Here is a 72,089-nt window from a genome sequence, read left to right on the forward strand (position 1 = left end):
AAAGAAGACTAATTAAATATATGGGTTGATTGTGTAAATCATCCATACTTGTATAGTGGGCTAATGCTCCATGGATTATCAAGTTGGGCTAAAACCCATATGATGCTCCATGGTGTATTTGAACCCATGGATCTAAGGGAATGGAAAGCCATGACAATTAGGGTTTACCCTAACTGTAACAACTATATAAAGATCATACTCTTGGAAAAATCGGCCACTAAGTGAGATAGAGAAGGGCTAGCCGATTTTAGAAGTGTTCAGGTTTCTCTCAAGTTATTCCAAGTGCATTTGGTGTTGTGTGAACCATTTGAGATGTCACACTTGGGGCACTATGCACTCAAGCTTCTTGAGAACATTCTACACCAAAGAGGTATGTATTCTATCTTGTTATATTCATTATTTTGTATGCTAGATTAGGATAATACCTTGGATGTTCATATTTGCATTTATAATAGAGAAAACATAGATCCAAGGAATTTAGGGTTGCATGTACACTTAGGAGTGTTAGAATGCTCAAAACCCAACAGGAATTTCGTCCCAAAATTAATTCTACATTAAGTATTTATGAATTAGGGAAGAGATGCGGTTATTTTTGTTTCATTTGATCTTCGCGCTCCCAGGTATATTCAGGTCCTCGCTTGGCATTCCAACGGACCTTCACAATGGGTATGCAACTTTGTTTTGTTCTTTTAATTTCCCGATCCATGATTTCTATAGGCTCTTCTACAAAGCGGAGACTTTCGTTGATTTCAATTTCGTCTAGAGGGATTACGACAGTCTCATCGGACAGGCATTTCTTTAGGTTTGACACGTGAAAGGTAAGAGGAACGTGATTGAGTTCCTGGGGTAATCGTAGCTTGTATGCCACCGGGCCAATCCTGGCGAGGATTTCGAATGGTCCGATATACCTTGGATTTAGCTTTCCATATTTTTCAAAAAGTATTAATCTCTTTCAAGGTGATACTTTCAGAAGTACTCGATCCCCAACTTGGTACTCCAAAGGTTTACGTCTCTTATCCGCGTTGCTCTTTTGTCGGTCTTGTGAAGCCTTCATTCTTTCTCGAATTTGGACGATCTTCTCGGGTGTTTCCCTTATGATCTCCAGGACAATGAGTGCGTTGTTAGGAACTTGTCCTTTTGCTAGTTGTGTATCGCCTACCTCAACCCAGCACATGGGTGATCTGCACTTACGACCATAGAGGGCTTCGAATGGAGCGACTTTGATGCAAGTGTGATAACTGTTATTGTATGAGAATTCGATAAGGGGTAAATGAGCATCCCAAGATTTACCAAAGTCTATCACACAAGATCTTAGCATGCCCTCTAATGTCTGAATGGTCCTTTCACTCTGCCCGTCGGTCTGTGGGTGGTAGGTTGTACTCATGTCTAACCTAATTCCCAAAGCTTTCTGTAGGGACTGCCGGAACCGTGACGTGAACCGACTATCTCTATCGGAGATAATGGATATCAGTACCCCATGAAGTCGCACCACTTCTTTAATGTAGATCCTTGTTAGCTTCTCCATTTTGTATGTCTCTTTTATTGGTAGGAAGTGTGCAGATTTGGTTAATCTGTCGACGATTACCCGAATGGTGTCAAGTCCACCCATTGTCTTGGGTAACTTGGTAATGAAATCCATCGTAATCTGCTCCCACTTCCACTCGGGTATCTCTGGCTGTTGAAATAGTCCCGAGGGCTTCTGGTATTTTACCTTAACCTTGGTGCAAGTCGGACACTTGCCCACAAAGGTAGCTATTTCGGCTTTCATGTTCGGCCACCAATACAACTTCTTGATGTCTAAATACATCTTTTCTGATCCGGGATGCACTGAGTAACGAGTTTTAAGAGATTCATTCATGACAACATCCCTGAATCCACGAAATTTTGGTGTCCAGATCCGTTTCATGAGACAACGAACTCCGTCATCCCTGACTTCAAGATTTTTTCCATTCCTCTCAACGCTTCACCTGCCACGTTCTCTAGTTTTAAGGATTCTTCCTGTGCTCCTTTGATTTGTGCGGATAGGTGTGAATACATGGTCATGGTTAACGTCTTTACTCGGTCGCTCGAATATTCCTTTCTTCTTAGGGCGTCTGCAACCACATTGGCTTTTCCGGGGTGATAATGAATCTCGCATTCGTAATCATTTAGTAATTCCACCCATCGTCTTTGCCTCATGTTGAGTTCTTTTTGATTGAGGATATGTTGAAGGCTTTTGTGGTCAGTGAAGATAGCGCACTTAGTGCCGTAGAGGTAATGCCTCCATATTTTTAGGGCGAAAACTACCGCTCCTAGTTCGAGATCGTGCGTCGTATAGTATACCTCGTGCGTCTTCAGCTATCTTGAGGCGTAGGCAATGAACTTTCCTCCGTGCATTAACACACATCTGAGACCTTGGTTCGATGCATCGCAATAAACCACGAAGTCCTCTGTTCCCTCTGGTAGGGACAAGATCAGAGCACTGCATAGGGCTCGTTTCAGCGTTTGGAATGCAGCCTCTTGCTTATCCCCCCAGGCGAAAGGCAATCCTTTTTGAGTCAAGGTGGTAAGGGGTTTTGCGATTTTGGAGAAGTTTTGGATGAATCTTCGATAATAACCGGTGAGTCCTAAAAATTGACGGATTTCCGTGGGTTTTCTTGGCGCTGCCCAGCTTTCAATTTCCTTGATCTTTGAAGGGTCCACATGTCTCCCTTCCTTGCTGACTACATGTCCGAGGAAATCCACTTCTCGGATCCAGAACTCGCACTTTGAGAACTTTGCGTACAAATTCTCCGCCCTCAGTGTCTCTAGGACTTGACATAAATGCTAGCTATGTTCTTCCTCACTTCGGGAGTAGACTAGTATATCATCGATGAAAAAAATTACGAACTTGTCTAAGTAAGGTCGACACACCCGATTCATCAGGTCCATAAGCACCACGGGTGCATTTTTTAAGCCGAAAGGCATCACTACAAACTCGTAGTGACCATAGCGCGTTCTGAAGGCTGTCTTGGGAATATCCTCCTCTTGAACTCATAGTTGATGGTACCCTGATCTAAGGTCAATTTTTTAGATGAAACTTGCTCCTTATAGCTGGTGAAAGAGATCATCGATTCGAGGCAAAGGGTATCGGTTTTTAATGGTGAGTTTGTTTAACTCACAGTAGTCGATGCACATACGGAACGATCCATCCTTTTTCTTGACGAATAAGACTTGTGCTCCCCAAGGCGAGAATATTGGCCTTATGAAGTCTTTGATTAGCAGTTCATTCAATTGAATGTACAATTCCTGCATCTCGGCTGGGGCTAGACGGTATGACGATCTGGCTACGGGGGTAGCCCCAGGAATTAGGTTGATTTGTAATTCAACTTGTCTAGCAGGAAGCACTCCGGGAAGGTCTTCTGGGAATACGTCGGGGAAATTACAGACCACCGGAATGTCCTTGATGTTTTTCGCTTCTTGTTTTGTGTCTATGACGTGGGCTAGGAAGGTGAGGTACTCCTTACGGAGATACTTTTGAGCCTTGACACAAGAGATGATCTGAAATATTGAGCTAGGTTTATCGCCATAAACGACAAGGGTTTCGCCATTTGGCAGATTAAGGTGAACGGCCTTTTGTGACATCCGATTTCAGTGTGGTGAAGGCACAACCAATCTATGCCAATGATGACATCAAAACTTTTTATGGTGACATGCATAAGGTATATTTGGAAAGAGTGATTGTTTAGGGTGAGGGTACGCCCGATGTAAATGTCATTAGTGTTCTCTGTTTTTCTGTTATCCATTTCTACGGTGAATGTGTCTCTTAGTGTTTGTGGTTTTTGTTTAGCAAGCGTTTAAATTGATGGCTCACAAAGCTTTTCTCCACACCACCATCAAAAAGAATGCATGCGTATGTATTGTTGAGGAGAAACGTACCGGTGACCACAGTTGGGTCTACAACTGCTTCCTCATGAGCTATTGCCAGAACTCTTCCAACTTCACCAGGGTTGGGGTTTCTTGCCTTTGGGCAGTTCCTCTTGAAGTGTCCTGCATCTCCACAACCATAGCAGGCCCGGCTAGCTCCGGTGTTAGCAGCTTATGTGTTCTGTGGGACTGGAGCTCTACAAAACCGGGCGGTGTGCCCCTTTTTGTTATAGTTGGTGCAATGCATTTCTCAGCAAGCGCGATTGTGGTGAAAGTTGCATTTGCTTCACTTTGGTAGGTTCCCGTCGTATAGCCTTATCGGAGTTGGGTTGGTAGTATTTGTGGTGGCGTTCACAACAACCACTTGTTGCTTTTTGGCAGGGTCTTGATCAGATTGACCATTCTTCTTGTTCCAGAACTTCCTTTTGTTGTTTCCCTCTTTAGCTTGCTCGGAGTTGGTTGTCATAATGCCATGGCTGGATTTATGGTTGATGAGTTGTTGTGTCGGTTCTTTGGCACTATCAAAGGTAGTTGCCTTTGAGGGCAATACGTTCCCTTGAAGTTGGGAAGATAGTCCCCTTATGTATCTCTCCACCCTCTTTCTTTCCGAAGGAACCATCCCTAGACACAGTATGGCTAGATCACTAAACCTTGAGGTATAAGACAGGATGTCAGAGCCTGTCATTTTGAGACCCCAAAGTTCCTCTTCCAACTTTTGTATCTCGCCCCTTGGGCAATACTCCTTCATCAACATGGTTTTCAAATCTTCCCATGTTATCGAGTTAGCCACTGGAAGTGTCAATGTCTTGACATGGCCATTCTACCAGGTGAGTGCCCTTTCAGAGAATGTGCATGCTGCAAACTTGACTTTGTTTGCTTCAGGGCATGCACATATTTCAAAGATGGATTCGGGTTTCTCAAACCATTGTAGCAATGCTATAACACCTCCGCTTCCATTGAAGGTTTTGGGTTTGGCATTAGTAAAGTCTTTATAGATACACTCTCTCTAGCATCACTGATTGTCCCCGTTGTTAGAATTTGTGGCACCATTACTCTCACCCCACGCATTATTGGTGCTGATTTGGGACATTGCGGCTGCTACTGCGGCTGTTACGGCAGCCTGGAACATTATCGGGTCGAACTGAGGGGGTGGTGGAGGTAGTGGTGGCGGTGGTGCAGCTCCTATGGCGCCGCCACGTCTAGGATTTCTCAGAGGTGGCATTTTCTGCTATAACAAGAATCAAAATGCAATAAGTCCTTGATAGCGCTCAAACGTTGAGAGTTAAGCTACACATTATTAGTTCTTTATGTGCATCACGATTTCGACTTGTAAAGATATTGTATGAATCCATTCATAGTATACGTCTATAGATAATAAAATATAGGCTTTATGAATGCTGCTATATTTGATTCTCCTAAAATGTCTGTGATAGAATCCATATTGGGCCCATCTATCAATCGTTTGGTGTATAATATTTACATATAATTAATATTAAATAAACTTTCGAATCTAATGGGTCTGCCCTAGGCCCACAACCAAACAAGGAACAGGATCCAAGGTGGAACCACCATTTCTAGGTTGACTTGGTCTTAATTATATATAATTTGATTTATACATCAAACGATCAAAAATCGGATACCCGTAAATTTAGTCTGAAAACAATTTATGTCATGAACTTGATCTAATAAAGCAAATAGCATGTTAATTTCGTTGATATAACTTAGTATACAATAATAGGGAAAAATTTGACCCAACAAGGGGACTATGTTACATCAATGTATGGCAAAATTTTGACCCCCTAACAGACCCCGGACGTGTAAACACTTGAGTCGCAAGATCGTACATAAAATACTATTATTTATCCGCAATTTATATTAGACTGAAGCAATCATTACAACACTACTTGTGGTGGTTGAAGCTATGAGGATCAAGAAGCGAAGACACAAGGTTCCTCATTTCAGCTCTAGATTCAGCCCCCTGGTGTTCTGCATCTGTCAGACGTCCTTCTAGAGTGGCTCGGTGTTCTCGGTGTAGAATTTATGAATCGTGTTTAAATATTAATCAGAGTAAGTAATCAAGATTTGAATGAAAGATTGAACATCGATGTAAATAAGATCTCGTTTCAGCTTAATATTACGCTTTGGTTTTTACAGAGTGCAAAACTAGACAAGACTGTAAAAGACCTTATCTAACTCTAGTAAAGACTCCTATTTATAGGAGAATAAAAGCATACAAAAAATATACTAAGGACTAGACATTAAAGCTTCGTACAAAATGCCTTAGTAAAATAGATATCCAAATATACGAAGAGTACAAATAAGACTTCAACTCTTTACAACCTAACAACCCTTACAGTCTCCTTCTTTGTAAACAAAGCCGAAGCCTTCAGTTTGTAAATAGTTGAATAGAGTATAGCATTACTCTTCGTATTTCAGTATACCATGAGATTATCTTCTTCAGCTCCTTCTTGTCCCCTTCATTATTCTTCTTGCAATGATTCATACGAACAATTAAGTTCGTATATTGCGAAGTAGAATACCTTTCAACTTCACTCGCTTGGAACAAAAATCTCTACGACTTCCCAGACTTATCCTTCCCAGAGAAGACTAAGCCAAAAGGCTTCAAGCATATTTCACCATCTGCATATTTCTTCAATTCTGCTTCAGTCTTCGAAGGTGCCATTGGTGCTGTAATTTCCAACCCTTTTGCTGCAGCCAACTCCACATCTGTCATTGCTAGACATTCATAATCATTCTCGATAAAAATTTTGATGTGAGTGACTCCCAGGTTGTATTCACCAGGCTCAGTGTTTTGAAGATATGAGAATGATCTTTCCTTCAACAATGATGCAACTTGTATAAGATCATACAAGTTCATCAAAGGAAAGTCTGCTATAGTAAACTCACACACATCTCCATTTTCCCTGGTCACAGTCTACTTCATGTTTTGGACTGTGTTTTCAAAGACCACATCCTTCTTTATACTGATGACCTTTTTGATTTTGATTAAGGACCACACTTCTTCTGTCAAAGGAAAGTCTGCTATAGTAAACTCACACACGTCTCCATTTTCCCTGGTCACAGTCTACTTCATGTTTTGGACTGTGTTTTCAAAGACCACATCCTTCTTTATACTGATGACCTTTTTGATTTTGATTAAGGACCACACTTCTTCTGCAGGCTTGGCAAGAACCGCATGAAATCTTATCTTCATATGTGTGCCTTCATCCTTCTCCTTGAATTTACGTTCAACTTTGAACTGAGGCATGATGAACATCATTTCGTTAATTGGAAAGTCCAATTGGCTTGCATCCGTATTCGTGACAATATAACTCTGTTTAGGCTTCTTCTCAAATGAATACATGTGGTTTAATGCAACCTTGGCTTCAATTGTTTCATGGTTGTAATTCTTTGATGGATCACCCTCGTTCATGCCAGGAGGATCACTGGCCCACTGAGTCATAATGCTTTGAATCATCCTCATCTTCTCTACTTCTGCCTCAGCCTCTTCCTTCTTCTCCTCTTTACATTTTTCGATTAAGATTGACTTCCCCCTTACCTTCAAACTTGATTCCTCTATCACGTCTCTTCTACCAGAATCACTAGATTTACCAATAACAACACATTTTGTAATAGGTCTTGTAATTGGCACAATTGTAACAATTGTCGAAGTGATAGGACTAGCAGTTACTATCACTGTTTTTGATGTAGGGATTTTAGAAGGAAATACCTTACCCATAACCTTCGCATCTTCAACACTAGCCTTCGTACCTTCACCTTTCTTTTCTCCCCCTTGCACCCCTATGCTAGCAGGTGGGGCATCCTGATGAAGCAAGGAATCGAGTATGAAATTAATCAGAGTTTCAAATGATCAAAAAGAAGTATGCGAGATTTGTACACCGATGTAAATATGATTTCAGGTTCAGCTCTATTATCCTTCTCAAGTTTTTACTGAGTACATAATACAAGTTCTGTTAAAGTCGTCGTTACTAAGTCTAGTAAACACTCTCATTTATAGGAGAGAAAAGCGTACAAAAAATATTCTAAGGACTAAGCGTTAAGCTTCGAATACAATGCCTTAGAAAAATACATTACATAAGGAACGAAGAATAGAATATACAAAGACACGAAATACTTCGACTAATTACAACAAAATTCACCCTTACAATCTCCTCCTTTGGATTCAAAGTCGAAGTCTTCAATTGGTAAGAATTTGAATAGAGTAAAGCATGACCCTTCGAATCTTCGTATACCAGTTAATATTTTTCTTCAGTTCCTTCTTATCACCTTCATTATTTTTCTTGTAATGGTGCATACGAACAACTAAGTTCGTATATTGCGAAGTTGAATATCTTTCCACCTTAGCAGCTTGAAACAAAAATTTCTTCGACGTTCCCAACTTATCCTTCCCAGAAAAGACTAACCCAAAGGGTTTCAAGCAGATTTCTCCATCAGCATACTTTTAAGTTCTGCTTGAGTCTTCATAGGATTCATGGGAGCTCTTATTTCCAAACCCTTCGCAGTAGCCAACTCCACATCAGTCATTGCAAGACATTTGTAATAAGTTTCAATAAAGATTTTGATGTGAGTCACTCCAATCTTAAACTCATCTGGCTCAGTATTTTGCAAATACGAAAATGACCTTTCCTTCAGAATTAATGCAACTTGTATAAGATCATACATGTTCATCAATGGAAAGTCAGCCACAGTGAATTCACATACTTTTCCATCTGCCCTCACCACAACATACTTAAGATTTTGGAATGTGTCTTCGAAGATCACATCCTTCTTTATGCTAATCACCTTCTTGATCTTTGTTAACGACCACACTTCTTCAGTTGGCTTAGCAAGAACAGCATGAAATCTGATCTTCAAGTGTGTCCCTTCATGTTTTTCTTTAAATTTGCTCTCGGCCTTGAATTGTGGCATAATGAACATCATTTCGTTTATGGGGAAATCCAACTGGCTTGAATCTGTGTTTGTAACAATGTAGATTTGTTTGGGCTTTTTCTTAAATGCGTACATGTGATTAAAAGAAACTTTGGCTTCAATCGTTTCATAGTTATTACGCTTCGTAGGATCACCCTTGTTCAAACCAGGAGGGTTACTTGCTCTTTGAGTCATGATACTTTGTATCATTCTCATTTTCTCAACCTCAGCTTCTGCTTCTGCCCTCTTCTCCTACTTAGACTTCTCAATTAGTATTTCTTTTCCCTTTGACTTCACACCAGATTTGTGACAACCCGATATTTCGAGTCAATGTAATGTAAAACCGATCAAATTTAGGTCAAAATGTAACCTTCCTAAAATCTTATTCGGATTAAATAAAGTAATAGGAATCATATCAAGGTTTGCGTACATAAAAAGAACGTCCAAATCTGACTCCGGATGAGGAAGTTATGAAATTTTGAAGAAATTCCTTAATCACGTCATTTTAATAAATAAATAATAAAAAATAATTTCGGAATTAGCCAACGGAATCTAAACGAAAGTCGTAGATCATGGTCTCACCTTCGCGAGGATATAAAGAACGTCAAAAACGGAGTTCGTATGAGGGAGATATGAATTTTTGAAGTTTATTTATAATAAATATAAATTTAATTATAAATTCCCGGTAATATCCGAAGGGGAGTCATCGGATTGGACCGAAGTACGCCCCGCGTACCTTCGTACGCCCCGCGTACTGAGATCGAGGGTCTCGGATCGTCCACGTCGCACTATCCGAAGAGTTCTAACCCGTCCGACCCGTCCGAAGCTCCGACCCGTCCGACCCGCTGTCCCGTCCGACCCGCCGTCCCATCCGACCCGCGTACCCAGCAACCCGTCCCATCCGAACCGAGGCAGTCGAGGCTTCGGTCATGCATGACGTACGCGTACGCGCTGCGTACGAGCGTACGCCCCGCGTTCGGAGGCGGTTCAGCCTTCCTATAAATAGGATGCGAGGCTTTCCGAAAATGTTGCTCATTTCTCTCCTCTCTCTCACAAATTTGTCTCGTTTTCCGTGCCCGTTATAACCCGAAGCTCTGGTCTTTTTGCTCAAGTCCCGAGGGTCGATTTTACTCCCGAGATTCCCGAGAATCCCGAGAAAAATCCGTTTTCCGAGACGAAACTCTGCCCGGTTTTCCATCTCGCTTTCTTCAATCAATCAAGTGAGTTTCATACCCCTTAATCAACCTGTTAAATATTCTAAATGCTTTTATATGCTTTCAAAAGGGGGGGATACAAGTTAAATACTTATAGTTATTGTTTCAATCACATGTGATTGTACTAATCACATGTGATTAATAACTAGGGAAATCAGTGGTTTTATCACTATTCAAACTATCTATCAAACTGTTTTACTTCTAAATGTTTTCCAAACCCATTTACTTTTCGAATTTACACTACAACTGTGATTTAAGCAAATGTTCCTTATACTTAAACTGTTTTAATCAAATCTACACCTTCAAATGGTTTTATAGATTGACATCAAGTCAATCTTTCTTTAAAAATAATACTTATGTTTCAAATGCCTTATAAATACTTATTTATGCTTTTATATTACAAATTGCATGCCCATATATGTATAGACGTATAAATAATGTTTAAAGGACTTAGGAAGGCTATCCACCTTGTTTCCTTTTCCTCGATTTGGATGTGGTCTGATAGGATTTTGGGTGACCATCCGAAGGTCGTTTCCATATTAATTATATATCAAATATACATATATAGACATGAAAGTACTTCCATAATCATATGTACTAAACGCACTGTTAACAAGTTACCATCGGGGTAACACAGAATCATACTATTACAACTGCTAGATCAATGAGTCAGTTCATTCATGAGTCTATACTAGGAAGAGAATATATACAACTATACTACGAGAACATATACAACTATACTAGAACAAGAAACATTTCATCACACATGCAAGAATACGATAACAAATGTGATCCACTGTATCGGAGCATGCCTTAAATGTCATGGCCCGAGTTGTAGCCAGAATTCTCTTGGAGGGAGAGCGTTGAGTTTGCGTATAGATCTATACTGGATTGACTATCCTACACCTTGCTGCTAGCTACAGCCGGACCTGCAGGTCTGCGGGTGCCAAACGTCATTCCGTTATTACGACCGTTCTTTATGTCGTTGTTATCAGTCGATAGTATGGTGCAATTATCACATTATACCTTAATATAAATCCGGTTTAAGGTAGTAGTAATCAGTACAACAGTAGTTCTTATTATACAAAACTACAGTACGACAATGATTTACCCATTACATATTTTGGTGATAATCTCACTTAAGCATTAATGTACAAACTATATTTTATCAAATGATAGTTATACTTGGGTAATCACACACTTTTACAACAGACGAGTTTACAAAACAGTTAAGCCTTGGTAGAAGGTTACTATTATAGAAAATATAGGATTTTCTGAGAGATTCAAACTTTTGCAAATACTTTTAAACATTTATTTACATTTTTACAAACTTATACATTGGGACAAGTTCAAACGTTTTTGACAATGAACATTGACACTAAAATACTTATGAACTCACCAGCTTAATGCTGATAAACTCTTTCAAAATAACTTGTATTCTCAGGTCATCAGTAGACAGGTACCGATGCCAGCTTTTGAGATGATGGAGCGTACTCAAGACTCATCATTTTGTTATTTTGATTTACGTTATATTTTTGGTGTCTAAAATTTTACAGAACACACATGTATTAAATTTATATATTTAATGCAATGGATGATGTTGTTTGCCTATTTACATTTACTGTGTTGTGATTACCTTACATGACGTCCTCCGCCCCAGAACGTTTCCGCCGTTCTTGGTTTTGGGGTGTGACAGATTGGTATCAGAGCATTGTTTATAGTGAATTGAGTATATCAACCCATAAAAGATATACTAAACTATAAACCCATTGGGGATTAAACTCTGACCAAGAGTCTATACTTAAAATAATAAAATATTTAACTAAGTATACTAGTCTGCATTCATACTAAAATAAGTGTCACAATGACAAGAACAAAAGTGTTACGATTGTTAAATATCACAAGTGAGCTCGGGGATGTATGGTCAGTCCTGGGAATGGCATAGCCTGATCAACTATGCTGATCCTAGGAGTGATTAGCACATGCCTTAGAATGGTTGTGATAGGTTAACAAGTCTAAAAACTTACCAACAATACCACAAGAAGATCAATAGAATTTAAACTTAAAATACTATAGGAGTATTTTGCGCTACTAGTTACACGTATACTATATTCTTATACCTCTATTCTCGCATAGATCTTGATGGCTAGATATCCATCATGGCGACCCGTACTTTCCCAATGAAGGCAATGCCGGGTGGATCGATGAAGAGCCCGAAGTTGATCATCCAATCCCTTTGGATGATCACCTCGCAGAAGGCTTTTCAGATGGGTCCGACTCCGAGCCTGAAGTCAACAACCTACCGATTGTAGGTCAAGCCCCGAACAACAACCCTCGACCAGCGTTTCCAGGCCCTACACCCATGTGGGCAAACAACCTGAACCGCTGGAGCGATGATCAGGGTCAACCCTTACCATACTTTGGGGACCGAACCTTTTACAAACGTCAGCGATGGTGGCTCTACTGACCGAGCTCTGCCTGTCATTATCCGCAGAATAGCTCGTATTGTCGAGCAAGGTGGAGCAGCCGTCGACCGGGTCATAGAGATTGATGCCGACTCAGGTGTCAACACAGTCAGCATCCGCCGTCTTGAAGAAGACATGGAACGGACCCGGAGGACAAATAAAACCCTGCAATAGCAGTTGGCTGCCTCACGAGCTGAAATATTGGAACTTCGAGCTCGTCAGAGGACTCAGGATCGACCCATTCAAGAGGTGTTTCGTCAAGTGTCCGACCGCGGTACTCGCCCGGAATTTTTCCCATCGCCGTTGGTTGATGTCTAGTACATCTCCGCCTTTTAATTAAAGGATAGCCTTTAACATCTGTGCTCCAAGTAGCACTTATGTGTAAAATATTTCTAACTTTCCGTACTCAAATTTGAAATCTAAGGACTGTCAAACTTTTCTATATAGTATGATGTATGACCTACTGTTAGGTCAATTTTCACTGAACTTATTACATCGGTAATACCAGGATTTTTGAGATCTATCTATCTGGGAAAAATCTATACACTTGTGCTTTCCTACTAATAATGCTTGTTGTGGTTTCAAGCACCCTTTCAACTGTTGGACTATGTTTAGTTAGTCCATGGGTCACTCTCGCGTTGCTTACAAATTGATTCTTACCATCTTTCTTATCTTTTTAAACTTTCAGCTAAAGGATGCCTCCTCGCAAGTCTCCTAGGAATAGGAATAATCCTGCACCTCCACCACCTCCCCCGCCTCCGGTCATCGATACTGTAGCCCTGAATGCTGTTGTAGCTGCAGCAGTGGCAACTGCCATGGCTCAGTATCACTCTTCTGATGCCAGCAGAGGTGGAACCCCTGTGGAATCTATTCCGGTCGAAATCCCTGTGCGCTCAAGGGAGTGCTCTTACAAGGATTTTACAAACTGCAAGCCGAAGCCTTTCTATGGCACCGGCGGAGTCATTGCTCTCTCACAATGGTTCGAGAAGACTGAATCAGTCTTCGAAATTTGTTCATGCCCTGCTGCGTGCAAGGTGAAATACGCCGCATGCACCTTTGAGGGTAAAGCCCTAACGTGGTGGAACGGCCACGTCAAAGCACTAACTCTCGTCGTAGCCAACGACATGGGCTGGGAAACAATGAAAGACCTCATGACTGAGGAATACTGCCCGAGGGGCGAGATCCAGAAACTGGAGCAGGAACTCTGGAACCTGTCAATGAAGGGCACCAATGTGGTCGCTTATACTGCCCGATTCAGCGAGCTGGTGGCCCTCTGCCCCAATATGGTTCCCACCGAGGGGAAGAAGATCGAGAGGTACATATGGGGACTAGTGCCTCCGTATCAGGGGAATGTGCTAGCGTCAAACCCCGCTACCTTCGACAGTGCCAAACGATTGGCACAACGACTCATTGACCATGGAGTCAAAACCCTTGCAACCACAACCACCCTAGCCATCCCGGAACCCTCCAAACCCGCCGATACTAAGCGGAAATTCTGGGATGAAAGGAAGAAGCAGCAGGCTGCCAAAAAGCAGCAACTGGTGGCAATTCATGCCGCAGTAACCCCTACTACTACTACTGCCCCGGTTAGTCGGTATGCTGGAAGTTCGCCCAAGTGCAACAAATGCAGCTACCACCACAACGGCCCATGCCGTGAATTGCAGTGCTCTAACTGCAACAAGAAAGGACACACCGTCCGATTCTGTAAGTTCCCGGCACAACCTATCAACCAAGTCCCTGGCTCTGGCGCGAGCCCGACCTGCTATGGATGTGGCGAAGCAGGCCACTTTAAGAGGGACTGCCCCAAAGCGAGGAATGCTGGAGGAGCAGGGAGGGTACTAGCTATTGGCCACGGGGAAGCAGTTGCTGACCCGACAGTAGTAACCGGTACGTTCCTCCTCGATAACTCCTATGCATGCATTCTATTCGATAGTGGAGCGGAGCGAAGCTTCGTAAACCATAAATTCGCTCGCATGCTTAATCAACCACCGCACGCACTCAAAGAACTATTTACAGTAGAAATGGCTAATGGAAAAACTGAAAATACGAGTAGCATATACTTAGGTTGTACCCTAACCCTAGACAACCATTCATTTCCAATCGACCTCATGTCAGTCTCAATAAAAAGTTTCGACGTCATCATTGGCATGGACTGGTTAAGCCTTCATCGTGCCGACATCATGTGCTTCGAGAAAGCAGTCCGTCTAAACCTTCCGTCTAACGAAACTCTTATAGTCTATGGCGACAAACCCGGTGCAAGTCTTCGCATCATATCAAGTATTCAAGCACAGAAATACCTGCGTAAGGAATACCACGCATTCCTTGCTCACGTCGTCGACACGAACCTAGAAACGAAAGAACTAAAGAACCTCCCAGTAGTGAGCGACTTCCCCGACGTTTTCCCAGAAGAACTACCCGGATTACCTCCGCAACGACAAGTCGAGTTCAGAATCGACTTAGTCCCAGGAGCTACCCCAGTAGCCAAGTCGCCCTACCGTTTAGCACCAGCCGAGATGCAAGAACTCTCTGGTCAACTTAACGAACTGCTCAGCAAGGGATTTATAAGGCCAAGTTTCTCACCTTGGGGAGCACCGGTCTTGTTTGTTAAGAAGAAGGACGGATCCTTCCGTATGTGTATTGACTACAGAGAACTCAACAAACTGACGGTCAAGAATCGTTATCCTCTACCACGCATAGATGATCTATTCGACCAACTGCAAGGGGCGAACTATTTTTCTAAGATTGATCTGAGATCCGGGTATCACCAGTTACGAGTGCTAGAGGAGGATGTGTCGAAGAGCGCCTTCCGAACTCGTTACGGACATTACGAGTTCGTGGTGATGCCATTCGGATTGACCAATGCGCCCGCAGTATTCATGGATTTGATGAATAGAGTATGCCGACCCTACTTGGATCAGTTCGTCATCGTTTTCATTGACGACATCCTAATCTACTCCCGAAGTAAGAAAGAACATGGCGATCATCTGCGACAAGTTCTAGGGACATTACGAAAAGAGAAACTTTATGCGAAGTTCTCGAAATGTGAATTTTGGATCCGAAGAGTCGAATTCTTAGGACACGTGGTAAGCGAAGAGGGAATCCACGTGGACCCATCCAAAATTAAGGCCATTGAGAACTGGTCAGCACCGAAGACTCCTACAGAAATTCGTCAATTTCTAGGTCTCGCTGGCTACTACCGCAGGTTCATTCAGAACTTCTCACGAATAGCGAAGCCTCTTACAACCCTAACCCAGAAAGGTGTGGCCTTTGACTGGGAAGAGAAACAAGAAAGAGCGTTCCAAACGCTCAAACGAGCCTTGTGCACCGCACCAATACTATCCCTTCCCGAAGGAATAGAAGACTTCGTAGTTTATTGCGATGCATCAAACCAAGGACTCGGATGTGTTCTGATGCAGCGAGGAAAGGTCATCGCCTACGCCTCAAGACAATTGAAGACACACGAGGTTAACTACACGACCCACGATCTTGAGCTAGGAGCAGTAGTGTTTGCTCTGAAGATCTGGAGACATTACTTGTATGGAACGAAGAGCACTATCTTTACCGACCACAAGAGTTTACAACACATTTTCGATCAGAAGGAGCTCAACATGAGACAACGACGATGGGTCGAGCTACTCAGTGATTACGAATGCGATATTCGTTATCATCCGGGTAAAGCCAACGTAGTAGCAGACGCCCTAAGTCGGAAGGAATATTCTGGTCGCAAAGTCAAGTCATTATCGATAACCATCCATTCACACCTGACTAAGCAAATTCAGGCGGCTCAACTTGAGGCCATGAAATCTGAAAATGTGTCAAGAGAATCCCTTAGAGGAATGGACAAGAATTTAGAAGCCAAGGGTGACGGAGCTTTATTTTTCATGAACCGGATCTGGACACCGAAACATGGTGGCTTCCGAGACTTGGTCATGACCGAGGCGCACAACACTCGGTATTCCGTCCACCCAGGTTCAGATAAGATGTATCTGGATCTTAAGAAGCTATACTGGTGGCCTAATATGAAAGCAGAGATTGCTACCTTCGTAAGTAAATGCCTTACTTGCGCAAAGGTTAAGGTCGAGTACCAGAAGCCCTCTGGTTTATTGCAGCAACCAGAGATCCCGGAATGGAAGTGGGAGCGGATCACTATGGATTTCATAACCAAGTTGCCCAAGACAACGGGTGGACTTGACACCATATGGGTCATCGTTGATAGATTGACCAAGTCTGCACACTTCCTGCCTATCAAAGAAACCGACAAGATGGAGAAGCTTACGAGAACATACATTAGGGAAATCGTACGGCTACATGGTGTACCTATGTCCATTATCTCCGATAGAGATAGTAGGTTCACCTCAAGATTTTGGCAATCACTACAACATTCCCTAGGAACAAGGCTGGACATGAGCACAGCCTACCATCCTCAGACCGACGGACAGAGTGAGAGGACCATCCAAACTCTGGAAGATATGTTGCGAGCCTGCGTGATTGACTTTGGGAAGGCATGGGATACTCATTTACCCCTTGTCGAGTTTTCCTATAATAACAGTTATCACACGAGCATCAAGGCTGCTCCATTTGAAGCTCTCTACGGCCGTAAGTGCAGATCCCCTCTGTGCTGGGCTGAGGTGGGTGATACCCAATTAACCAGGGGGCAAACTTCCGACAGTACTCTCACCGGTCCGGAGATCATTCGGGAAACAACAGAGAAAATCGTTCAGATCCGTGAACGATTGAAAGCCTCTAGAGACCGACAGAAGAGCTACGCTGATAAGCGAAGGAAACCTTTGGAATTTCAGGTGGGAGACCGAGTCCTCCTCAAAGTCTCACCCTGGAAGGGCTTGATACGCTTCGGCAAGCGTGGGAAGCTTAATCCGAGGTACATAGGGCCTTTCGAGATTCTTGCAAGAGTCGGCCCCGTAGCTTACAAACTCGAACTACCAGACGCACTTCGTAACGTACATTCTACATTCCACGTATCTAACTTGAAAAAGTGTCTATCCGACGAGACTCTTGTAATCCCACTCGACGAGATCGAAATCAACGAGAGCCTCAACTTCGTGGAAGAACCTATAGAGATCATGGACCGTGAGGTCAAGCAGACAAAGCAAAGCCGTATCCCTATCGTGAAGGTTCGCTGGAATGCCAAGCGAGGACCGGAATTCACTTGGGAACGTGAGGATCAGATGAAACTGAAATACCCTCACCTTTTTGCTTAGTTATTTGTAAATTCTAGCTTGCTTAAAATTCTAATTTCGGGACGAAATTCCTTCTAACGGGGGGATGATGTGACAACCCGATATTTCGAGTCAATGTAATGTAAAACCGATCAAATTTAGGTCAAAATGTAACCTTCCTAAAATCTTATTCGGATTAAATAAAGTAATAGGAATCATATCAAGGTTTGCGTACATAAAAAGAACGTCCAAATCTGACTCCGGATGAGGAAGTTATGAAATTTTGAAGAAATTCCTTAATCACGTCATTTTAATAAATAAATAATAAAAAATAATTTCGGAATTAGCCAACGGAATCTAAACGAAAGTCGTAGATCATGGTCTCACCTTCGCGAGGATATAAAGAACGTCAAAAACGGAGTTCGTATGAGGGAGATATGAATTTTTGAAGTTTATTTATAATAAATATAAATTTAATTATAAATTCCCGGTAATATCCGAAGGGGAGTCATCGGATTGGACCGAAGTACGCCCCGCGTACCTTCGTACGCCCCGCGTACTGAGATCGAGGGTCTCGGATCGTCCACGTCGCACTATCCGAAGAGTTCTAACCCGTCCGACCCGTCCGAAGCTCCGACCCGTCCGACCCGCTGTCCCGTCCGACCCGCCGTCCCATCCGACCCGCGTACCCAGCAACCCGTCCCATCCGAACCGAGGCAGTCGAGGCTTCGGTCATGCATGACGTACGCGTACGCGCTGCGTACGAGCGTACGCCCCGCGTTCGGAGGCGGTTCAGCCTTCCTATAAATAGGATGCGAGGCTTTCCGAAAATGTTGCTCATTTCTCTCCTCTCTCTCACAAATTTGTCTCGTTTTCCGTGCCCGTTATAACCCGAAGCTCTGGTCTTTTTGCTCAAGTCCCGAGGGTCGATTTTACTCCCGAGATTCCCGAGAATCCCGAGAAAAATCCGTTTTCCGAGACGAAACTCTGCCCGGTTTTCCATCTCGCTTTCTTCAATCAATCAAGTGAGTTTCATACCCCTTAATCAACCTGTTAAATATTCTAAATGCTTTTATATGCTTTCAAAAGGGGGGGATACAAGTTAAATACTTATAGTTATTGTTTCAATCACATGTGATTGTACTAATCACATGTGATTAATAACTAGGGAAATCAGTGGTTTTATCACTATTCAAACTATCTATCAAACTGTTTTACTTCTAAATGTTTTCCAAACCCATTTACTTTTCGAATTTACACTACAACTGTGATTTAAGCAAATGTTCCTTATACTTAAACTGTTTTAATCAAATCTACACCTTCAAATGGTTTTATAGATTGACATCAAGTCAATCTTTCTTTAAAAATAATACTTATGTTTCAAATGCCTTATAAATACTTATTTATGCTTTTATATTACAAATTGCATGCCCATATATGTATAGACGTATAAATAATGTTTAAAGGACTTAGGAAGGCTATCCACCTTGTTTCCTTTTCCTCGATTTGGATGTGGTCTGATAGGATTTTGGGTGACCATCCGAAGGTCGTTTCCATATTAATTATATATCAAATATACATATATAGACATGAAAGTACTTCCATAATCATATGTACTAAACGCACTGTTAACAAGTTACCATCGGGGTAACACAGAATCATACTATTACAACTGCTAGATCAATGAGTCAGTTCATTCATGAGTCTATACTAGGAAGAGAATATATACAACTATACTACGAGAACATATACAACTATACTAGAACAAGAAACATTTCATCACACATGCAAGAATACGATAACAAATGTGATCCACTGTATCGGAGCATGCCTTAAATGTCATGGCCCGAGTTGTAGCCAGAATTCTCTTGGAGGGAGAGCGTTGAGTTTGCGTATAGATCTATACTGGATTGACTATCCTACACCTTGCTGCTAGCTACAGCCGGACCTGCAGGTCTGCGGGTGCCAAACGTCATTCCGTTATTACGACCGTTCTTTATGTCGTTGTTATCAGTCGATAGTATGGTGCAATTATCACATTAGACCTTAATATAAATCCGGTTTAAGGTAGTAGTAATCAGTACAACAGTAGTTCTTATTATACAAAACTACAGTACGACAATGATTTACCCATTACATATTTTGGTGATAATCTCACTTAAGCATTAATGTACAAACTATATTTTATCAAATGATAGTTATACTTGGGTAATCACACACTTTTACAACAGACGAGTTTACAAAACAGTTAAGCCTTGGTAGAAGGTTACTATTATAGAAAATATAGGATTTTCTGAGAGATTCAAACTTTTGCAAATACTTTTAAACATTTATTTACATTTTTACAAACTTATACATTGGGACAAGTTCAAACGTTTTTGACAATGAACATTGACACTAAAATACTTATGAACTCACCAGCTTAATGCTGATAAACTCTTTCAAAATAACTTGTATTCTTAGGTCATCAGTAGACAGGTACCGATGCCAGCTTTTGAGATGATGGAGCGTACTCAAGACTCATCATTTTGTTATTTTGATTTACGTTATATTTTTGGTGTCTAAAATTTTACAGAACACACATGTATTAAATTTATATATTTAATGCAATGGATGATGTTGTTTGCCTATTTACATTTACTGTGTTGTGATTACCTTACATGACGTCCTCCGCCCCAGAACGTTTCCGCCGTTCTTGGTTTTGGGGTGTGACAAGATTCATCAACATTTTCTTTCTGTTTGGAACCACTCCCTCCAACATCAGTAGTTTTACTAATCACAATTCCTTTTGGTTTTGTGATTGGCACAGTTGTCACAAAGGTTGAAGTGATTGGACCAACTGTTGCAATGACTCATCCAAATCATCCGTTGCATCCTTCGGACAACTATATGTGTGAAACATAGCCTTCTCCTCATTAGCTGGAACTAATATACCTTCTTTATCATAGAAATGTTGCAAAATCAAGCTCTAGTACCTAGCACACGACATGCCATGAACAACATTCGTGTTCTCGATATTCTTTTTAAATTCCTTCCACAGTTGAGTCGAATAGTCCACCTGTAGATCATAATACAGCCCTGCTACCATAGCGTATACCTCCATTCTTCCCTTATCAAGTCCTACCATTTTTCCAGTCAAACAACGGAGAAAAATCCCAAATAGAAAATTCCATACACATGGAAGCCCGACTTCTTAAAATCGTTGATTTTAGTTAGCTGGGGTTGATGACCCATTTCGTTGAACATGTGGACAATTTGAGGAAATGTGAAAGAAACATACGGTGGAGAATTTGGGATATCGAGAATTTTGCAGAAAAGCTTTTGTGTCAACCTAACCTTTTTATCATTGTTTAGTTTAAATGTAACAGCATCCAATCCTTTGGATTATGTGGCGGTTGTTCCTGCTTGTGATAACCAGGAGAGAGGAACAGAAAAGGAGTTGAACATTGCTTTTGATAAGATGAAGTTTTGCAGAGCAACAATCAGCATTTTAAGTTCTTCAGTGTCACACCCCAAAACCAAGAACGGCGGAAACGTTCTGGGGAAGAGGACGTCATGTAAAGTATCACAACACAGTAATAGTAAACAAGCAAACAACATCATCCATTGCATTAAATATATAATTCTAATACAAGTGTGTTCTGTACAGTTATAGATACCAAAAATAATGTAAGTCAAAATAAAGCGATGAGTCCTGAATGCGCTCCATCTTCTCAAAAGCTGGTCTCGATACCTGTCTATTGATGACCTGAGAATACAAGTTATTTTGAAAGCGAGTATCAGCATTAAGCTGGTGAGTTCATAAGTATTTTAGTGTCAGTGTTTGCTATCAAAACGTTTGAACATGTCTCCATTATAAGTTTGTAAAATGTATGTAAGTGTTTGTAAGTGCTTGTAAAAGTTTGAATCACTCAGAAAAACTTATATTTTCTATTAAGAGTAGCCTTTTACCAAGGCGTAACTGTTTTGTATGTTTGTTTATCGTAAAAGTGTGTAATTTTTCCATGTGTAACTGTCATTATCAAAACATAGTTTATACATTATTATTTAAGTGAAATAATCACTAAATGTATATAAAGGATAAATTACTGTAGTACTTGTAGTATTGTATTATAATAACTACTGTTGTACTATCTACCTTAAACCGGATTTATATTAAGGTATCATATGATTTATTGTACCATACTATCGACTGAGTAACAACGACAAATGTAGGTCGTAAAAGTGTATGACGTTTGGCACCCGCATACCTGCAGGTCCGGCTGTAGCTAGCAACAAGGTGTAGGATAGTCAATCCAGTATAAATCTATACGCAAACTCACGCTCTCCCTCCAAGAGACTCTGGTTACAACTCGGGCCATGACATTTAAGGCATGCTCCGATACAGTGGATCACATTTATGTAAGTGTAAGTATGTATATGTAATGTATTGTTCCTGTTCTAGTATCGTTGTATATGTTCTCTTCCTTAGTATAGTCGTATAAGTTCCCTTTCTAGTATAGTTGTAGATGTTCTCTTTCTAGTATAGTTGTATATGTTCTCTTTCTAGTATAGTCGTAGATGTACTCATAGTAATGTAATGTATATGTTCTCATAGTGATAAGTATTGACTCATGAATGAACTGACTCATTGATCTAGCAATAGTATAAGTGAAATCCTGTGTTACCCCGATGGTAACTTACTAATGATGTAACTGATACGCATGAGTATGGAAGTACTTTTATGTCTATATATGCACATATGATATATAATTAATATTGAAACGGCCCTCGGATGGCCACCCGACATCCTACCAGACCACATCCAAATCGAGGAAAAGGAAATAGGGCGGATGGCCTTCCTAAGCCTTTTAAACATTTCTTATATATATCTATGCATATATGGACATGCAATTTATAAGAAGTATAATAAAGTTTAAATAAAAGTATTTGATAAGTAAAAGAGTTTGTAAACCATTTTGAAGTAAAACAGTTTGATAAACATTTTGAAACAGTGATGAAATCATTGGTTTTGTAGTTATTAATCACATGTGATTGATGTAATAACTACAAGTATTCAACTTGTATTCCCCCCCCCCCCATAAAAGTATTTAAAACATTTAAAAGTATTTCAAAAGTTAATTAAAGGGGTATAAACTCACCTGTAGTGAGTGGTTCTGATGACAACGTTGGATTAGACGCTAGGTGTCAAGTGGTGACTTGAGTACACATGAGAATCCTATTTAGTATATATAGGCACATATATGGATTTAATTAGTGTTATGAACAACTAATTGATGATTTTGGGACCACCTTAGGGACTAGTAAACACTTATAATGAAGTGTTATAATCATAAATGATTGTATGAGGGTTTATAAGGCTATACAAGAGGGTGTATGGCCAAAATACACACTATAAGTGAGTGTGCGGCCAGGTGTGCGGCCTAGTGTGCTGCCAGCACATGTGTGCGGCCCTGTGTGCTGCCAGATGGTGTGTGCTGCCATGTGTGCGGCCAGATGATGATCTTGGTGTTCTTGGTGTTCTTGGTGTTCTTGGTACCTTTTATGAAGATCTTCAAGGAGAATGGATGATACTTGAGAGGATTTTCGTGTTCTATGCTTGAAGAAGTGAAGGAAGTGTTCAAGAATGATCTAAGGGTGGCATATATAGGTGGAGTGTGCGGTTGGGAAGGTGTGAGGCCGCAAACAAGAGTGTGTGCCCGCACACTCAAGTGTGTGGCCGCACACTCCACGTGTTGGAGTGTTTGGCCCGGTTTTGATTCCTACACTTCGAGTTAACCCTTGTTAACACTCCTACCTTAATTATATTGCATTTAGAACGCTTCATTAGACTCTAAAGGGTACTACTTTATAGCAAAATAAGTCTAATATTGGAAAGAATTGAAGAGTGCATGCGAGAAGTTTTTCGGGTTGTCACATCATCCCCCTGTTAAGGGAATTTCGTCCCAAAATTTGAGTTTAAGATATTAGATTATTACAAATAACTAAGTAAAAAGATGAGGATATTTCAGTTTCATCTGATCCTCGCGTTCCCATGTGAATTCCGGCCCGCGCTTGGCGTTCCAGCGAACCTTCACAATCGGGATACGGCTTTGCTTCGTCTGCTTGACCTCACGGTCCATGACATCTACGGGTTCTTCCACGAAGTTGAGGCTCTCGTTGATCTCGATCTCGTTGAGTGGGATTACAAGAGTCTCTTCAGATAGACACTTATTCAAATTGGAAACATGGAAGGTAGGATGTACGTTGCGAAGTTCGTTCGGTAGATTAAGTTTGTAAGCCACTAGGCCGATTCTTGCGAGAATCTCGAAAGGCCCAATGTACCTTGGATTTAGCTTTCCATGCTTTCCGAAGCATATCAAGCCCTTCCAGGGTGAGACTTTGAGGAGGACTCGGTCTCCCACCTGAAATTCCAAAGGTTTTCTTCGTTTATCAGCGTAGCTCTTCTATCGGTCTCTAGAGGCTTTCAATCGTTCACGGATCTGTATGATTTTCTCGTCGTTTCCCAAATGATTTCTAGACCTATGAGAGTACTGTCAAAAGTTTGCCCCCTAGCTAGTTGGGTATCACCCACCTCAGCCCAGCATAGAGGGGATCTGCACTTTCGGCCGTAGAGGGCTTCAAATGGAGCAGCCTTGATGCTCGTGTGATAACTGTTATTATAGGAAAACTCGAAAAGGGGCAAATGAGTATCCCATGCCTTTCCAAAGTCAATCACACGGGCTCTCAACATATCTTCTAGTGTTTGGATGGTCCTCTCACTTTGTCCGTCGGTCAGTGGATGGTAGGCTATGCTCATGTCTAGCCTTGTTCCTAGGGAATGTTGCAACGATTGACAGAATCTTGAGGTGAACCTACTATCTCTATCGGAGATAATGGATATAAGAACACCATGTAGTCACACGATTTCCCTAATGTATGTTCTCGTAAGTTTCTCCATCTTATCGGTTTCCTTGACAGGTAGAAAGTGTGCAGACTTGGTCAATCTATCGATGATGACCCATATGGTATGAAGTCCACCAGTTGTCTTGGGCAACTTGGTTATGAAATCCATATTGATCCACTCCCACTTCCATTCTGGGATCTTTGGTTGTTGTAGTAATCCAGAGGGTTTCTGGTACTCGACCTTGACCTTTGCGCAAGTAAGGCATTTATTTACGAAGGTAGCAATCTCTGCTTTCATATTAGGTTACCAAGATAGCTTTTTAAGATCCAGATACATCTTATCTGAACCTGGGTGGACGGAATACCGAGTGTTGTGCGCCTCGGTCATGACCAAGTCTCGGAAACCACCGTGCTTCGGGGTCCAGATCCGGTCCATGAAATATAAGGCTCCGCCACCCTTGGCTTCTAAGTTCTTACCCATTCCTCTGAGGGATTCACTCGCCACATGTTCAGGTTTCATAGCTTCAAGTTGAGCCGCATGAATTTGTTTAGACAAGTGCGAATGGATAGTCATCGTCAACGAGTTGACTCTTCGACCAGAATATTCCTTCCGACTTAGGGTGTCTTCTACTACATTGGCTTTACCCGGATGATAACGAATGTCACATTCGTAGTCATTGAGTAGCTCGACCCACCGTCGTTGTCTCATGTTGAGCTCCTTCTGATCGAATATGTGTTGTAAACTCTTGTGGTCGGTAAAAATAGTGCTTTTTGTGCCATACAAGTAATGTCTCCAGATCTTCAGGGCAAACACAACTGCCCCCAGCTCAAGATCATGTGTGGTGTAGTTGACTTCATATGTCTTCAGCTGTCTCGAGGCGTAGGTGATGACCTTACCCCGTTGCATCAGGACACAACCGAGCCCTTGGTTTGACGCATCGCAATAGACCACGAAGTCTTCTATTCCTTCGGGTAGGGATAGTATTGGTGTGGTGCACAAGGCTCGCTTGAGAGTTTGAAATGCTCTTTCTTGTTTCTCTTCCCAGTCAAAGGCCACTCCCTTCTGGGTCAGTGTTGGAAGAGGTTTCGCAATACTAGAGAAGTTCTGTATGAATCTGCGGTAGTAGCCAGCAAGACCTAGAAATTGACGAATTTTTGTAGGCGTCTTTGGTGCTGACCAGTTCTCAATAGCCTTAATTTTGGATGGATCCACGTGGATTCCCTCTTCGCTTACCACGTGTCCTAAGAATTCGACTCTTCGGATCCAAAATTCACATTTCGAGAACTTTGCATAGAGCTTCTCCATTCGTAAAGTTCTTAAAACTTGTCGTAGGTGATTGCCATGCTCTTCCTTACTCCGAGAGTAGATCAGAATGTCGTCGATGAACACAATTACGAACTGATCCAAGTAAGGTCGGCATACTCGATTCATCAGATCCATGAAAACTGCTGGCGCATTGGTCAGTCCGAATGGCATCACCACGAACTCGTAGTGTCCGTAACGAGTTTGGAAAGCTGTCTTTGGAACATCCTCCTCTAGCACTCGTAACTGGTGATATCCGGATCTCAGATCAATTTTGGAAAAATAATTCGCCCCTTGGAGCTGGTCGAATAAATCGTCGATGCGAGGCAGAGGGTAACGATTTTTGACCATCAGTTTGTTAAGTTCCCTGTAGTCGATACACATACGGAATGATCCGTCTTTCTTCTTAACAAACAAGACTGGTGCTCCCCAAGGTGAGAAGCTTGGTCTTATGAAGCCCTTGCTGAGCAGTTCGTTAAGTTGACCAGATAATTCCTGCATCTCTGCTGGTGCTAATCGGTATGGTGACTTAGCTACTAGGGTAGCTCCTGGAATTAAGTCGATTCTGAACTCGACCTGTCGTTGCGGAGGTAAACCTGGTAGTTCTTCTGGGAAAATGTCAGGGAAGTCGCTCACAACTGGGATGTTCTTTAGTTCTTTCGTTTCTAGGCTTGTATCGATGACGTGAGCAAGGAATGCGCAACAATCGTTACGTAGATATTTCTATGCTTGGATACTGGAGATAATACGAAGACTTGTATTGGGTTTGCCGCCGTAGACTATAAGAGTTTCGTTAAACGGGAGGTTTAGACGGATTGCTTTCTCGAAGCACATGATGTCGGCGCGATGAAGACTCAACCAATCCGTGCCGATGATAACGTCGAAGCTTTTAATTGAAACCGGCATGAGGTCGATTGGAAATGAATGTTTATCTAGAGTTAAGGTGCAACCTAAGTATATGCTCTTGGTGCTCTGAGTTTTCCCATTAGCCATTTCTACCATGAATTGTTCTTTAAGTGCATAGGAGTTATCAAGAAGGAACATACCAGTCACCACCATTGGGTCAGCAACCGCTTCCCCATGGCTTATTGCCAGTACTCTCCTCGATCCACCTGCATTCTTTGTTTTCGGGCAGTCCCTCTTGTAGTGGCCTGCTTCAACACATCCATAGCAGGTTCCGCTCGTGCCTGAGCCAGGGACTTGAGTGATCGGTCTTGCCGGAGACCTACAGAAACGGACGGTGTGTCCTTTCTTGTCGCAGTTAGAACACTGCATTTCACGGCAGGGGCTATTGTGGTGTAAGTTGCATTTGCTTCACCGGAGCAGTAGCAGCAGTAGGGGTTATTGTCACACCCCAAAACCAAGAACGGCGGAAACGTTTTGGGGCGGAGGACGTCATGTAAAGTATCACAACATAGTAAATGTAAATAAGCAAACAACATCATCCATTGCATTAAATGTATAATTTTACTACAAGCGTGTTTTGTACAGTATAGACACCAAAAATGTCACACCCCCGAACCAGACGGCGGAAACGTCCGGGGGCTGTCGTGACTCAATTGAATACCATAACATTGAATATATATGAAACAAAACAACATTCGTCACCATTCATCAACATGATACAACCAGTAGTGTTTACATGTCATACATTGTTTGAGATATTACATTTCCAAAAATTAATATTGTTTGGTTCATTCAAAAATAAACTGCAACCGTCACTGAGCATGATTTCCCTTGACTCACTGGTTTCCTGAGAATACAAGTATTTTGAAAAACGTCAACATATGAAATGTTGGTGAGTTCATAAGTAGTGTTTGAAATCGAATGTTTATATTGTTTGAAAAACCACCAGAAAATCCGATATTTTCTGAAAAGAAAAGCTTTCAAAAATGTTTGTGAAGATCCATAGGTATGCTTGTTTATTTCTATACTTGCAAAAATTGTTCATTTAAGATGTATGCGTTTAAAATCGGTATGTGATAAAAACCCTAGGGAAACCCGATGTTCCCCTAGTTCTTTTGAAATCCATTGAGTTGCGTTGAAACCATTACAAAAATAGTAGTATCGGTCCCAAGCGACGTTGGAAGGTTCTCGAGCATTGATTATTTACTACAAACCCGCATTACACAAATGCCCGGTTTATAGATATACCAACGATTCCCGAAGGCGTCGTCAGTACTAATCACGTTATCCAATCGCCCGGACTATGAGTGGTCCCACATCCGAAGAGAAAGAGGTCACGAAGACCCCGGTAACTCTATTAACCGGCTGGGGAAAAATGTGTGCGAGGGGTCCCCGACCCGCCTCGTAAAATGTGTAGACTTTTCTAGCAATACCATGGCCCTTGGGGTCCAATGGTACAAGCCATTGAAAGTCACCCTACGTTGTGCCAAGTCGGTAAAACTCAACACTTCGTAGAAAAAAAATGTCTTCGGGCCTTAAGATCAGGTCATTGGGCTAGCTAGGCCCAACAAACAAGATTTTACACTTTTGGGGCCCGAAGATGGTGCGTAGACGTCTGTGCACACTCGCATGTATGTGTATTACCAATCGTTATTTGTATGTATCAAAGAGTTAGTAGTTGTGGATTTTCATTGGCTCGAGACCGAGCCAATTCGTTTAACAACGACTTTTGGTATTGTAATGAGTTGTATTTCGTTGGTAGTTGAGGTGTCATTATTTGACCACATTGTACATAATGAATCAGCCTTGAAATATTTCTGTTTTCAGCCCCTCATTATTTGTAAAATTTACATTTTCAACCCCTTTTATTTGAATATTTCCCGGTTTGGTCCTTAAACTATTTTTCTTGACATTTTAACACCAAAAATTATTGAAATTAATATTTTCCAGCATATTTTTCAAAGAAAACAGTTTAAGTCCCTGAAAATGCAGTTTTTCTCGGTTTTAGCCCATCTTTTCGCAATTTTGACAATTTTGGCCCAAAATGGAAAATTTTTGCAACTTTGGTCCTTTTTAATTTAAAAAGCATTTTAAACCTTTGAAAAGGGTTTGGGACACTTATAGTCCACTGTTTTACAGAATTTCACAGTTTTGGCCCTTCAAAACAGAAAAATTCGCATAATGGGCCTTATTGGGCCGAAATTTACATTTTTAGCCCAATAGGCTTGAAATTTATGTTTTTAATCCTCAAAATGAATAAAATTCCAGAAATAGCTTTATTGAAACTGTTTTGACACATTTCAACTATCAGAATCTGTAAAATGTCATTTTGGGCCCTTAATTTTGTATTTTTCACATTTTTGGCCCAAGATGTGTGTTTTTAGCTTAAAGAAAATTGTTGCTAACCACTTGGCTATTTATCTAGTATCTCTTATTATGTAGGAACATATTTGAAGCTAATATCATAAAACATGAGTTATATCTCGGTTTTGAGGGGTTTAATGGCTAGATCCAACATTAAAACACATATAAGCATACATATAAGCATGGAAATCATACAAGGCATACAAATACATATAGATCTACACTTTCACTTGTATTCCCCCCCCACAAAAACTCTTAAAAACAGAAAATAGGGGTATGAATCTCACCTTGGGATGTTGTTTCGGTTTTTGGAAGAAAAGATGGAAGAAAAATGAAGTGTTTTTGGCCTTGGCTCCCTTTGATGAAGATCTTGAGTTTTGAGATGATTCTAGGGTGTAAGATCACGATTTTTATATAGATTAGGAAAGGATTTTGATAATAAAAGAATTTAAACCATAGATCTATGCATAATCTTACCTTAGATGATGATTTACTTGCAAAAATCCTCTTGGGAAGTCCCTAAATTTCGAGATTTTGGAGAGGGAAGAAGAGAGTTTCCTTGAGTGAACTAGAGAGAATTTGTGAGAGATGTTTGGTGTGTGGGTGTGTATGGCCGAGAGTGAGAGAGAGGAGAGAAGTGAGGTGATTGTGAGGTGATGCTTGCATGGGAAAAAGGAAGTATCTTGCATGGAGATCCTATGGACAATAATGAGGTGGCATGGGAAAGTCAAATATCTTCTAATCCTCTTGGGCTTGGGTATTGGGCCGAAACATGGAGGGGAAAAAAGAAATTTGGGCCTTTTGCTCCTAAGCCCAATATTAGAGTTAGCCTTAGGTATATTTTTAGTCTAAAAGAATGTAGTAGGATTTTTATATTTTTATTGGACTAGTTTAGGTTATTCATGTATCAAGGCTTTTAATTTATTTAATTCTAGGCCCAACATGACCTAAAATGTTAAAATAAATAAGTGTGGGTCCAATTAGAGCCCAATTAGGGTTCTAAGCCCATAATAGTCTAATTGGAAGCTTATTGGCCCATTTGGATCCAATAAGGAAGTCTTAGTCCAAAATGGACTTAACCAAAACTTCTAGGGTCTCCAATTGTTTGATGACTATTTGTACTCCTAGCATGTTGTATTTGATTGAAGTTTTTGATTCACATTAACTTGAATGTATAGATTACATAGCTTAAAATTCACAGTTGTGACATCATCCCCCCGTTAAAGGGAATTTCGTCCCGAAATTCTGTTTGAAAGCTAGTTTTGAGAAAACTAGAATAGGTGAGGGTACTTCTGCTTCATTTGATCTTCGCGTTCCCATGTGAATTCTGGCCCACGCTTTGCGTTCCACCGTACCTTCACGATCGGGATGCGACTCTGCTTAGTACGCTTCACCTCCCTGTCCATGATTTCGATTGGTTCTTCGACGAACAGGAGATTCTCATTGATTTCGATTTCGTCAAGAGGAATGACGAGAGTTTCATCTGATAGGCACTTTTTCAGATTAGAAACATGAAACACGGGGTGCACACCGTTTAGCTCCGCGGGTAGTTGTAGTCTGTATGCTACTGGACCTATTCGGGCGACGATTTCGAAAGGTCCAATGTATCGCGGGTTTAGCTTTCCTCGTTTTCCGAAACGTATAACCCCTTTCCAGGGTGAGACCTTCAACAATACTCGATCACGGACCTGGAACTCTAAGGGCTTTCGCCGTTTATCAGCGTAGCTCTTTTGCCGGTCACGCGATGCCTGTAATCGAGCTTTGATCTGGACAATCTTTTCTGTGGTCTCGCGAATGATTTCCGGTCCTGTCATTGCCCTATCCGACGTATGTGTTCCTGCTGGCTGGGTGTCACCTACTTCAGCCCAACATAACGGTGATCTACATTTACGCCCGTACAGTGCTTCGAAAGGGGCCACCTTAATGCTCGAATGATAACTATTGTTATATGAAAACTCGATCAACGGTAGGTGGGTATCCCAAGACTTTCCGAAGTCTATCACACATGCACGAAGCATATCTTCAAGCGTCTGAATGGTTCGTTCGCTTTGACCGTCCGTTTGTGGGTGATACGCGGTGCTCATGTCGAGATGAGTTCCCATTGCCTTGTGGAGCGACTGCCAAAAGCGTGACGTGAATCTACTGTCCCTATCTGAGATGATAGATTTTGGCACTCCATGAAGTCTTACAATCTCTCGTAGGTACAAACGCGTCAGCCTCTCCATCTTGTAGGACTCTTTGATTGGCAGGAAATGGGCAGATTTCGTCAGTCGGTCGATTATTACCCATATGGTGTCCAATCCGTCCGACGTCTTGGGCAGCTTGGTCACGAAATCCATAGAAATCCCCTCCCATTTCCACTTAGGGATTGCCGGTTGCTGTAGCAATCCGGAAGGTTTCTGGTATTCTACTTTCACTTTGGCACACGTAAGGCACTTACTAACATAAGTTGCGATTTCCGCCTTCATGTTAGGCCACCAATAGTGCTGCTTAATGTCCAAATACATCTTGTCCGAACCAGGATGAATGGAGTATCGTGTCTTGTGGGCTTCCTTCATGACGGTCTCTCTAAATCCTCCGATTTTTGGAACCCAAGTGCGGTTCATGAAGTAGTATACCCCATCCTCTTTGACTTCCAGGTTCTTCTCCATTCCTCGTAATGCCTCGCTAGGTCTATTTTCCGCTCTCATAGCCTCTGCCTGGGCTGATGCAATTTGAACGGTCAGATGAGACTGAATGGTTATCGAGTGCGTTTTCGTACGTCGATTTGTGTATTCCTTCCGACTTAATGCGTCAGCTACCACGTTGGCCTTGCCTGGATGGTACTTGATCTCGCATTCGTAGTCGTTTAACAATTCCACCCATCTTCGTTGTCTCATGTTCAGCTCCTTCTGATTCAAGATGTGCTGGAGGCTCTTGTGGTCCGTAAAGATGGTGCACTTTGTACCGTACAGGTAGTGCCTCCAAATTTTTAGGGCGAAGACCACAGCTCCCAGTTCTAGGTCATGGGTTGTGTAATTTACTTCGTGCGCCTTTAGTTGACGGGACGCATATGCTATCACTCTCCCACGTTGCATGAGAACGCAACCTAAGCCTTGATTTGACGCGTCACAGTATACCACAAAATCTTCCGTTCCTTCAGGTAGAGATAGTACAGGAGCGCTGCAAAGAGCTTGCTTCAAGGTTCGAAACGCAATCTCTTGTCGGTCTGTCCACTTGAATGGCACACTCTTTTGCGTGAGCAAGGTAAGTGGCTTGGCGATTTTTGAGAAGTTTTGGATGAATCTTCTATAGTAGCCTGCTAGGCCTAAGAACTGACGAATTTCTGTGGGAGTAGTCGGAGTTGCCCATCCTTCCACAGCTTTGACCTTAGAAGGGTCCACATGAATTCCGTCTTGGCTAACTACGTGACCTAAGAAATTCACACTCCGAAGCCAGAACTCGCACTTGGAGAGTTTGGCGTAAAGCTTTTCCGTGCGCAGAGTCTCCAAAATTTGTCGGAGATGTCGGCCATGCTCCTCTTTGCTTCGAGAATAGACGAGGATGTCATCGATAAACACAATGACGAAGTTGTCCAAGAACGGTCGGCAGATTCGGTTCATCAGGTCCATAAATGCGGCGGGTGCATTTGTTAGACCGAAAGGCATTACGACGAATTCGTAATGTCCATAGCGGGTTCGGAAAGCGGTTTTAGGAATATCTTCTTCTCGGACCTTGAGTTGATGGTATCCGGACCGTAGATCTATTTTAGAAAAGTAGCTAGCTCCTTGGAGCTGGTCGAATAAATCATCGATTCGCGGGAGTGGGTAGCGGTTTTTAACAGTGAGTTTATTCAACTCTCTGTAATCGATGCACATTCTGAAGGATCCGTCCTTCTTTTTGACAAAGAGCACCGGAGCTCCCCATGGCGAGTAGCTAGGTCGGATAAATCCCTTGTCCAGAAGCTCACTGAGTTGGCTGGACAATTCCTGCATTTCAGCAGGAGCCAGTCGATATGGTGATTTAGCGAGGGGAGTTGCTCCTGGAACGAGGTCGATTCGGAATTCAACCTGTCTCTCTGGGGGTACTCCTGGAAGATCTTCGGGAAACACGTCCGGATATTCACACGCTACCGGAATGTCTTGGATGTTAGTTTCTTCTTTTGTCTTGTCCACTATGTGGGCCAAGAACGCTAAGTTGTTCTTTCGCAGATGTTTTTGTGCTTTGATGCACGAGATGAGGCGGAGATTCGTACTGGGTTTGTCTCCGTAAATTACTAGGGTTTCGTGATTCGGGAGACGAAGGCGAACGACCTTCTCGTGGCACATAATCTCAGCATGGTGGGGGCTTAACCAATCCATGCCGATAATCACATCGAAACTCCTAATTGACACTGGCATCAGATCTATTTGAAAGACGTGCTGGTTAAGGGTTAGGGTACATCCGATGTAGATCTCCCTAGTGGATTCGGTCTTCCCATTGGCCATTTCCACCGTATAGGTTTCAATTAGCTTCTGGGGTTGTTGTTTTAGTAAATGTTTAAACTTCTCGCTTACGAAACTTCGCTCCGCTCCGGTATCAAATAAGATGCATGCATAAGTGTGGTTTAGGAGAAACGTACCGGTCACAACTGCGGGATCTTGGACTGCATCACTCTGACCCATGGTCAGCATTCTTCCTGTTCCTCTGTTTCCGGAGTTGTTGTTGTTGTTAGGGCAGTCTCGACGGAAATGCCCCGTCCTTCCACACCCGAAACAGGTGTGGCTAGGCCCTGCGTTGTTGCCGCCGGCATTGGTGTTGTTGATGTTGCGGTGATTGTTGTTGTTATTCTGGTTGTTTCCCTGACTCTGGTTCTGAGAAGGATAAGTCCTGCAGAACTTTGCAGTGTGTCCCCTTCGATTGCAACTGGTGCAATGGAACTCCCTACATTCTCCTTGGTGATGGAAACCGCACTTGTTGCATTTGGGATGAGTGCCGGAATAGGGTCTTGAAGTATTTGAAGTAGCTGAGGCTGGAGCATGTGAGGTGACTGGAACCGGCGCAGTGACAGCGTGAACTGCCACCGTTTGCTGCTTTTTAGAGGTCTCGGGACCTTGACGCCCCTTCCTCTTGTTGTTCCATCCCTTCTTACCATCGCTCTCCTTCTTCTTCTCAGTCTCTACCGGTTTCTCGCCCTTTTTGTGGTTATGATCATAGAGCCTCTTTGCCAATCTCTTCGCGCTGTCAAACGTTTCAGGGTTAGCAGCTATCACGTTCCCCTGAATGGGGGATGTCAATCCCCAAATGAATCGTTCAATCTTCTTCCCCTCTGATGTGATCATACCCGGGCACAACAGAGATAGTTCGCTGAATCTCGATATGTAAGCATCGATGTTCCCATTCTGCACCGTGAGATTCCATAGTTCCTGCTCCATCTTCTGTATTTCGCCCCGGGGGCAGTACTCAGCCGTCAACATCTCTTTCATCTCTGCCCAGGGAATAGAGTTGGCGACAGGGAGTGTCATAGCTTCCACATGACCATTCCACCAAGTGAGCGCTTGGTCCACAAAAGTGCAGGCCGCGAACTTCACTTTCATCTGCTCGGGGCACTCGCATATCTCGAATACCGACTCTACTTTCTCAATCCATCGTTTTAGGGCGATCACTCCTCCGGTACCGTTGAAAGTTCGGGGTTTAGCGTTCGCAAAATCCTTGTAGGTGCACGTTTTAGTGAGTCCTTGGTTCGTCCCGTTGTTCGAACTTCCGGATCCTTGCCCGTTACCTCCTCCGTTGTTCCCTCGGTGAAGTTGTGCCATAGCCGCTGTGACCGCAGCAGACACGGCTGCCTGGAAAGCAGTGGAGTCAACTTCCGGCGGGGTTGGTTCGGGATTTCCGCGAGTAGCTGGGCGAGGCATCTTTCTGTCATGAAACGGAAAGACGTTGAGTGTACGTGGTTTCGGTGAGGTTATGATCCTACTAACTAGGTGTAGGGTACGAACCTAAGCATTACTATCATCAAGCATATAATCATAACAACTCAACACGTAACAACTGTGAATATCATAGCAAAACACACAAAAGTTCATTAATATTATCCGTGTTTAGTACAAGAAAATTTGCTCGCAGGAGCATACATAAGTAACACTAATCCGACAGCATAACGGCTCCATGAGTAGTGTAGTCACTTAAACATAGAGCCGGAGTACATAACATAGTTACTAATCTCCTACTACGATAGGTCTATCCCTAACCGCGATGAGCTGTGTCAGGAGGTGGTGCCGAAGTCATATGCCGAAATGTTGCGCTAGTAGCTGCGCCATCTCTGCCATGTCTCCTATAACTTCATCCCTCTCGTGCTCTGCTCTCACTGCCCGAGCTTCCATAGCATACAGCTGTTGTCGCAGTGTGGCGATCTCAGCTTCGAGGGAACGATTCTCCCTCGGGGGGTTCACTGGTGGAGCGGGGGGATCTGGTTGGGCCTCGTCCTCGCATGGTGGAATGGGGTCCTGGCCCCCGACCTGACCCTCCTCGTCGTCATCGTCGACTTCTCCAAATTCGTAGTCAGTGTCTATATATTCGTCGGGTTCAACGTCGTGTGCTTCTCCTGGATGCTCTTCCGGCTCATCCACCAGCATCCCGTGAGCTACTAAGGCCTGATGAAACTGGATGCCCTGCTGCTCCTCCTCGGGCTCCTCCTCCTCCTCTAGCCACCCGTTGTTTCCCTGATTAGGGAAGTAGGGGTCTCCAGGGTGATGAAAACCAGCCATGCTGTCTGCGCGAGTACGTAATTATGCTACATTATTCCTAGGGTACTATGACTATTACACAGGCTAAGCAAATATTCTCTTTTTGGGTGATATAGGGTAAAATTTTTAGGTTCCCTGGCTATTCCGATCTCATCAAGACATGTGTTAGTTTTACCTTGGAGAGAATGTAGTTGATCAGGCTACATTCACCCCTTGGTATTACTAAGAACAGTCCCGAATTAACCGAGATACCAGTATTATGGTGTTTGATTCAGCGTTAGGTCCTTACTCCTAATGCAAGCAAGTGTATTTTATTCATTTGTTTTGTTCAGAGTTATGTTAGTCCCTCTTATTGGTTTATAGTTGCATATCAATGTATGGCTCGACATGCTGGTTCACTATAAACAAGGCTCTGATACCAACCTGTCACACCCCCGAACCAGACGGCGGAAACGTCCGGGGGCTGTCGTGACTCAATTGAATACCATAACATTGAATATATATGAAACAAAACAACATTCGTCACCATTCATCAACATGATACAACCAGTAGTGTTTACATGTCATACATTGTTTGAGATATTACATTTCCAAAAATTAATATTGTTTGGTTCATTCAAAAATAAACTGCAACCGTCACTGAGCATGATTTCCCTTGACTCACTGGTTTCCTGAGAATACAAGTATTTTGAAAAACGTCAACATATGAAATGTTGGTGAGTTCATAAGTAGTGTTTGAAATCGAATGTTTATATTGTTTGAAAAACCACCAGAAAATCCGATATTTTCTGAAAAGAAAAGCTTTCAAAAATGTTTGTGAAGATCCATAGGTATGCTTGTTTATTTCTATACTTGCAAAAATTGTTCATTTAAGATGTATGCGTTTAAAATCGGTATGTGATAAAAACCCTAGGGAAACCCGATGTTCCCCTAGTTCTTTTGAAATCCATTGAGTTGCGTTAAAACCATTACAAAAATAGTAGTATCGGTCCCAAGCGACGTTGGAAGGTTCTCGAGCATTGATTATTTACTACAAACCCGCATTACACAAATGCCCGGTTTATAGATATACCAACGATTCCCGAAGGCGTCGTCAGTACTAATCACGTTATCCAATCGCCCGAACTATGAGTGGTCCCACATCCGAAGAGAAAGAGGTCACGAAGACCCCGGTAACTCTATTAACCGGCTGGGGAAAAATGTGTGCGAGGGGTCCCCGACCCGCCTCGTAAAATGTGTAGACTTTTCTAGCAATACCATGGCCCTTGGGGTCCAATGGTACAAGCCATTGAAAGTCACCCTACGTTGTGCCAAGTCGGTAAAACTCAACACTTCGTAGAAAAAAAATGTCTTCGGGCCTTAAGATCAGGTCATTGGGCTAGCTAGGCCCAACAAACAAGATTTTACACTTTTGGGGCCCGAAGATGGTGCGTAGACGTCTGTGCACACTCGCATGTATGTGTATTACCAATCGTTATTTGTATGTATCAAAGAGTTAGTAGTTGTGGATTTTCATTGGCTCGAGACCGAGCCAATTCGTTTAACAACGACTTTTGGTATTGTAATGAGTTGTATTTCGTTGGTAGTTGAGGTGTCATTATTTGACCACATTGTACATAATGAATCAGCCTTGAAATATTTCTGTTTTCAGCCCCTCATTATTTGTAAAATTTACATTTTCAACCCCTTTTATTTGAATATTTCCCGGTTTGGTCCTTAAACTATTTTTCTTGACATTTTAACACCAAAAATTATTGAAATTAATATTTTCCAGCATATTTTTCAAAGAAAACAGTTTAAGTCCCTGAAAATGCAGTTTTTCTCGGTTTTAGCCCATCTTTTCGCAATTTTGACAATTTTGGCCCAAAATGGAAAATTTTTGCAACTTTGGTCCTTTTTAATTTAAAAAGCATTTTAAACCTTTGAAAAGGGTTTGGGACACTTATAGTCCACTGTTTTACAGAATTTCACAGTTTTGGCCCTTCAAAACAGAAAAATTCGCATAATGGGCCTTATTGGGCCGAAATTTACATTTTTAGCCCAATAGGCTTGAAATTTATGTTTTTAATCCTCAAAATGAATAAAATTCCAGAAATAGCTTTATTGAAACTGTTTTGACACATTTCAACTATCAGAATCTGTAAAATGTCATTTTGGGCCCTTAATTTTGTATTTTTCACATTTTTGGCCCAAGATGTGTGTTTTTAGCTTAAAGAAAATTGTTGCTAACCACTTGGCTATTTATCTAGTATCTCTTATTATGTAGGAACATATTTGAAGCTAATATCATAAAACATGAGTTATATCTCGGTTTTGAGGGGTTTAATGGCTAGATCCAACATTAAAACACATATAAGCATACATATAAGCATGGAAATCATACAAGGCATACAAATACATATAGATCTACACTTTCACTTGTATTCCCCCCCCACAAAAACTCTTAAAAACAGAAAATAGGGGTATGAATCTCACCTTGGGATGTTGTTTCGGTTTTTGGAAGAAAAGATGGAAGAAAAATGAAGTGTTTTTGGCCTTGGCTCCCTTTGATGAAGATCTTGAGTTTTGAGATGATTCTAGGGTGTAAGATCACGATTTTTATATAGATTAGGAAAGGATTTTGATAATAAAAGAATTTAAACCATAGATCTATGCATAATCTTACCTTAGATGATGATTTACTTGCAAAAATCCTCTTGGGAAGTCCCTAAATTTCGAGATTTTGGAGAGGGAAGAAGAGAGTTTCCTTGAGTGAACTAGAGAGAATTTGTGAGAGATGTTTGGTGTGTGGGTGTGTATGGCCGAGAGTGAGAGAGAGGAGAGAAGTGAGGTGATTGTGAGGTGATGCTTGCATGGGAAAAAGGAAGTATCTTGCATGGAGATCCTATGGACAATAATGAGGTGGCATGGGAAAGTCAAATATCTTCTAATCCTCTTGGGCTTGGGTATTGGGCCGAAACATGGAGGGGAAAAAAGAAATTTGGGCCTTTTGCTCCTAAGCCCAATATTAGAGTTAGCCTTAGGTATATTTTTAGTCTAAAAGAATGTAGTAGGATTTTTATATTTTTATTGGACTAGTTTAGGTTATTCATGTATCAAGGCTTTTAATTTATTTAATTCTAGGCCCAACATGACCTAAAATGTTAAAATAAATAAGTGTGGGTCCAATTAGAGCCCAATTAGGGTTCTAAGCCCATAATAGTCTAATTGGAAGCTTATTGGCCCATTTGGATCCAATAAGGAAGTCTTAGTCCAAAATGGACTTAACCAAAACTTCTAGGGTCTCCAATTGTTTGATGACTATTTGTACTCCTAGCATGTTGTATTTGATTGAAGTTTTTGATTCACATTAACTTGAATGTATAGATTACATAGCTTAAAATTCACAGTTGTGACAAAAAATAATGAAAGTAAAAATAAAGAGATAAGTCCTGAATGTGCTCCATCTTCTCAAAAGTTGGTCTCGGTACCTGTCTACTGATGACCTGAGAATACAAGTTATTTTGAAAGAGGTTATCAGCATTAAGCTGGTGAGTTCATAAGTATTTTAGTGTCGGTGTTTGTTATCAAAACGTTTGAACATGTCTCAAGTGTAAGTTTGTAAAATATGTGTGAATGTTTGTAAGTGTTTGTACAAGTTTGAATCTCTTAGAAAAAAACCTATATTTTCCATTAAAGTAGCCTTCTACCCAGGCTTAACTGTTTTGTATGTTCGTTTGTTGTAAAAATGTGTAATTTCGCAAGTGTAACTATCATTTAACAAAAGATAGTTTATACATTTATGCTTAAGTGAAAATATCACTAAATATGTGTAATGGGTAAATTATTGTAGTTCTGTAGTGTTGTATTATAGGAACTACTGCTGTACTAACTACCTTAAACCGGATTTATATTAAGGTATCATGTGATTTAATTGTACCATACTATCGACTGAGTAACAACGACAAATGTAGGTCGAAAAAAGGTATGACGTTTGGCACCCGCAGACCTGCAGGTCCGGCTGTAGCTAGCAGCAAGGTGTAGGATAGTCAATCCAGTATAGATCTATACGCAAACTCACGCTCTCCCTCCAAGAGACTCTGGTTACAACTCGGGCCATGAAATTTAAGGCGTGCTCTGATACAGTGGATCACATTTATGTAAGTATATGTATGTATATGTATATGTAATGTTCATGTGCTAGTATCGTTGTATTTGTTCTCTTTCTAGTATAGTTGTATATGTTCTCATAGTAATATCATGTATATGTTCTCGTAGTAATATCATGTATATGTTCTCGTAGTAATGTGATGTATGTGTTCTCATAGTAATAAGTATTGACTCGTGAATGAACTGACTCATTGATCTAGCAAAATTATAAGTGTAATCCTGTGTTACCCCGATGGTAACATACTAATGATGTAACTGATACGCATGAATATAGAAGTACTTTTATGTCTATATATGCACATATGATATATAATTAATATTGAAACGACCCTCGGACGGCTACCCGACATCCCACCAGACCACATCCAAATCGAGGAAAAGGAAATAGGGCGGATGGCCTTCCTAAGCCCTTTAAACATTACTTATATATCTATACATATATGGGCATACAATTTATAAGAAGTAAAACAGAGTTTAATAAAAGCATTTGATAAGTAAAAGTGTTTGTAAAAACATTTTGAAGTAAAACAGTTTGATAAACAGTTTAAATAGTGATAAAATCATTGGTTTTCTAGTTATTAGTCACATGTGATTGATGTAATAACTATAAGTATTCAACTTGTATTCCCCCCCCATAAAAGCATTTAAAACATTTAAAAGTATTTCAAAGGTTAATTAAAGGGGTATAAACTCACCTGTAGTGAGTGGTTCTGATGACAATGTTGGATTTGGTGCTAGGTGTCAAGAGGTGACTTGAGTACACGCGTGAATCCTATTTAGCATATATAGGCACATATATGGATTTAATTAGTGTTATGAACAACTAATTGATGATTTTGGGACCACCTTAGGCACTACTAAACACTTATAATGAAGTGTTATAATCATATATGATTGTATGAGGGTTTATAAGGCTATATAAGAGGGTGTATGGCCAAAACACACACTATATGTGTGTGTGCGGCCAGGTGTGCGGCCTAGTGTGCTGCCAGCACATGTGTTCGGCCCTGTGTGCGGCCATGTGTGCTGCCAGGTGGTGTGTGCTGCCATGTGTGCTGCCAGATGAAGATCTTGGCGTTCTTGGTGTTCTTGGTACCTTTTATGAAGATCTTCAAGGAGAATGGATGATACTTGAGAGGATTTTCATGTTCTATGCTTGAAGAAGTGAAGGAAGGGTTCAAGAATGATCTAAGAGTGACATATATATGTAGAGTGTGCGGTTGGGAAGGTGTGAGGCCGCAAACAAGAGTGTGTGGCCGCACACTCCATGAGTTGGAGTGTTTGGCCCGATTTTGATTCCTACACTTCGATTTAACCCTTTTTAACACTCCTACCTTAATTATATCATATTTAGAACGCTTCTTTAGACTCTAAAGGGTACTACCATATAGTAAAATAAGTCTAATATTGGAAAGAATTGAAGAGTGCATGTAAGAAGTTTTTCGGGTTGTCACAGTTATTGCAACATGTACAGCCACAATTTGCTGCTTTTTGGCAGCTCGCTGCTTCTTCTTGTCATCCCAGAACTTCCGCTTAGAGTCAGCGGGTTTGGAGGGTTCTGAGACGGCTTGAGTTGTTGTCGTTGTTGGGGATTGGATTCCATGGTCGATGAGTCATTGTGCCAGCCGCTTGGCACTGTCGAAAGTAGTGGGGTTTGATGATAGAACATTTCGTTGGTACAGAGGCACCCACCCCCAGATGTACCTCTCGATCTTCTTCCCTTCAGTGGGAACCATATTGGGGCAGAGAGCCACCAGTTCACTAAATCTGGTGGTATAAGCGACCACGTCGGTGCCCTTCATGGTCAGGCTCCAAAGTTCCTGTTCCAATTTCTGGATTTCGCCCCTCGGGCAGTACTCCTCAATCATGAGGTCTTTCATCGTTTCTCAGCCCATGTCGTTGGCTACAATGAGAGTTAGGGCTTTAACGTGGCTGTTCCACCACGTCAGAGCTTTTCCTTCAAAGGTGCAGGCGGCATATTTAACCTTGCTCGCCGCAGGGCATGAACAGATTTCGAAGACCGATTCAGCCTTCTTGAACCATTGCGAGAGGGCAATGACTCCGCCGGTTCTATAAAAGGACTTTGGCTTACAGTTGGTGAAATCCTTGTAGGAGCATTCTCTCATGCGCACATGGATCTCAGCATGAGTAGATTCAACAGGGGTTCCACCTTGGCTATTGTTAGTTGAGTGATGTTGAGCCATGGCAGTTGCCACTGCCGCAGCTACTGTAGCATTCAGGGTTGCAGTATCGATGACTAGAGGAGGAGGTGGTGGAGGTGCAGGGTTATTCCGGGGAGATTTGCGAGGAGGCATCTTTCAGCTATAAGTTTATAAAGACAGATACAATGGTAAGAATCAATTGTAAGCAAGTTGAGAGTGACACATGGACTAAATATCCATAGTCCAATAGTTGAATGAGTGTACGTATTGAATTCACAATAGGGAAGAATAGTAGGAAAACACAAGTGCAAAGATTTTCTCACAGATTAGTTAGCTGTCAATAATACTGGTATTATTGATGTAGTGGGTCCCGGGGAAAAATTGACCTAACAGTAGGTCTTACATCATACCATACGGAAAAGTTTGATAGTTACTAGATTCCTAGTTAGCGTACTGAGACTTAGGAGTATTTTACAGACAAGCGTTACCAAAAGCCCGGATATTAAAGGCTATTCTTTAATCAAAAGACAAAGATGTACTAGACATCTTCTAACGACGACGGGAATTCCTAGGGCGAATCCTCATATCTGCCAATTGGCGAACCACTTCTCGGAGGTGTCGTTCGTGAGCTCTCTGGCGGACTCGAAGTTCTGCGATTTCGGTGGTTAATTGTTGTCGCAGTGCGTCACTGGTTCTCCTCGTCCCTTCTAGCGCTTCTTCTAGATATCGAATGCGGACGGTATTAACGCCTGAGTTGGCAACAATTTCCATGACTTGGTCGATGGCTACTCGACCTTGTTCGACGTTTCGAGCAATTCTACACGCCATGACAGGCACAACTCTATCTGCAGAACCACCTTCGCTAACGTTGTAAAAGCTTCGGTCCCCAAAGTAAGGTAAAGGTTGACCCTGTTCGTCGCTCCATTGATTCAAGTTTTTCACCCACAAGGGAGTGGGACCTGGAAATGCTGGTCGGAGATCGTTGTTTGGGGCTTGACCTATGGGAGGTAGATTGTTGACTTCAGACTTTGAGTCGGATCCATCAGAAAAGCCTTCTGCAAGGTGATCATCCAAAGGGATTGGATGCTCATCTTCGGGCTCTTCTTCTTCGATCCACCCTGCATCGCCTTCATCTGGAAAGTACGGGTCGCCGTGATGGAATCCAGCCATGATATCTATGTGAGAAGAGAGGTATGAGAATATAGTATATGCGTAGCTAGTAGTACAAAATACACCTATAGTAATTTAAGTTTAGGTTCTACTAATCTTCTTGTGGTATTGTCGGTAAGTTTTTAGACTTGTTAACATATCACAATCATTCTAGGGCATATGCTAACCACTCCTCGGACCAGCATAGTTGATCAGGCTATGCCATTCCCAAGACTGACCATACATCCCCGAGCTTACCTGTGATATTTAACAATCGTAATACTTTTGTTCTTGTCATTGTGACTCTGATTTTAGTATGAATGCAGCCTAGTATACTTAATTAAATATTTTGGTATTCAATGTATAGACTCTTGGTCAGAGTGTTTTAATCCCAAATGGGTTTATAGTTTAGTATATCTTTTATGGGTTGATATACTCAATTCACTATGAACAATGCTCTGATACCAATCTATCACACCCAAAAACCAAGAACGGCGGAAACGTTCTGGGGCGGAGGACGTCATGTAAAGTATCACAACATAGTAATAGTAAACAAGCAAACAACATCATCCATTGCATTAAATATATAATTCTAATACAAGTGTGGTCTGTACAGTTATAGACACCAAAAATAATGTAAGTCAAAATAAAGTGATGAGTTCTGAATGCGCTCCATCTTCTCAAAAGCTGGTCTCGGTACCTGTCTATTGATGACCTGAGAATACAAGTTATTTTGAAAGCGAGTATCAGCATTAAGCTGGTGACTTCATAAGTATTTTAGTGTCGGTGTTTGTTATCAAAACGTTTGAACATGTCTCCATTGTAAGTTTGTAAAATGTATGTAAGTGTTTGTAAAAGTTTGAATCACTCAGAAAAACCTATATTTTCTATTAAGAGTAGCCTTCTACCAAGGCGTAACTGTTTTGTATGTTTGTTTATCGTAAAAGTGTGTAATTTTTCCAAGTGTAACTATCATTATCAAAACATAGTTTATACATTATTATTTAAGTGAAATAGTCACTAAATGTATATAAAGAATAAATTACTGTAGTACTTGTAGTATTGTATTATAATAACTACTGCTGTACTATCTACCTTAAACCGGATTTATATTAAGGTATCATGTGATTTATTGTACCATACTATCGACTGAGTAACAACGACAAATGTAGGTCGTAAAAAGGTATGACGTTTGGCACCCGCAGACCTGCAGGTTCGGCTGTAGCTAGCAACAAGGTGTAGGATAGTCAATCCAGTATAGATCAATACGCAAACTCACGCTCTCCCTCCAAGTGACTCTGGTTACAACTCGGGCCATGACATTTAAGGCATGCTCCGATACAGTGGATCACATTTATGTAAGTGTAAGTATGTATATGTAATGTATTGTTCCTATTCTAGTATCGTTGTATATGTTCTCTTCCATAGTATAGTCGTATAAGTTCCCTTTATAGTATAGTTGTAGATGTTCTCTTTCTAGTATAGTTGTATATGTTCTCTTTCTAGTATAGTCGTAGATGTACTCATAGTAATGTAATGTATATGTTCTCATAGTGATAAGTATTGACTCATGAATGAACTGACTCATTGATCTAGCAATAGTATAAGTGAAATCCTGTGTTACCCCGATGGTAACTTACTAATGATGTAACTGATACGCATGAGTATGGAAGTACTTTTATGTCTATATATGCACATATGATATATAATTAATATTGAAACGGCCCTCGGACGGCTACCCGACATCCCACCAGACCACATCCAAATCGAGGAAAAGGAAATAGGGCGGATGGCCTTCCTAAGCCTTTTAAACATTTCTTATATATCTATGCATATATGGACATGCAATTTATAAGAAGTATAATAAAGTTTAAATAAAAGTATTCAACTTGTATTCCCACCCATAAAAGTATTTAAAACATTTAAAAGTATTTCAAAGGATAATTAAAGGGGTATAAACTCACTTGTAGTGAGTGGTTCTGATGACAACATTGGATTAGACGCTAGGTGTCAAGTGGTGACTTGAGTACACGCGCGAATCCTATTTAGTATATATAGGCACATATATGGATTTAATTAGTGTTATGAACAACTAATTGATGATTTTGGGACAACCTTAGGGACTAGTAAACACTTATAATGAAGTGTTATAATCATAAATGATTATATGAGGGTTTATAAGGCTATACAAGAGGGTGTATGGCCAAAATACACACTATAAGTGAGTGTGCGGCCAGGTGTGCGGCCTAATGTGCTGCCAGCACATGTGTGCGGCCCTGTGTGCATCCATGTGTGCTGCCAGATGGTGTGTGCTGCCATGTGTGCGGCCAGATGATGATCTTGGTCTTCTTGGTGTTCTTGGTGTTCTTGGTACCTTTTATGAAGATCTTCAAGGAGAATGGATGATACTGATGGGTTTTGAGCATTCTAACACTTCCTAAGTGTACATGCAACCCTAATAACCTTGGATCTATGTTTGTCTAATTATCATGCAAAGTTGAATTCCAAGGTTATATTCCTATCTAGCATACATGGGGAACAATTTAACTTGAATCATAGATAGAATAACTTACCTTGTTGTTGCTTGTGTTCCTTGAAACCTTGTGAGCCTAGCACCCCAAGTGTGATGCCTCAAATGCTTCACACAACACCAAATGCTCTTGGAAAGACTCTTGAGATAATACACACTTCTCAAAATCGGCCAAGCCCTCTAGTTTCTCATGTCTAACCGATTTTGGTGGAGAATGGGACTCTTATATAGTGTTGGCACATCTAGGGTTACACCATGTAAACCCTAATGTGTCATGACTCTTCATTTCCATGACCCATGGGTTTGTAACTCCCATGAAGCATCCATGGAGTATCCTATGGGTAGAGCCCAACTTGATAATCTATGGAGCCTCTTAGCCCACTATACAAGATATGGATGATTTACATAATCAACCCATATATTTAATTAGTTATCCTTTGATCACTTAATTAATTCCAAATTAATTCTTTGATCAACTAATTAAATAATATTATTAATATATTAGAACTTATAATATATTAATAATCTCCAAGTGTTATTTCTCTCATTTAGTCTATCCAATTGCATGGTGCCATGCAACCCAAATGGACCATGCCGGGTCGGGTCAAGTACAAGCCCGAAATAGTTATGGACTTAGACACCTTATCCAACAGTCTCCCACTTGGATAAGTCTAATAACTATATCTCTAGTACTTCAGGAACCGATCGGCAATCGTAGCTCTTTCAAGGTCTCTCGAAACTGAGAAGATGATGATACACCATTTAAGATAAGTGATCATATAATCCTCTGTTCTAGATATCAGCCGGACAAATACATGGAACATTGTCTTGCTCATTGTCCAGCATTTGTTTCCCGATTTCCGATTTGTTTGACATAGAACTTAATTGAACACATCAACTTAGTTCTGACCGGGCCCGGTGCATGGGTCAAAACAAAATCATCGAGGGGCCCAGATATCAGCTTCTAATCCAAGAAGGAACAGATAAACTTCGACTCATATGTTTGTTCTACCACTCATTGAATTACACACAAAAGTACGTTTTATAACATCGAGTTACCAATGCGGTTTCGTACAGTCAATGCATAACCAACTCGTAAGTAACAAATCATATCTCTAGGTTTGAAGACTTATATGATATTACCGTCTCACGATCACTCGAGATAGAATTCCATGAAGTGATTCCAGTGAGCGTGGGTTGAGTCCAATGCTCAGAACTTATGAGCACTCATGATTGTTGTAGCCTTGTCCAAGACCTCTACAACCAAACATGACAGTCTTGATTCATATCTACTTCCAACATATGACCGACTGTGGAGGTTTGAATAATATGTTATACCAAACAGAATTATTCTGGAAGTCAAAACATGCAAAAGAAATATAGTAAACGATCGACAAGAGATAGCAACACTTTACTCATAAATAAAACTCCTTTTATTCATCATCAAATGTCAATTACACTTTACAAATTTCTGGGTTATCTAACTACTAAAACTTATATCATCCTTCAGCCCTATGCTCCGAGCATGCTGAAGATGCTTAACCCTACTCAGTCCCTTCGTGAGGGGATCTGCTGGGTTCTCATCCGATGATACCCTCTTTGCCACGAGGAGTCCTTCTTCGATCCGATGTCTGATGAAATGGTATTTTCTGTCGATGTGTCTGGATCTCCCGTGATCCCTTGGTTCCTTAGCTAAGGCAACAACACTTTCACTATCACAGAAAATCTCCATTGGCTCTTTAATAGCTGGTAGAACTCCAAGGTCTCCAATGAAGTTCTTCAGCCATATCGCCTCCTTTGCTGCTTCACTAGCTGCAATATACTCTGATTCACAAGTAGAATCTGCCACTGTCTCTTGCTTGGAACTCTTCCAAGAAATTGCTCCTCTGTTTAGGGTAAAGACCCAGCCCGACTGAGAGCAGAAATTATCCCTATCAGTCTGGAAGCTAGCATCACTATACCCAACAACTCTCAAGTCATCACTCCCACCGAGGGTAAGGACCCAGTCCTTAGTCCTTCGTAGGTACTTGAGGATATTCTTTACCGCAGTCCAGTGTGCCTTGCCAGGGTTCGCCTGATACCTGCTAACCATGCTCAAGGCAAAAGCTACATTGGGTCGAGTACACGTCATAGCATACATGATCGATCCTACAGCCGAAGCGTAAGGTGTTCGACTCATTTCTGCTATCTCAGCCTTAGTGCTAGGGCTTTGTGTCTTACTCAATCTGGTGTTACTCTGGATGGGTAACTCTCCTTTCTTGGAATCCTGCATGCTGAATCGCTTCAGCACTTTATCCAAGTAGGTACTCTGACTAAGTCCAATTAGTCTTTTACTCCGATCTCTCAAGATCCTTATCCCTAGAATATAGGTAGCTTCACCAAGGTCCTTCATAGCGAAACACTTCCCAAGCCAGGACTTTACTTCCTGCAGAGTTGGAATGTCGTTTCCTATGAGTAGTATGTCATCCACATACAATACCAAAAAGCTAACTATACTCCCACTAGCCTTGACATACACACAAGATTCATCTTCACTCCTAGAAAAGCCAAATTCCTTGACCTTTTCATCAAAGCAAAGATTCCATCTGCGAGGTGCTTGCTTCAATCCATAAATGGATTTCTCAAGCTTACACACTCTATTAGGGTACTCGTTGCTGACAAAACCCTCTGGCTGACTCATGTAAACATCTTCAGCCAACTTTCCATTAAGGAAAGCGGTTTTGACATCCATCTGCCATATTTCATAGTCATGAAATGCAGCTATGGCTAACAGAACCTGAATAGACTTAATCTTGGCTACCGGAGAAAAGGTCTCATCATAATCCACTCCAGGAATTTGAGAGAAGCCCTTTGCAACCAGTCTAGCCTTATAAGTGTGTACTTTACCATCCATGTCAGTCTTCTTCTTGAAGACCCATTTGCACCCTACTGTCTTACGACCTGGTACGTTTTCAACCAAGTTCCAAACTTGATTGTCATACATGGATTGTATCTCGCTATCCATAGCCTCTTTCCATTTAGCAGACTCGGGGCCTGCCATGGCTTCCTCGTAGCTGTTAGGGTCATCTTGACTTACTAGTGTTTCATCACTAATAAGTGTCTCACCTTCTGCAGTAATATGGAATCCATAGTAATGCTCAGGTGCACTCCTAACTCTCGTGGAACGTCTCAGAGGTACAGATTTGTCAATTGGCTCAACAGGAGTTTCCTCCTCAAGTTGAGGGCTAGAGTTTGAAGTTCCTTCACCGCTTGATTCTTGAATTTCTTCAAGATTAATTTGCCTCCCACTGTCTCCTTGGCTTATAAACTCTCTTTCTCGAAAGACTCCTCTTCTTGCTACAAAGACCACATTGTCACTAGGTCTGTAGAAGAGGTAACCAAAGGATCGTTGTGGGTAACCGATGAAAATACACCTCTCGCTTCGAGGTTCGAGCTTATCATGAGTCTCGCGTCTCACGAAAGCCTCGCAACCCCAAATCTTGATGTGGTCTAGTTTAGGTACTTTACCAGTCCACATCTCGTGAGGAGTTTTGGCAACTTTCTTTGTAGGGACTAGATTAAGAATATGGGCGGCAGTCTCTAAGGCATACCCCCAGAATGAGATTGGTAGCGAAGCTCGACTCATCATGGAACGAACCATATCCAACAAGGTTCGATTACGCCTCTCAGCCACACCATTCAACTGTGGTGTCCTGGGAGGTGTCAATTGTGAGACTATCCCACATTCCCTTAGATAGTCGAGGAACTCTGAACTAAGATACTCACCACCACGATCGGATCGAAGCATCTTAATATTCCTGCCCAATTGATTCTCGACTTCCTGTTTAAATTCCTTAAACCTCTCGAAAGTCTCTGACTTATGCTTGATCAAGTAGACATATCCATATCTACTATAATCATCAGTAAAAGTCAAATAATAACGATTAGCATCCCTTGTGGCATGTTTGAATGGTCCACACACATCCGTGTGTATAAGGTCCAACAAACCTTCACCCCTCTCACACGAACCTGTGAAGGGTGACTTTGTCATTTTTCCAAGTAAGCATGATTCGCAACTATCATCTGACTTTAGGTCAAACGACTCCAAGACTCCATCTTTTTGGAGTTGGCCTATGCGTTTCTTGCTTATATGTCCAAGACGACAATGCCATAAAGATGCTTTATCCAAGTTATTATTAGTAGAATCAATACACAAAACATTATTTCCCAAGTTATCTACAACAGATACAGCTTCATACACACCATCACAAGGTAATGCTTTAAAATAAAAGACATTATTATAGAAAACATCTATAGAACCAACTTCATTATTAAATGAAAAGGTAAACCCTTGTTTGTACAAAGCATGAAAGGAAATAATATTTCTTGCCATTCCTGGCGAATAACAACACTTATTCAGATCTAAACTAAACCCACTACTTAGCGATAAAGTATAAACTCCAATCTTGGTAACAGGTATAGATTTCCTATTCCCCATGATCAAGTTTATTCTTCCTTGCTCCACATCCTCACTTCTTCTTAGTCCCTGCAAGTCACAACAAATGTGAATACCACACCCGGTATCAAGGACCCAAGAATTAGAATGGGGTGAGTTATTTGAAATGATAGTGTAAATACCTGCATGGTTGGGTTTAACTTTCCCATCCTTCACATCTTGCTGGTATTTTGGGCGGTTCCGCTTCCAATGAGCTTTTTCATGGCAATAGAAGCATTCAGCCTCTTTTGGGTCAGAAGAAGGAGTAATGAAACCTTTCTTGGTTCCACTTGAAGAAGAGCCATCAAGGGTCCGAACCTTGGTACCCTTAGAAGAGCTCTTTCTCTTCCTCCCTCGACTTTTCCCGATTACCAAAACCGGAGTAGAGTTTTGAGTAGGAGTGATAGCAACCGACTTCCCCTTAAGACCTGTTTCTGCGGTCTTGAGAAGTCCCTGAAGTTTGCTGAGGGTGACTTCTTCCTTGTTCATGTGATATGTCATGCGGAATTGATCATAGCACGATGGTAAGGAATGCAAAATAATATCTATTGCAAGATCCTCCGGGAAGTTCACATTAAGCTTCAGCAAACGATCCACATACCTTTGCATTTTCTGCATGTGGCTCGTGACGGATTCCCCGTCCTTCATCATGGTTGTTATCATGGAGCAGATGATTTCATACCTCTCTTGTCTTGCACTTTGATGGTATCTTTCCATCAAATCTTGGTGCATTTCATAAGGGTAGAAATCCTCATAAGACTTTTGGAGTTCCGCTATCATCGTGGCCGTCATGATGCAAGCCACTTTCGTAGCATCCCTTTCATGTGCCCGAAATTCAGCGATCTCCTGAGGAGTTGCAGTGGACTCATCAATCTCCTTAAGCTCCTTGTCAAGGACATATTCTTTGTCCTCGTAGCGGGTAATCATCCTGATGTTTCTGATCCACTCATTGAAGTTGGATCCATCAAAGGTGACTTTCCCACACAAGTTCATAAGGGTAAAGGAGCCATTAGGATTAGAGCCAGAAGCATTGTTGAAAGACATCTGAAGGAAAGAGGACAAGATTAGTTTAGATATAAGAGAGTCCTTAATAAAACACCCAAATGTAATATTAAGGCTAGGATCCAATCACAATATAATATAACTTAGAAGAGGTATGCCGTAATCTAAGCTATATCATATTTGAAAGGTAGGTGAATGACGATTCACCAATTTCCACCACGAAAACCGCAATATTTTAGTATTAGGTTTTTGAATGGTTCTTAGAAATTCCTAGATTCTTTGAGATTCAATGAACTTTTCAAAGGCATGTTTCAATCTCGAGTGTGCCCTCCAAGTTTTGTGACTGGGATACCGAGGATCACAAAACAAGGTGTGAAGTAACCATGCAAATCACTTGGTACCCTTAAAGTTTATCACTCAATCGATGTGCCGGTTAACCACACACGCTCCATCGATACTATAATAAACCCTAAGTCACCCTTTACCTACCTTGTTAAGTCCAAGTTAGTGTGCCGGTTAACCACACACGCTCCACCAACGACTTAATCAAAGTGTAAAGTGTAATTTCATGGAATAGCACCTTATTCACATTTTTCCTAAAGTAACTAAGATTGGGAATTTAATAAAACATTTAGTTACTTTATAATATTCATCATACTTTGAATGAGAATTAATAAGTCCTTGTCTTACCCGTTCGGCTAATGACCCTCCACCGATCAAGCAAGCGGTGGGTGAGAGTGGACACCCATTAAGTCACCATTTTATAGGCAACAACCTTATACCCACCTTATAGACCGGCTTCGTGAATGAGGCGTACTAGCGGTAAGACGACTTTGTTCTTATACATATATATAATTATTAAATCATAATAATATAAGTATAAGGGTTGAATTTTAACTTTTAAAATTCTAGGGGTTGGAACTAAAGTTTTAACTTAACTTTACTTGTTCCAAAACTTGAGGGCAAGTTTTGTAAACCTTCAAAACTTTTCATTTTTTGTAACTTATGAGTTTAATAGAGTAATAAAATGATGACTTTTCATTTTTCCTAACTCTTGTGTTCTTTTAATGGTTTTTAATCCAAGAGACTTTTGGTTTTCCATAACTTGAGGACAAGTTATGGACTCCATTAAAACACATTATGATCATGAATTAATCTACCACATAGGTTACAAATAATTCCTATGATCATCTAAACATCATAAGAACAAGAATATGAATATGAACACTTTCAAGAATCAAAATCACATTTAATCTTTGTAATTTTGATAACTAGTTGTTGTAAATGAATTAGAAAACACATTACACCTTCTAAAATAAGTTTTCAAGTACCAAAACATTTTAGGGTAATGATTCTAATCCATTTCCAGCAACTCAAGTCGAAATTCTGCACTCTGTCGACCCTACTCGCCGAGTGCATAAACCTACTCGTCGAGTAGGTTGAAGATACACATGAACTCGACGAGTCCTCCCCATGGACTCGCTGAGTCCATCAGTCAGACAGCAGAATTATCGACTTTCTTCAACTTTTAAGCACAAATAACAAACAAACAAGCCTAGGCTCTGATACCACTGATGGGTTTTGAGCATTCTAACACTTCCTAAGTGTACATGCAACCCTAATAACCTTGGATCTATGTTTGTCTAATTATCATGCAAAGTTGAATTCCAAGGTTATATTCCTATCTAGCATACATGGGGAACAATTTAACTTGAATCATAGATAGAATAACTTACCTTGTTGTTGCTTGTGTTCCTTGAAACCTTGTGAGCCTAGCACCCCAAGTGTGATGCCTCAAATGCTTCACACAACACCAAATGCTCTTGGAAAGACTCTTGAGATAATACACACTTCTCAAAATCGGCCAAGCCCTCTAGTTTCTCATGTCTAACCGATTTTGGTGGAGAATGGGACTCTTATATAGTGTTGGCACATCTAGGGTTACACCATGTAAACCCTAATGTGTCATGACTCTTCATTTCCATGACCCATGGGTTTGTAACTCCCATGAAGCATCCATGGAGTATCCTATGGGTAGAGCCCAACTTGATAATCCATGGAGCCTCTTAGCCCACTATACAAGATATGGATGATTTACATAATCAACCCATATATTTAATTAGTTATCCTTTGATCACTTAATTAATTCCAAATTAATTCTTTGATCAACTAATTAAATAATATTATTAATATATTAGAACTTATAATATATTAATAATCTCCAAGTGTTATTTCTCTCATTTAGTCTATCCAATTGCATGGTGCCATGCAACCCAAATGGACCATGCCGGGTCGGGTCAAGTACAAGCCCGAAATAGTTATGGACTTAGACACCTTATCCAACAGATACTTGAGAGGATTTTCGTGTTCTATGCTTGAAGAAGTGAAGGAAGTGTTCAAGAATGATCTAAGGGTGGCATATATAGGTGGAGTGTGCGGTTGGGAAGGTTTGAGGCCGCAAACAAGAGTGTGTGGCCGCACACTCAAGTGTGTGGCCGCACACTCCGAGTGTTGGAGTGCTTGGCCCGGTTTTGATTCCTACACTTCGAGTTAACCCTTTTTAACACTCCTACCTTAATTATATCGCATTTAGAACGCTTCATTAGACTCTAAAGGGTACTACTTTATAGTAAAATAAGTCTAATATTGGAAAGAATTGAAGAGTGCATGCGAGAAGTTTTTCGGGTTGTCAGATTCAGGATACAGTGAAACCTTGGATTCCACCTGATAACTGGTACCTTGGATCTTCATGATTGGCAAAGAAGTAACATCATCCGTTGTGTGAGAAGGTTCAGCCCTAGCATTTGCAACATTCGCCATTTTTATGGTTTTGAAGTAAATGATGAACAAAGAGAATTTGATTTACATGGAGTATTTGGAATGAAGAAAGCATAAACGGATCATTAACCCTTGTATCCCCATTTATATGTAACTCTGGAATTTGAAATCAAAGCGGGATGTGCATTGAATGTATGCTAATGTGGCTCCGAGAAAAGCGCATGATGATAATGATAAAGTTACCATGCGTCAAAAAGTAACTATCACATCGCCTTGAAAACCGGAAGGAACACAAAACGTCTCCTCAAACAGCCTGTATTTATTGACCCAATGGAATTGTAACCGTCAGAACCCTTCGAATGGAGGTTAGGCTCTTTTACTTTTGGGTTTTGAAGTAGAGTCATTTTCTAGAGTTTCGAAATCATCAGCCTGAGTTGGTATTACTCAGAACCTCAAGGATTTCGTGTGTGCATTGTGTCAAAGAATTAAGATCAGAAGCAAATTAAAAACAAAAATTGGATATTTGTGATGTCAAAAATGAATTTGACACGAAGGCAGTTAAACCCCAGGCAAAGGTTGCTTCGTTAATTATCAAGAGAGATAATCAACAGCTTGTGTATGTTCCCGTGAAATACAATCGAAAACTTGTAGATAAGTTTCGAAGGGCATCTTTTGTAAGGTTACATGGGTAGCAAAAAACAATTTGGTTACATATCAGCCTTAACATAAGGTGAGTAATTGTAATAGAAACTACTTGTGTGACCAGTGTGGCCAGTGACAAGTGTGCTTTGAAAAATTTTTAAAGTAACTTTAGGATTCGAAGTAAACTCACACAAAAATCATATTCATGAAAAAAAATTATGTTGGATCTTGATGGGTAACAAACTTCGTGGGTTACGAAAATTTGATCAAGATCACTCATACGAAATGAATATGATTTGGAGTTTTGAAGATTGGTACTGAAAAAAAAAATTCATAAAAGATGGAACATAGTTCTTCATCAATTCCTTAATTTGGAAAGAAATTTGGGTTTCACTATCATCACGGTCTCATGACGAGTGATCATTAACACAGTTTTGTGATATATCTAGATTTCGATTGGTTTTGATCAGAAACCTCATGGATATATGTCTTCGTGTGTGCAAGTGTAAGAATTTTAAGATGAAAAAGATTGGTTCCTTAGAAAGAATGTACCTCTGTTATATTGGACCAAATAGAAAACTCTTAACTCATGTGAGAAGAGTAAGGTATGTAGAGTCTAGAAATTGTAAAAGTCGAAGTGTCTGTTCTTATTTTCGCATGTTAATTATTTTACCAAGTCTTCATTTGTACACTCATGTTTCCTATAAATAGGGATTGAGGTTAGAAGTAGAGTAACGATTGATTCAACGAGTGATTCACTAGTCATTCGCATGTTTCTCTGCTTAAGTCTATAATCATCTTCTTCATCAATATAAGATCTGATTAATATTTACTCCTTGTGTTCTTACTTTTCATTCATATAATCATGATCACTTTCTGAATATCGATTACAATTCTCATCAATTGGTATCAGAGCCAGATGCAAACTGCATTGATCCGATTTTCGTTTTAGAATCATTTGCTTTTTGAGTAGTGATTTTACTCAAAAAAATTTCGCGCATTTTGGTTCTGAAAATCTCTCTTGATCTTCAGATTTGAATCGATTCTGCATTTGAATTGTTTAGTCGAGTGATCGATTAGCAATTAGTGATCAATTCACAAATTCATCAAGTTTCTCAAGTTTTTCTGAAAAACTCTCCTGTTCATCAATGGCGAATTTCAACATAAATACCATGACTTCTTTCTCTCACTTGCTTGGTTATTCAACCAAAATTCCAATGTTAATCCCTGAGTACTATGATCAGTGGGCTGATAGGATGGAGGATTACTTAAATGGAATGAATGAAGAGCTCTAGAATTGTATCAATGGAACAATTCTACATCCTGTAAATGTTCAATCAATTGGAGCATCTGCTTCTTCAAACGATGTTACCGAACAACAAAATCGCCTGAAGAAGAATGAGAAAAGATGTATGAGGGAGCTAAGAGGTGCCCTGCCTCCTGTGGTTTACAATTACATTCGTAGTTGTAAAACAGACAAGGAGATTTGGATCACACTGAAAGAGAAGTATCAAGGAAGTGAGAAGACAAATATCAATTCTGTTAAGCAATGTCTTGTTGAGCTTAAGGAATTCAGACAAAAGGATGCTGAAACAATTGAAACTACTATGATCGTCTGAATGAGCTTGTTTATCGTTGCAACAGGTATGGAATCACAAGATCTCTCATGGAATTCAATCTGACATTCATCATGGCTCTTCGCAAAGAGTGGCATAGTGTGAGTATGATGTTAAAGAACCAACAAAGTTTTGATACTTCCACCTTGAATGATCTCTACAACCAGCTGAAAACACATGAAAGCGAGGTTACAGAAATGTTCGAAGAATCGAAACAGAGTCTAGGAGGTCCATTGGCTTTAGTTTCAAAGGTCACTAAAATTGATGCTGGTGAGAAGGAAGAAGCAGACAATGAAGGCTTCTTAATGAATTTAGATGATGAAGCAGTTGCATTTTATTCGAAAAACAGATTTAAGAAATTTTTCAAAAAGCCTTTCAATCCAAAAGGAAAGCAAACTGATTCGAAGAGTGGTTTCATAAAAGCTGGAGGTGAAGAGAAGAAGAAATTTGAGAAGGTTGAAGAAAAGTAGAAAGATGCGAAAGCAGAGAAGAAACTAAAAGGTGACTCTAGAATTGATTGTCATTACTGCAATGGTGTGAATCATTTCGCAGCTGATTTCATGTTGAGGAAGAAAGAGGAGAAGTAGAGCAAAATCAAATACGAAGCCTACTACTCAGAGAAGCTTGAGGAGGTGCGTGCGAAGGAGAAAGCATTGTATTTGTTTGCGAAAGGAGAGTCTGAAGAAGAAGAAAGTGGAACTTATCAGATTTGGTCTTCAGGATCTAATGATGAAGAGATGAGGCACCCAACTCATGGTGCAATGTTCGCAAGTTATGAAGAAAATTGTGAAGAGAATGTTTTTGGACGATGCTTTGTGTCCAAGTCCACCGATAAATCTCCAATGACCACTAAGGTACATGCTATTCTTGAATCCTTTAATATTCCTTTATCTGCTTATGATGCTAAAATAACTTCATTTGATGATACTGTTGCTTATTTTGATGATGTTATTGTGTCTGCTAGTACTGAAGCACAAAATCTAAATTCGCAACTAGTTGAGACAAGAAGACAATTAGAAATAAAATGAAGCAGGGTAGATAAACTTGAATTACAAATGACAAATGTAAATTGTGATAGGGACAATCTTCATAAATAAGTTAGGTTGTTACTAGCACAACGAAATATTTATTGTAACTCTGCTAAACATGTATATGCGAAGTTAACATCTTCACATCATTCATTTGAGATAAGCAAAGAACAACATAGGAAACTACTACCTTTTCTTGAATTTGAACGCAAAACAGTTGATGTTGTTTCTTATGTCTGCGAGAATACTATTGCTCAATTTGACAAAATACCTGATGATAGATTCGCATATGGTATTGTCAAAATTGATGAATTTTTGAATGCGAATGAATTGGTTAATATTGTTAATGAAAGTTTGACAATGAATGAACAAGTGAAAATCTTAAAGAAAATTGAAACTTCAACTCTTGATTCTCAACACAATTATGCTAATGTCGATGACAATTCAGATAATGTGAGTGAAATCAGTGAGATCGAAGAGGAAGAAGAGATTGATCATTCTCAACTGTCTATCATTAATATAACATCTAAGTTCAAAGGTAGAGAAATTATAGTTGTTTCGATAGTGAAGGATGAAAATGATAAAACCTCTACTTCGCAAAATTGTGACTTTGACAATGTGGAAGTTGAAAGTTGTAAGTCAGATGACACTGATGAAGATGAAGAAGAAGTGAAAGATTCTCATGAATCACCTCAATGTGTTGTTGTTAATCAAGTGTTTGGTGAGACAAAAGAATTCGACAAAGTTTTGACAAAGGTGCACATTATTTGGAAACCAACACTGTGGTCTATCCGAATTTTAAATGCACTGATAACACGATTTTTCCAAATCAAGTCTTCGTCATAGCTGGAAATGTTGAGAAAATCAAGCCTGAATTCAACAAAATGATTGAAAATGACAACAAACGGTCAACTACCGAAGGTTTCTTTGCAAATCAAAATACGGTAGAAAACAATTTAACTCAAAACTCTTACGTTTTTCAATGCCAAAAATCATGACAAAAATGAGTGGTTAAAAGTGAAAAAGAAAACAAAGTTTTTGAAAAAGATGAAAAACATAAGATGGAAGTGAAATTGAATTCTCATGAATTTAAGTTGATGGTGGAAAGTATTCAAAAGAAAACAATGTTTCAAAAACAAAAGCAAGAAAAGCAATCTTTTGGCAAGTTGTGTCTAAAGATAAACCTAAAGTTGCGAAAGCACAAATTCCAAGAACAAAACTATCAAAATTTCAGAGAACAAACAAACAAAAGGATACAAGTTTTCAGAAACCAATATATTTTGTTGATAAAATTTCAATGAAAAATAAGGATGAATCTGTTTGAAAATTTGAGACTTCGCAAAATTTTGTGAATGATCGTAAGTTTCAAAATGTTAGAAAATTAACAAATAATTCACTAACTTTGAATGTCAAAACTCAAACAAAACCAAAATTTTCACCCAAACAACCAAATTTTCCAAATCCTTCGATCACAAAACCGACAAAAGTTTCGTATACAAAAGGAAAATTTGATGTATATACCATCAACAATTGGCTTGAAGGGCAAGGAAAACAATACCAAAATGGAAAGTCTTCAAAGCAACAGATAAAGATTGCATTTGACAAGTTTGTGAATGAGTCTTCTATTGGTAGTTCATCATCTCATGATTCGCAAGTTCCAGTACAAAAGTGGAAACCAATTGTGAAAGTTGCGAAGGTTGTGAAGGATGAGGTGAAAGTCAATGGAAATCCAAAACTATCGAACAACTATATTTTAATATCTAGATCTGATGATGTTAATTTAATCGATAGTGTCACAGACAAAGTGAAAACGTGGTTTTTAAATTCAAAGCATTTGTTTAATGCTACTAATGAAGGACCCAACAAGTCTTGGGTTCCTAAATTCTTTCATTAAATGTAGGTGATATGTGATGAGCAATATGATGTGAAATGGTATATTGATAGTGGTTGCTCTCGTCACATGACTGGAAGAAAGGAAAACTTGCGAGATTATAGAAGCTTGGAAAATGTTGGAGTAGTCAAATTTGGAAACAATCACAAGTTTCAAGTGAAAGGTTATGGAAAAGTCACAAATGGACAATTCACAATTAACAGGGTTGCTTATGTCGAAGGTCTTCAACATAACTTGATTAGTGTTTCACAACTTGTTGTGGGTACTGGAAATCAGGTTGTGTTCAATGAAGAAGGAAGTATCATTTCGAAAGTAGAGACAAATGAAGTACTTCTCAAATCCAAAAGATATGGAGACATGTTCACACTCGACATCAAACCGATTGTGGGCAAACCTGCAGTGTGTCTATTGTCGAAGGCCTCTAATGATGTTAGCTGGTTTTGGCATAGAAGATTGTCTCATTTGAACTTTTGCAAGATTAACAAGCTTGTCACTGAAGATTTGGTTCGAGGTTTACCTGTACTGAAATTTGACAATGATACTTTGTGTGCAGCTTGTGAACAAGGAAAACAACATAGAAAAGGTCATCCAATTGTGATAGATTCAAAAATCATGGAACCATTGGAACTTCTTCACATTGACTTATGTGGACCATCGACTGTTGCTACAATCAATAAAAAGCGGTACATTTTAGTTATTGTTGATGATTTTTCTCGATTTACATGGGTATTCATTCTCAGGTTAAAATCTGAAGTTGCTCAGACAATGATTGAATTTATCAAAAAGATCGAGATGAGTCTTATAAAGAATGTTCGCAGAATTAAAAGTGACAATGGTTCTGAGTTTAAAAATCAAACGCCGGATTCATTTCTCATAGCCAAAGGCATTTCACATAATTTCTCATCACCATATACTCCACAACAAAATGGTGTTGTTGAAAGAATAAATAGGTCTCTATGCGAAGCGGCAAGGACCATGATAACATATGGGAACTTACCTCCATATCTTTGGGCTGAAGCTGTGTTGACTGCATGTTTTACTCAGAATCGTTCATTCATTCATCGAAGATTCAATATTACTCCATATGAAATACTGAACAATCGAAAACCTAATGTAAAATTCTTCCATGTTTTTGGTTGCAGGTGTTTTATAATGAATCTAAAAGATAATTTGACCAAGTTCCAAGAGAAAGCTGATGAAGGCATGTTCTTAGGATATTCACAAAATTCAGTTGCATACAGGGTGTTAAACAAGCGAACAAGAAAAGTTGAAGAAACTTTCAACTTAACCTTCAATGATTACTATCTTAAACAAACAGATAGTAAATTTGAAAATAAATCAATTCTTGTTGATTCAGATACTCAAATTGAAAATTCAAATATCAATGATTTTGATTATGAGTTAATTTTCGGAATTCCTGACAGGGAAATTGATGTGGAAGTTCATGCTCCTGATAATTAAACATCGGAATCCTCAAAACATACTGATGATTCAACACTTACTACGAATTCAATATCTTGCGAAAGTGTGCCTGAAGTTCGTATGGAGGGGGAGCATACGACCACAAATATATAGGGAGAGCAAACTTTTGAGGGGGAGAATGAGACTATGAGTCATCAAGTTAAGGGGGAGCATTCGCAATTACCTTTAACTGATCAACATGAACATCATTTTGAGGGGGATCATCAAGATGAACATCATGTTGAGGGGGAGCATGATGAAACAGAGACAATTAATCTTGATGAAAATGATGAATTTCATGAATTAAATGATAATTTTTCTATTGCAGGATCTAAAAATGAAGATATGTATGAAGATGCACCATTGGAATTTAATCCTGATTTTCCACCACTTGAGAAATGGAGAAGGAATCATCCCAAAGAACAGGCGATTGGGAATCCACAAGATGGTGTGTTGACAAGAGGTCAAATTCGTGCGAAAAATGAGGTACTGAACACTCAGATTGGGTTGTTGCTATGCAATCTGAACTAGTTGAGTTTAAACGAAACAAGGTTTGGAGATTAATTCCAAAGCCTTCTGATGTTTCAATTGTCGAATTAAAATGGATTTTCAAAAATAAAACCGACAAAGATGGCAATATTATTCGAAATAAAGCTAGACTAGTTGTTAAAGGTTATTCGCAACAAGAAGGAATAGACTATGAAGAAACATTTGCTCCTGTCGCAAGACTCGAAGCAGTTCGCATATTTTTAGCTTATGCCGCTCACAAAGACTTTGATGTTTTTCAAATGGACGTTAAGTGTGCATTCTTAAATGGAGAACTAGAAGAAACAGTTTATGTTGAACAACCACCAGGATTTATAAATGAGGAACATCCTGATCATGTTTACATACTAGACAAAGCAGTTTATGGGTTAAAACAAGCACCAAGAGCCTGGTACGCAACGCTTACAAATTTCTTGAAACAATCTAAATTTAAACAAGGATCAGTTGACCCCACATTATTTTGCAAGAAAGTTGGGAATCATCTTATGCTTGTTCAAATTTATGTTGATGATATTATTTTTGGCTCAACCGACCAAACATTGTCTACTGAATTTGAAAATCTCATGAAGAGTCAATTTGAAATGAGAATGATGGGAAAAATTAATAGTTTTCTTGGTTTAAATATAAGACAGAACAGGGATGGAATTTTAATCAACCAAGAAAAATATACAAAGAATCTGCTCGAAAAGTTTGGAATGACAAACAACACGAAGCTTAGAGTACCAATGGCAGTGGGAACAAGACTAACTCCTTCGTTAGATACTTCTGCTGTTGATTTAACACTTTATCGAAGCATGATAGGGTCTTTATTGTACTTAACTGCAAGCAGACCTGATATTATGTTTTCAGTATGTAATTGTGCTATGTATCAAGCTAATCCTAGAGAACCTCACTTAACTACAGTGAAAAATATTTTTCGCTATCTTAAGGGGACAATTTTCGTTAGGACTTTGGTATCCTTCGAAATCGGGATTCTTCATTCAAGCTTTTTCAGATTCTGATCTAGGAGGATGTACTTCGGATAGAAAAAGTACAAGTGGTGGATGTCAACTATTGGATGGAAAATTGGTGAGTTGGCAGTCGAAGAAGCAAACTTGTGTTTCTATATCAGCTGCTGAAGCTGAATATATTTCAGCTGCTGCTTGCACTTCACAAATCATTTGCATTCAGAGTCAACTTCGTGATTATGCTATAAATATGAAAAAGATTCCCTTGTATTGTGATTCTCAAAGTGCAATTCGCATTTGTCATAATCTAGTACAACATTCAAAGACAAAACATATTGCTCTTCGATATAACATTCTCAAAGATCATGTGGAAGATGGGAATATCGAAGTACATTTTGTTAAAACCACTGAACAACTTGCTGATATTTTTACTAAACCTCTTGATGAAAAATCATTTGTGAGAATTTTAGCAGGTTTAGGGATGATCGATGCGAATTCAGTGCGAAAATCAATCACTCAAGAATGAAATGTCCATTCAGCAGCTCTGAATCAGAATCATTCAGAAGTTACTGTGCGTTAAGCGGCTTCACATTCGCACATTTGGTAACTGAGGTTCAATTTAATTTTGTTCTTTTCTGCTTTGCGAAAAACACGAAAAACCAAAAATATTTTCATTTGTTTGTCTATTTTTTGAAAATTCAAAAACAACAAAAATATTTTCTTTTATTTTGTCTTTCATTTTCGAAAAATATAAAACTCAAAAATATTTTCTTAAGATTGTTAAAATTAGATTTCGTTTTTGTTCTTTTATATTTGAAAAATACAAAATCACAAAAATATTTTTCTTTTACTTTTGTTCTTTAAGTTTTGTGTGTTTTCAGTATTAGTCAAGAGCAAAATGCGAAGAGGTCATGCTTATGTTTCTATGGGAAGGTATCATTTCTTTCAACTATGTACTAGTTAGGATGTCCCTAGAAGCATGCTGCAGCATGTTGACCCAAGCCTTATCTGACTCTATGTGTGAGAAACGAAAGCCTTAATGAAATTATCTTATGAAAATGTCTTCCCAATCAGGCTTATATTCGCATTAGTCAAAAGAGCTACCTTACTCTTCTCAAATGAGTAAAGAGTTTTCTGTTTGGTCCACAAATAACAGAGGTACATTCGATCTTATAACCAATCTTTTTCATCACAAAAATTCTTAACACATTACACACACAAAGACACATGTCAATGAGGTTACTTGATCAAACCAATCGTGATTTAGACATGTCATCATTTTGTGTTAATGATCTTGATTCATGAGTCCGTGAAATAAGTGAAACCCACAAACTTCGCAAATTAAGGAATTGACGGAGAACTATGTTCCAGATTTTTACGAAACACTTGTTTCTGTACCTAATATTTCATATACTCCAAATTATTTTCATTCTGATGAGTGATCCTGATCAAATTTTCGAAGACCACGAAGTTTGTTTCCCAACAGGGTCCAGCACTTCAATTTTTTTTTTAATATAATTTCCGTGTGAGTATATATCTGAAATCCTTGTCACTTTTCAAAAATAATCCAAAGCAATCTTGTCCCTGAACACAATGTTCAAACAAGTAATTTTGGTTACAATTACTCACCTTATGTTTAGGATGATATGTCACGAAATTCGCAAACCACCATATTAAGCCTATAAAAGAAGCCCTTCGATACTTCTCTACAAGTATTCGATTGTATGTCACGGGAAAATGCGAAAGCAGTTGATTACTTCTCTTGGTAACTAATGAATTAACCTTTGCTCGGGGTTTTACTGCTATGTGTCAATAAATTTTGAGATCACAGAATCCCAAAAAAAAAATTAACTTGCTTCTTATCTCATTTCTTTGAATCACATGCACTCACGAAATCCTTGAGGTTCTAAGTAATACCAACTTAGGCTGAATATTTCGCAAGACTGGTAATTGACTTCGTTTAAAATCCCATAAATGAAAGAGCCCAACCTCGATACCGAAGGGTTGTCTTTCACATAGCTGTACTCATAAATAGTTTCCAGTAACCGTTGGCCCTAGTTTCAAGGCACTCTATGGGGCATGATCATTACAACGGCTATTGATTGCACGTTTCCAGGAACACGTAGCCTACTCTATTTTTGGAAACGGTTCATCTTTGGGATTAACATATAAAAGTGATAATCTTTTCTGAGAATCATTACGCGATTCAAAATTCTCAGACGAACAAAAAGCCCTAATCTTTCTTTCAAGAAATTTCTCAGATTAACAATGGCTGCTACTCAATCAAACACATAAGAAGTTATTTCAAACTCCCTCATGAAGATTCAAAGCACAAATTTCCATGTTGATCCCAATGTATCATCTTACCCAGAAGAATTGAAGATGTTGATCGTTGCACTGAAAAAAATCAGCATTGTCAACAGCTATGTTCAATTCATTCCTAGTTCCTATGACTTGGTTGTCAATGGCGGCATCAACTGCGTCATTCAACTATGCAACATATGTGATAACCTTCAACCTGGTGAATAACAAGAGGGTTCATCTTACCAATAACATGTTCATCGACTTCTTGAACATTCCTCATAACCCACCGTTCTTTAAGCCAACCAACTCACAGATTATCTTCATGTTCAATGATGTCACACCCCCGAACCAGACGGCGGAAACGTCCGGGGGCTGTCGTGACTCAATTGAATACCATAACATTGAATATATATGAAACAAAACAACATTCGTCACCATTCATCAACATGATACAACCAGTAGTGTTTACATGTCATACATTGTTTGAGATATTACATTTCCAAAAATTAATATTGTTTGGTTCATTCAAAAATAAACTGCAACCGTCACTGAGCATGATTTCCCTTGACTCACTGGTTTCCTGAGAATACAAGTATTTTGAAAAACGTCAACATATGAAATGTTGGTGAGTTCATAAGTAGTGTTTGAAATCGAATGTTTATATTGTTTGAAAAACCACCAGAAAATCCGATATTTTCTGAAAAGAAAAGCTTTCAAAAATGTTTGTGAAGATCCATAGGTATGCTTGTTTATTTCTATACTTGCAAAAATTGTTCATTTAAGATGTATGCGTTTAAAATCGGTATGTGATAAAAACCCTAGGGAAACCCGATGTTCCCCTAGTTCTTTTGAAATCCATTGAGTTGCGTTGAAACCATTACAAAAATAGTAGTATCGGTCCCAAGCGACGTTGGAAGGTTCTCGAGCATTGATTATTTACTACAAACCCGCATTACACAAATGCCCGGTTTATAGATATACCAACGATTCCCGAAGGCGTCGTCAGTACTAATCACGTTATCCAATCGCCCGGACTATGAGTGGTCCCACATCCGAAGAGAAAGAGGTCACGAAGACCCCGGTAACTCTATTAACCGGCTGGGGAAAAATGTGTGCGAGGGGTCCCCGACCCGCCTCGTAAAATGTGTAGACTTTTCTAGCAATACCATGGCCCTTGGGGTCCAATGGTACAAGCCATTGAAAGTCACCCTACGTTGTGCCAAGTCGGTAAAACTCAACACTTCGTAGAAAAAAAATGTCTTCGGGCCTTAAGATCAGGTCATTGGGCTAGCTAGGCCCAACAAACAAGATTTTACACTTTTGGGGCCCGGAGATGGTGCGTAGACGTCTGTGCACACTCGCATGTATGTGTATTACCAATCGTTATTTGTATGTATCAAAGAGTTAGTAGTTGTGGATTTTCATTGGCTCGAGACCGAGCCAATTCGTTTAACAACGACTTTTGGTATTGTAATGAGTTGTATTTCGTTGGTAGTTGAGGTGTCATTATTTGACCACATTGTACATAATGAATCAGCCTTGAAATATTTCTGTTTTCAGCCCCTCATTATTTGTAAAATTTACATTTTCAACCCCTTTTATTTGAATATTTCCCGGTTTGGTCCTTAAACTATTTTTCTTGACATTTTAACACCAAAAATTATTGAAATTAATATTTTCCAGCATATTTTTCAAAGAAAACAGTTTAAGTCCCTGAAAATGCAGTTTTTCTCGGTTTTAGCCCATCTTTTCGCAATTTTGACAATTTTGGCCCAAAATGGAAAATTTTTGCAACTTTGGTCCTTTTTAATTTAAAAAGCATTTTAAACCTTTGAAAAGGGTTTGGGACACTTATAGTCCACTGTTTTACAGAATTTCACAGTTTTGGCCCTTCAAAACAGAAAAATTCGCATAATGGGCCTTATTGGGCCGAAATTTACATTTTTAGCCCAATAGGCTTGAAATTTATGTTTTTAATCCTCAAAATGAATAAAATTCCAGAAATAGCTTTATTGAAACTGTTTTGACACATTTCAACTATCAGAATCTGTAAAATGTCATTTTGGGCCCTTAATTTTGTATTTTTCACATTTTTGGCCCAAGATGTGTGTTTTTAGCTTAAAGAAAATTGTTGCTAACCACTTGGCTATTTATCTAGTATCACTTATTATGTAGTAACATATTTGAAGCTAATATCATAAAACATGAGTTATATCTCGGTTTTGAGGGGATTAATGGCTAGATCCAACATTAAAACACATATAAGCATACATATAAGCATGGAAATCATACAAGGCATACAAATACATATAGATCTACACTTTCACTTGTATTCCCCCCCACAAAAACTCTTAAAAACAGAAAATAGGGGTATGAATCTCACCTTGGGATGTTGTTTCGGTTTTTGGAAGAAAAGATGGAAGAAAAATGAAGTGTTTTTGGCCTTGGCTCCCTTTGATGAAGATCTTGAGTTTTGAGATGATTCTAGGGTGTAAGATCACGATTTTTATATAGATTAGGAAAGGATTTTGATAATAAAAGAATTTAAACCATAGATCTATGCATAATCTTACCTTAGATGATGATTTACTTGCAAAAATCCTCTTGGGAAGTCCCTAAATTTCGAGATTTTGGAGAGGGAAGAAGAGAGTTTCCTTGAGTGAACTAGAGAGAATTTGTGAGAGATGTTTGGTGTGTGGGTGTGTATGGCCGAGAGTGAGAGAGAGGAGAGAAGTGAGGTGATTGTGAGGTGATGCTTGCATGGGAAAAAGGAAGTATCTTGCATGGAGATCCTATGGACAATAATGAGGTGGCATGGGAAAGTCAAATATCTTCTAATCCTCTTGGGCTTGGGTATTGGGCCGAAACATGGAGGGGAAAAAAGAAATTTGGGCCTTTTGCTCCTAAGCCCAATATTAGAGTTAGCCTTAGGTATATTTTTAGTCTAAAAGAATGTAGTAGGATTTTTATATTTTTATTGGACTAGTTTAGGTTATTCATGTATCAAGGCTTTTAATTTATTTAATTCTAGGCCCAACATGACCTAAAATGTTAAAATAAATAAGTGTGGGTCCAATTAGAGCCCAATTAGGGTTCTAAGCCCATAATAGTCTAATTGGAAGCTTATTGGCCCATTTGGATCCAATAAGGAAGTCTTAGTCCAAAATGGACTTAACCAAAACTTCTAGGGTCTCCAATTGTTTGATGACTATTTGTACTCCTAGCATGTTGTATTTGATTGAAGTTTTTGATTCACATTAACTTGAATGTATAGATTACATAGCTTAAAATTCACAGTTGTGACATCATCCCCCCGTTAAAGGGAATTTCGTCCCGAAATTCTGTTTGAAAGCTAGTTTTGAGAAAACTAGAATAGGTGAGGGTACTTCTGCTTCATTTGATCTTCGCGTTCCCATGTGAATTCTGGCCCACGCTTTGCGTTCCACCGTACCTTCACGATCGGGATGCGACTCTGCTTAGTACGCTTCACCTCCCTGTCCATGATTTCGATTGGTTCTTCGACGAACAGGAGATTCTCATTGATTTCGATTTCGTCAAGAGGAATGACGAGAGTTTCATCTGATAGGCACTTTTTCAGATTAGAAACATGAAACACGGGGTGCACACCGTTTAGCTCCGCGGGTAGTTGTAATCTGTAGGCTACCGGACCTATTCGGGCGACGATTTCGAAAGGTCCAATGTACCGTGGGTTTAGCTTTCCTCGTTTTCCGAAACGTATAACCCCTTTCCAGGGTGAGACCTTCAACAATACTCGATCACCGACCTGGAATTCTAAGGGCTTTCGCCGTTTATCAGCGTAGCTCTTCTGCCGGTCGCGCGATGCCTGTAATCGAGCTCTGATCTGGACAATCTTTTCTGTGGTCTCGCGAATGATTTCCGGTCCTGTCATTGCCCTATCCGACGTATGTGTTCCTGCTAGCTGGGTGTCACCTACTTCAGCCCAACATAACGGTGATCTACATTTACGCCCGTACAGTGCTTCGAAAGGGGCCACCTTAATGCTCGAATGATAACTATTGTTATATGAAAACTCGATCAACGGTAGGTGGGTATCCCAAGACTTTCCGAAGTCTATCACACATGCACGAAGCATATCTTCAAGCGTCTGAATGGTTCGTTCGCTTTGACCGTCCGTTTGTGGGTGATACGCGGTGCTCATGTCGAGATGAGTTCCCATTGCCTTGTGGAGCGACTGCCAAAAGCGTGACGTGAATCTACTGTCCCTATCTGAGATGATAGATTTTGGCACTCCATGAAGTCTTACAATCTCTCGTAGGTACAAACGCGTCAGCCTCTCCATCTTGTAGGACTCTTTGATTGGCAGGAAATGGGCAGATTTCGTCAGTCGGTCGATTATTACCCATATGGTGTCCAATCCGTCCGACGTCTTGGGCAGCTTGGTCACGAAATCCATAGAAATCCCCTCCCATTTCCACTTAGGGATTGCCGGTTGCTGTAGCAATCCGGAAGGTTTCTGGTATTCTACTTTCACTTTGGCACACGTAAGGCACTTACTAACATAAGTTGCGATTTCCGCCTTCATGTTAGGCCACCAATAGTGCTGCTTAATGTCCAAATACATCTTGTCCGAACCAGGATGAATGGAGTATCGTGTCTTGTGGGCTTCCTTCATGACGGTCTCTCTAAATCCTCCGATTTTTGGAACCCAAGTGCGGTTCATGAAGTAGTATACCCCATCCTCTTTGACTTCCAGGTTCTTCTCCATTCCTCGTAATGCCTCGCTAGGTCTATTTTCCGCTCTCATAGCCTCTGCCTGGGCTGATGCAATTTGAACGGTCAGATGAGACTGAATGGTTATCGAGTGCGTTTTCGTACGTCGATTTGTGTATTCCTTCCGACTTAATGCGTCAGCTACCACGTTGGCCTTGCCTGGATGGTACTTGATCTCGCATTCGTAGTCGTTTAACAATTCCACCCATCTTCGTTGTCTCATGTTCAGCTCCTTCTGATTCAAGATGTGCTGGAGGCTCTTGTGGTCCGTAAAGATGGTGCACTTTGTACCGTACAGGTAGTGCCTCCAAATTTTTAGGGCGAAGACCACAGCTCCCAGTTCTAGGTCATGGGTTGTGTAATTTACTTCGTGCGCCTTTAGTTGACGGGACGCATACGCTATCACTCTTCCACGTTGCATGAGAACGCAACCTAAGCCTTGATTTGACGCGTCACAGTATACTACAAAATCTTCCGTTCCTTCAGGTAGAGATAGTACAGGAGCGCTGCAAAGAGCTTGCTTCAAGGTTCGAAACGCAATCTCTTGTCGGTCTGTCCACTTGAATGGCACACTCTTTTGCGTGAGCAAGGTAAGTGGCTTGGCGATTTTTGAGAAGTTTTGGATGAATCTTCTATAGTAGCCTGCTAGGCCTAAGAACTGACGAATTTCTGTGGGAGTAGTCGGAGTTGCCCATCCTTCCACAGCTTTGACCTTAGAAGGGTCCACATGAATTCCGTCTTGGCTAACTACGTGACCTAAGAAATTCACACTCCGAAGCCAGAACTCGCACTTGGAGAGTTTGGCGTAAAGCTTTTCCGTGCGCAGAGTCTCCAAAATTTGTCGGAGATGTCGGCCATGCTCCTCTTTGCTTCGAGAATAGACGAGGATGTCATCGATAAACACAATGACGAAGTTGTCCAGGAACGGTCGACAGATTCGGTTCATTAGGTCCATAAATGCGGCAGGTGCATTTGTTAGACCGAAGGGCATCACGACGAATTCGTAATGTCCATAGCGGGTTCGGAAAGCGGTTTTAGGAATATCTTCTTCTCGGACCTTGAGTTGATGGTATCCGGACCGTAGATCTATTTTAGAAAAATAGCTAGCTCCTTGGAGCTGGTCGAATAAATCATCGATTCGCGGGAGTGGGTAGCGGTTTTTGACAGTGAGTTTATTCAACTCTCTGTAATCGATGCACATTCTGAAGGATCCGTCCTTCTTTTTGACAAAGAGCACCGGAGCTCCCCATGGCGAGTAGCTAGGTCGGATAAATCCCTTGTCCAGAAGCTCACTGAGTTGGCTGGACAATTCCTGCATTTCAGCAGGAGCCAGTCGATATGGTGATTTAGCGAGGGGAGTTGCTCCTGGAACGAGGTCGATTCGGAATTCAACCTGTCTCTCTGGGGGTACTCCTGGAAGATCTTCGGGAAACACGTCCGGATATTCACACGCTACCGGAATGTCTTGGATGTTAGTTTCTTCTTTTGTCTTGTCCACTATGTGGGCCAAGAACGCTAAGTTGTTCTTTCGCAGATGTTTTTGTGCTTTGATGCACGAGATGAGGCGGAGATTCGTACTGGGTTTGTCTCCGTAAATTACTAGGGTTTCGTGATTCGGGAGACGAAGGCGAACGGCCTTCTCGTGGCACATAATCTCAGCATGGTGGGGGCTTAACCAATCCATGCCGATAATCACATCGAAACTCCTAATTGACACTGGCATCAGATCTATTTGAAAGACGTGCCGGTTAAGGGTTAGGGTACATCCGATGTAGATCTCCCTAGTGGATTCGGTCTTCCCATTGGCCATTTCCACCGTATAGGTTTCAATTAGCTTCTGGGGTTGTTGTTTTAGTAAATGTTTAAACTTCTCGCTTACGAAACTTCGCTCCGCTCCGGTATCAAATAAGATGCATGCATAAGTGTGGTTTAGGAGAAACGTACCGGTCACAACTGCGGGATCTTGGACTGCATCACTCTGACCCATGGTCAGCATTCTTCCTGTTCCTCTGTTTCCGGAGTTGTTGTTGTTGTTAGGGCAGTCTCGACGGAAATGCCCCGTCCTTCCACACCCGAAACAGGTGTGGCTAGGCCCTGCGTTGTTGCCGCCGGCATTGGTGTTGTTGATGTTGCGGTGATTGTTGTTGTTATTCTGGTTGTTTCCCTGACTCTGGTTCTGAGAAGGATAAGTCCTGCAGAACTTTGCAGTGTGTCCCCTTCGATTGCAACTGGTGCAATGGAACTCCCTACATTCTCCTTGGTGATGGAAACCGCACTTGTTGCATTTGGGATGAGTGCCGGAATAGGGTCTTGAAGTATTTGAAGTAGCTGAGGCTGGAGCATGTGAGGTGACTGGAACCGGCGCAGTGACAGCGTGAACTGCCACCGTTTGCTGCTTTTTAGAGGTCTCGGGACCTTGACGCCCCTTCCTCTTGTTGTTCCATCCCTTCTTACCATCGCTCTCCTTCTTCTTCTCAGTCTCTACCGGTTTCTCGCCCTTTTTGTGGTTATGATCATAGAGCCTCTTTGCCAATCTCTTCGCGCTGTCAAACGTTTCAGGGTTAGCAGCTATCACGTTCCCCTGAATGGGGGATGTCAATCCCCAAATGAATCGTTCAATCTTCTTCCCCTCTGATGTGATCATACCCGGGCACAACAGAGATAGTTCGCTGAATCTCGATATGTAAGCATCGATGTTCCCATTCTGCACCGTGAGATTCCATAGTTCCTGCTCCATCTTCTGTATTTCGCCCCGGGGGCAGTACTCAGCCGTCAACATCTCTTTCATCTCTGCCCAGGGAATAGAGTTGGCGACAGGGAGTGTCA

Source organism: Lactuca sativa, chromosome 2 (genome assembly GCF_002870075.4).
Source record: "Lactuca sativa cultivar Salinas chromosome 2, Lsat_Salinas_v11, whole genome shotgun sequence".
NCBI classification, from domain to species: Eukaryota; Viridiplantae; Streptophyta; class Magnoliopsida; order Asterales; family Asteraceae; genus Lactuca; species Lactuca sativa.